Below are 57,087 nucleotides of genomic sequence, written 5' to 3'. Positions count from 1 at the left end.
ATGCGTTCTTGCGTCAGATATGGTGAAATTGCGTGGAAGAAGTGCGAGTCGTTCGATCATATCGGATTTGTCCCGAGAAAGAAGAAAACAAATCGTTGGATGAAGACATGTAGTGATCCACTACGTGCCCAATTCGGGATGCTTAGCGACTGTACGGCGGGACGCAATCGGGACCTTGTAGAAGGTGCCCGAAGCGGGCCCGTAGCTAATAAGACTGCGAACCCTCCTATATGGATGTTTAGCGCATTGGCTACCAAATTATTTCTTTTTTCCTTTTCTTGTTTTAGTCCCTTGATTAATCAAACTTTGCATAAACTTTAAATTTGAATATCTCATTCATGTGGAATCGGATTTGAGTGATTCTTGGCTCTGAACTTAAGAGCTTGGACGAACAAAATGGCGTGCCCAATTTTTGAGTTTGATGCGCCAGGATGAGTCAAAATGGTTTTTGATTCCACAAAAAGGAGATCGAGTGAGTGAGAGTGAAAAAGAAACATAAAAGTTTTTTTTCGAAATATATAATTTTTTTGACATTAGACTCCAACAGTCACTAATTTTATACGACATTGCATGTAGTGAATTTAATATGAAATAATACATCATGAATTGAATAAGTACTACAACCGCCATCATTAAGACATCTTCTACACTAAAAACCATATAAAGACCTTTCAAGTACATCGTGAGTGCATGGATTCCATCTATTTCTACATTTGCTTTATTTATTGCATTAATTGTACGAGATAAATCATAATGATAAACCGCTTCCATCGATGTCTGGTCTTCTTGGGTTTAAGAGGGGTGTCCAAACATTGCACCGAAAGATGGTAGACCGGAAATGTAGAGTTACAGGAAGAGAAAGAAGTCGATGGCATAGCGGAAGCTGCAGACATATGCAATTCCCACCCTCTCTCTAAGGTTCTCTCTGACTTGCTCAAAATTTTGTTTTAACATTGTTTTTCCTTTACAAATTGAACCTAAATTAGGAGTAAGCATCAAAATAATAATTAAATATAAGACAATGTCAATGAGGGAGTTATTTAAGTGGAAAACAACAAACATAAGAGTTGTTGGCTTATGTAGGTAGACACGGTTGGTTGCCTCGTGGATGATTGGCTTTTGTTCATCAATCAAAATCAATTCAATATCTTGTTTTTTTATAGAAACAAATGATAATCAATTATAGTTAAGTACTCAAACACCATTTTAATTAAAGGTTTAATAATGTGTTTTAAGATTACATAAAAGTTTGGTGGATAACTTATTCATGATGAAGTCATTAAACATTATGCACTTAGAAAGACTTAGAATTGTTCCCATCACATACCTAACACTTTCAAAAATCAAAATAAAGAAACCTAACTTTATTCCACACAGTCAATGTAATTAATTACCCCTTTAATGATTAGGAATACAGATTACCTCCTCCATTTTGCAAACAACTCACTGTTAATCTATGATGTCATCTAGCTGATTAGTGTTACAGACTAAAATTTTAGGATGGCCATACTTCTTTTTTCACGCAATTAAGACTAAAATTACTGAGTGTAAACAATTCCATTCTAGTCGGGTATTACTAGCTAGATTATGATGTCGGACATTGGTTTTTTCTAGATATCTTCCTGATAATCAAGATTACGGATCAGATGATGAGTTCTCCTTAGGTTGCTAGTGAAATTTAGGTGGTTTGGAGGCTCAAAAAAACGAGTAACACTCTCTGACACCCAAGTCTGTGAGATGAGTTTTGCAGTTGAAGGAAAGAATTCAAAATCTTAATATAGAAGATTAACTTAATTCCATCACCTTTTAGGAAAAGTCGATATACTTATATAGATTTGGATGACTGCGGCCGGACACGACTAAAGCATATAGGGATAACATAAGCCATATTCACCATTCAAGGCACGTCTTGACATCCTCTTCATTAATCAAATTCTAGGAAGATCCACACGACAAAATTTGAAAACAACTTGACATTGGGTACAAGAAAATATTGATGGAAAATTCAATACTCATGCATATAAATAACAAAACACAAATAATGAATTAAACCAAGATCTCTATTTGATGAATTAAAGAGATGTACAAGTTTTTAGGTACTTACCCGAATCCATAGCTTGAAGATACTTGAAGATTTCCTTGTTAACCCTAAGATTTGGACAATATCTTCTAAACCTTGAGAATGGACATTGTTTCTGATTTCTCAAAAATGGGAGTTGGGAAAATCACGTCTCTCTTCTCTGGTTTAGGGATTTGCCCTGAATAATATGGGAACTGCCTAGGAAGTTACTAGCAGTTACCCAAGTAATTATTAAAGAGCCCATTATTCTTTGATAATTACTTTTGAGGGCTCTACACATGACATATTGCTAATACGCTCCCCACACTTCAAACTGATATTTTATAGTCCATAATGTATAAATTAATTAGATCACATTTTGGGACCCTTAAGTGAAATAACATGTATTATGTAATTAATACATATATTAGTCCACATTAGTCATTAGTATTAAAAATACTAACAAATATAACGTCACATAATAATCTAAAAGAGACATTGTATATTGAGTCTTATAGTTTGACTACCCGTTTCAAAGTCATTGTTGATATGTGATATAATCAATCAACTAATCAATGTAACAAGTTAAATTTAGAATGATTTGACTTTTTTCCCTCTATCACGCCAACACAATCAAGACTAAGGTGTCGCTTGTTTTTTTATAAATCTGAACTTGAAAACTGAAATGATTAGGTATGCAATTTTAGTTGATTTCCATATTTTTATATCAAGATCTTAAAACAAGTGTTCATATTCAATGCATATGTTTTCAGCTTTTAAAACAAGTCTGAATTTGAAAAGAAGACTTTGTCTTAAGGTCTGGATTGGTTAGAGAAATAAACACATGCAAATACTCAAAATTATATAAGTAATTACTCATTATTTATTTCAAATTTCAGATTTAGAATTAACAAAAAAACAAACAACACCTAAATATATCAATTTTAATCTTACATATCTTGGAAGTAGGAGCATCTCCAGTGAACAGTGTAAACTCTAATACTTACAGTTTTACATGGGATTTCTCGAAGATTTTTTATTAAATGGTTTTTGGGTCAAAATTAATTATAATAACTAAGAAAGGCATGGTAGAAGTTATCAAAATACTATGTGTAATAATATGCAAAGTTTAAAATAATATTAACAATTACTAATCAGGTCATTTTCTTTTTTAACATTCCCAAAATAACTTCACCTACTAAAATTCATTAATGAAACCAAAATCAATAGATTGACGAGCACACTTCAAAGAAAACTTTATAACTGAATCATTAATGAGTAAAAGAGAAGTAACGCAAGATCAGATGTGTTATATTAGTGTATTAGGACTCGTTTTTATCATCTTTGACTTGAAAATCCTCCATTATTATCATCTTAAATCTCAAATTCTTCTTCTTTGTTGCTATAGATATTTTCACCTCTGGTTGATTTTATTCTTAAATCAAGTTCAGCTTCTTGTGTAATTAAACCTATTATTGTTCGGATGATGATTTTTTAATATGATGAATATAAAAAAAAAATTTAGGGGAATGAAAATCACAAATCATGCCCCTTCTTTATTATTATTATCCCTTTGAGAAATACCATTCCTGGAAAAATACATACAATTGCCACGCATCAAATTCGTTATTAAGGTTTTTGTTGAGTGTTGCATAGGAGAATCTGTCAGGCAACTATCAAGCTATGTCCTTGGTTGATAATCATTTTCTTGTTAGATAGAAAATCCAGTACCCAACTCGTTTAGATTGCCACCCGAACCCGAATACCCAACTCATTTTCAATGTATAAAACATTGTACTGACCAAAACCCTGACATTAGGGTCTCTCCAACCAAACACAACGTGAATACGGGTTATCCCACCATAACTTCCATTACCACCGACATATCTTCACGTGATCCCATTAAACGAAACCAACCCGTATAACTTGAACAAAAGAACTTTGATGAGGTTGGGTACTTGGGTAAGAGAGGATCTAAAATCATTAGTAATACCTTTCTTCAAAAGAACAATTTTTCTACTGATAGATCTTTTGTTCTAAAAATCAGAGATCTACCCATTGATTTTCCTGCAACTAAAGTTCAAAAGGATACTTCTAAGGGTAATAACTAGTGATTTCTATGGTGGTGTGATGGCGACGATTCTCCGGTGACGGAGGCGGTTTTCTGGCGGCAACGGCGGTTTCCGGTATCGACAGGCGGTTTTTCGGTGACGGCAACGGTTTTCCGGCAACAAGACGATGGTTCTTTTATAAGTTTTACTGTAATTTTTGTCGACCTTTAGGGTCTTTTCATTCACGATCTTTAGGATCTTTTGTCGGCCTTTAGGGTCTTTGGTTTGAGTCAGTGTCTAGTCCCATTTCTTTCTCTTCATGAGGCACTTTGCATTTAAAGGTATGTAACTCTCATGAAGTTTTCAGAGGAGAGAAATAAGAATGATGTATCATCCATGTAAACTATGTGATTTTATCACTTATTAATGGAAATGGTTCCCTTGGTTTCAAAAAAACTTGAACAAATCTCTCTCTCTCTCTCGATGCCACCGACACCATTTTTAATGAATATCATCTCAATTTTGTTCTTCATTGATCTTTGAATTTTTTAAATTTATAATTGACAACCTACTCAATTACATAAAATAAACCCAAATATGCAAAAACAAATAAAAGCTAACACAAGTAATTAATCACAATTTCATTGACCAATAATCATCATCATAATCATCTTCTCAATATGATGAATTTCATTGCTGTTTTTTCTTTTTGAATAAAGATTTTGTTGATGGTGATGAAGTAATAGGATCTTGACAGAACTGAACTGATTTAGAATCCATTCTACCAATGGCATAATGTCGAAGTAAATCTTTTGATTCTACCAAATTTTCTCTGCACAAAAATTCATCACTACTAATTCTTTCAACTTCTCTATTAACATCATGAACGAAAACATGAGTTTTAAATTCCCCTGTTTTCTTGCTTCTTGCTAAAACTCCTGCTGTAAAAATGGCGGAAATTCTACCAGGTTGAGATGGAGATGACCCTCTTGGACCATCAACCAAAATTACATCCCAACCCACTTCATAAAAATGATTTGGAAGATCATTAATACCCAATTTACATTCTGAAAACAAGAGATTTTGAACGGGTCGGCATTCATTTTTCTCTTGTTCTTTTGCTGAAACTATCAGTTCTTTCAATTCACTTACTTTCGTTGTAAATTGAACATCATAAGCTTCAATTCCTGGGTGTTTTTCTTCGAATTTCGCTATAAAGTAATCGTTTTCATCTATGATTACTGTTCTTCCTTTGTGATTTAGTGCTTTCCAGAGAAGAGTTTCATGGGTAAGACCAAAAATAAGGAAATTACAAGGGGAAGAACATTGATGGAGGACTTGGGTAATTGATTTTAGTTCAGATTCAGTCATTTTACCTGGATTACTAGAGATTGATGCATAATGAAGAAGGGCATTTAAGACGGGGTTTGGTAGATTTGTGCCTGCGGCCATGCCTGAGTTGGTGGTAATGGTTTTGATGGTGGTGGTGGTTGTTGTGGGAGAATCTCTAGTACTAAGAAGGGTTAGAAGGAAAACAAGAGTGAAGAAAGAAATGAAAGCTAAAAGCCAAAGATAATGTGACCATCCTCCTTGTTTGTGAATTGTTGGATGGAGGAGAATTACTTTTGTATTGTTGGTAATGGGGTTGTTGTTGTTGTTCTTCATGACTGGTTTTAGTCTTTTAGAGAGAGAAACACCCAAAGTTTCAAATCTTAGAGAGAGAGAAAGAGAGGGGGAAGAGAAAGGGTATTTTTCTCTGGTTTGTTCTCTTCTTCTTTCTTTCTCCCTGGGAGAGATGATTAGATGCTTAAAGGGGGTTATGAAAGAAAGAAAATTTAGGGTTTTTCAATGTTAGTGGAACCCACTTTGATTAATAAAGAATGGAAGGAAATGACGTAGTAACTATAAAACTAGCAAGGTGTCATTGTTCCTTGGCTTTAATGCTAGCTCAATTGAATATCTCTGTTTTATTGATCCCTTCTTGAAGGGAGCTATATCACCAAACACAAGTCTAGTGAGAGAAAGAGAAAGGTAGAGAGAGGGAGAGAAATAGAAATAGAGTATCCTTAATTTATGAGTGATGTCGTTGATGCTTCACCATTCTATGGATCTAATACCACTTTCAACAAAAAAAAAAATTCTCTTGACACCAAAAAGACAATACAATCCTATAAAGCAAAAAAAGAAGAAAATTAAAATAAAATGTACTCCTAGTAATTAACTTTAATTTGAAATTCAAACGAAGGAACAAATAACAAAAATATCGACACTTGTGTTGCTCAAACAGTTGAAAGTGTTGACATAAACTCTGAAATTTTAGAGGTCCCATATTCAATTTCCAGAAGAAGTGGAATCCATAATTTATTGAATTTGGGTTATTAAAAGTGTAAATAATGTAATGAATTTGTCAATCATAAGTTAAAGACCAAGAGAGACGAACTACAAAAAAAACTAGCGAGTCAAGGTTAAATGTAAAGAGAGAATAGACAAGAGAGAAGGATGATGGCGGTAGGCCTGTAAACGGTAGCTTATCGGATTGGATATAGGCATATCCGTATCCGTATCCGAATCCGAATCCGATAAGCTATCTGAATATCCGTATCCGATAATTATCCGACGAATATTATAAATCAATATCCGAATCCGATAATATTAAAGGATATCAGATAATATCCGATATCCGAAACTTTAACAACATTTCAAATTTTTAACCATTAGATCTAAATAATAAATCTCAACCATACATTTTATATATTATTATGAATAAATTTAAATTTTTATTATTTTTTATATTACTTATCGGATACAAATATTCATCAGATCGAATATTAGTATACAGGGGCGATGCCACCTTGGGGCCTATGGGGGCACATGCCCCCACAACCCCAAGGTGGTAAACCATTTCTTCCCTCCAAATTAATCTGCTGAAAGACAAAAAAAAAAGGAGAAGCAGTGCTATGGGACAACTAAAATTGCTAAATCTAGCAAACCATACAAATCAATGAACTTTCTTTATATGTCTATTTATTATTCTTCATTGTTTATTTGTTTACGGTTTACTCGATATTTTGTGTTTTTATTTATTGATATGTCAGCAAAATTTGAGTTTAGATTTAAAATACTTCGGATTTTCAACATTACATTATAGGATGATCTCACATCCACAAAATCATGCCAACCTCTAGTGTTATAAGTTAGAGTTCGTGTAATTTATGTCATGTTCTTACTAATTATTTGATTCGTTTAATTTAAATGAAGCAACTGTTTTTTTTTTTTTGTTGAAACGAAATGAAGCAACTGTTAGTGAGTGTTATTATTTATGTATAGCTAGAGGCACTTATGGATCAATTTGAAGACAATACAAAAGAAATGCAATTAATGCAATATCAAATCAAAAGTTATTAGAATTCTTGGAAGGAAACATCCGAAAGGAAATTGATCTCCTTTATACTTACCATTGACCTTTAGATTAAACTCTATTTATTACAATTTTCATAACACTGAGCGTGTTTGACTGTTTTCTAATGAAATTTTTGACAATCAAATAGAAGACGAGTGGATAGATGATAATTGGATTGCTTATACTGAAAAAATTGTATGTGACTCGTTATAATGTAGTTCAATGAATTAAAGAGATAAAAATTCGTAGGATAACTATAAATACATCTGAGTCAAATACTACAAAACAACGCATATGATTATTCCTTTTATAATATTTGAATTATTTCTTGTTTTCCTAAATAAATGTGCCCCCATATTAAAAATATCCTGACCTCGCCACTGAATAGTATATCCGTATCCGATATCCGAAATTTCGGATATTTTTTTAAAATTCAAATACGGATGCGGATCGGATGTCGAATATTCGGATATCTATTGACAGGCTTAGATGGCGGGAGTTAGTGGCGCGGGAGTTAATGGGCGCCGGTGGTGGGAAGGAAGATGGAGGAAGAAGAAAATAAAAACATTAAAAATAAGTAGTGTTTGGACGAAACAAAACAAAATTGTTTCCAACCAAAATTTTGTTACCTGAATTTTTTTCTTATTTCCTCAAAACATCGACCCAGAGAAAAATGAAAATGCAAGGTGAATGTATTGAGGGAAATTATAGATGCACTCACCAATTTTGTTATATAGACATATATCTAACCTAATTTTTTTGAAGCAAAGGAGATGTGAGTGTGGAAGGTAGAAATAGTAAGTGTTTATAACATTTCTGATGTATTTTTTTTTTAATATCGACTACATCGGTCATTACAAAGGCATTGATACATCGATACGATGTGATAAGCACAATAATTGTCAAATTACTACTGGGCTAAAGTCCGACGAAATTAAATGGCCTAAAGGTCGGCGAATTAAATGGCCTAAAGCCTACAGAAACTAACTTGGGAAGTTTTATAAGGCCTCCCCAATTTTGTTAAAAGGCCTCCCCATGAACCATTTTACTTGTTAAATTATCACTGAGGGGAGGCCTTTTAACAAAAATGAGGGGGCCCTATAAAATCTCCCAACTAACTTTACTTATACCCAAGTTCAATATTCCTGGATTTGCACTTCCATGGGATTGAATTTGTGACCTCCGTATTGATTGATGTAGAGTATATTTATTTGGAGGTGCGTCTACATCACCCCCCAACCGCCACTCCTCTTTTAGCGCCCCATTAAGTGGGGCAGTCTGAGGGCATTCAAACTGAGTCTAATCCGTGTTGTTTAAGCTCTGGATGGATTAAGGCCTAGTCCAACTTCCCTTAGACTATCCAAATTAGTGCGCCCAATACAAGCAATTATATTGGGTGTGGATTTAATTTGTTTTTTTAGGTTTAAAAGAGTTAAATATGAGAATAATATATGAGTTTTCATCCATTTTTTAGTGTGGCGAAAAAATATCTTTTATAGTTTTTCTTGAAAGTTGTTTTTAAAACTCGAAAGAAAATGAAAGTTGATCAAATGATCGATTAACGAACAAGATGTAGGTTGATAAAGATATAAGGAGAAAATAAAAACTCATAATTCATTAATCATAACCATTAGAATAACGTCAACCTATATCCAAATTTGAACAGATGTAAGAGAAGTTCTTCATTAAAAAAATAGATATTTAACAATGTTTAATTTAAGTTCAACCCTATTTTAACCACTATCCACTTCAATGTTTAATTTTTTAAATAAATAGACATTAAAACTATTTATTTCATCTCTAGAGTTTTAATAGAAAAATTTTAAAAAAATGTTTTTTGATAAAGTTTACATAAAAATCTTATCTAATAACGTTTATTTAATAAATTATTAACTAATAGAGTTTACCAAATAATTTATTTTATAATAATATTAATGAATTTTAATAAGTTTTTAATTAATAATTTTGTAGGTAAACTATTTTAATTAAAGGTTTGTATTTCAACTGCTCAAAATATTTTTTAACTATTTTCAACTAAACTTTCCAAATCACATATCAATATAGAGGCGATATAACCTTTATGTTATAAGGGAGATTTGAACTATATACATATTTAATTCATCTTCTTCATAGTCCCACAACGAATGCACATTTCTCTGCCCCTCAGTGCATTTGCCTGGTCTAATAAGTCACATTCCTTGCCCTTAAGTGAATTGGCCTGGAATAATAAGCCACATTCCTGTTATTGGAGGTTATCAAGAACCTTGTAACTAGTTTAATTTAACGTAGAAAATTCATTGTAGTGGCAGACAAGTTGGTTAAATGCGCAAGGAAGGAAAACAGGACGAAGTCATGGAAGAATGTCCCTTACCTTCTTTTTAAGTTATATTGTAATAGAACTCTTATTTCCCTTTAATTAATAATAATATCAATTTCAACAAAAAAAACTAGTTTAATTTTAAGAATGTTTGTTTAATAAATTTTTTTTAATAGTTTTTTGTTAATAAAGTTTTTTTAATAAATTTTTATTTATTAATTTTTAGTAATTGTCTATTTAATAACATATAACTATTAAATTGATAAGATTCATCAAGAGTTTCATTTTGAGTAATATAGATTTTTAATCGACAACCTTCAAAGTTGTGAACCACAATAAATTTGGACAATATAATAACTTTGGATGTTATACTAAATAATGATGATTCCGAATCACAAAATACTGAAGAATGACAATTGATAAAAGATTGACCAATATGTAAAGATTTTATTCAAGTTGCGACAGAAAGGTATTGTGACTTGTAATTTAAACACTTAGGCGGTTATCGTGCTTATCACGTCTTCATGATGTATCAATGCCTTACAACAACTAACGTAGATCGTAGTCGTTTTTTCAAGAAAAAACCTTGACAAACATATGAAATCTCCCTAACTTCCATATGTTATAACCAATAGTCGTATGTTTCAATTTCTCAGCAACAATCTGATAATTTTTATTAGGTATGAAATTAATTTATACCCAATTTATTATGTCTTTAAACAAGTACTATATTCCAACAAATTGGTAATCAACAATGTTGGCTTATAATTGTTTTTTCAGGTTATTTCCTAAGTGGTTTCTTACTTTATGACCAGCTTCCCGCGTAGCCCCCTACTTTATCGAAAATATTCAGATGGTCTCCTTTAACCGTCACGTCCATTTGTCTGTTAACGTTTTTATTTTTATTTTTCGAAAATACTTTCATTTTTAAATGTGCAGTCAACTGTCCCTAAAATCTCCCTCTCTGTAAAAACTCTCTTTCCCTCTCTCTCTCTGTAAAATCTCTTTCTCCCTCCCTCTCGGAAAAGAGATTTTCAGATAGAGAGAGAAAAAGATTTTACAGAGAGAGAGAGAGAGGCTAGATCTAGGGCTTGATGTCCGTTAATGGAGGTTATATTTGAGTTTCCTCCATTCTTTTATGTGCTTTGTTGAGAGACAACATTGCTTGCTAGAATTGCGTGGAAACTTTGCCAATCGGATTAACGCCAATCAAAAATCAAATCACGAACAGAAATATGAACCACCGATTGATAGAACTTCAGATTTTTATGATGTTGAAAAAAGTAAAATTTATATCGAAGAAGAAGAAGAAATGAAAGAAAATGTGAACAACTGCAACTACAACAATGACGATTTGTCGTCTGATAAAAGTTCGGTAATTAATGACGGAAAAGATCATCCGACCTCCATCACAATCTTCCTCGAACCGAAACATTAACAATAACAACGATGACGAAGACGAAGAGATTAATCGAATGAAGCGATTACACTCTTTTTCGAATTCTTTAGCTGGATCTATGCCGACATTAAGTAAATTCTTTTGAGAACGAAGCACTAGTTTCTCGGCTGCTATCGAGAGGGAGAGAACCCTAGACAAAAATCAAAGGCTTCATTCAAAGAAGAAACTGAATTCCCCCAAAATTAGAATATCCCAAATACAACTGAAAACCCTAGAATTATAAGCCTAACAATGTGAATAAGAAGAAGAGCTTGACCAGAAACAGGTCCATTTCCACTTTTAACAATATCAGAAAACCCTAATTTTGCAACTTTAATTCCAAAACAATAAGCATCAGACAACCATACCAATAAGTTACTCCATCAACACCAGAAAGGGGGTTTGTTCGAAAGCAATCAACAAGCTAATAAGAAGGAATCAGTCCGGTATAGAGAGAAAAATTTTCTTCAGAAGATAAGCGAATTAGATCAGATTCATTTCCAGATTGAGCAAAAACCCTAAATCAGATGTTGTTAGAAGGAGAAACAAATGAGGCAAAGGGATTAAAATTTTAGAGAGATAAAAATTTCGGGAAGATGAACTTATTAAAAGAGAAACAATAAGTCTATAAAGACCGTCCAAATCAAACCGCATTGCAACCGTCTTTCCACCTTGTACAAAAAGACAAAAATTTAAAAAGGGTCCCACACTTTTCAAATGCTTATTAAATTAATAAGTTGCTGTTTCAATTTAACGGAACAATGAGCATGCCGTTATTGAAAATCAATCTCAACCATTGGTTTTCAATGGTTAAGATTTAAATTCCAAAAATAACTTTTCTTTCTCTACAGCCTAAACACATCACTTTAACTTTACTCATTCACCAGGAAAGTAAAACCCTAGTGGAGAGGTTCATTCTTGTCGTTGGCTTCCTCAAGAATATATTCATTAACAAATCGATTTTTCTTCAACAATCCCCACCCAAATTATTGGAAAAACACACTTCTCTCCATATTTGAAGGTTAGTGAATCATTTTTTATTGTTTTGTTTGAGGAATATATGGAAGGAATTCCTATACACTATAGTTTAGATTCTATGGAATATATTGATTCTGAAAATGATTGTGAAGAAGATGATTGTGAAATAGAAGAAGAATGTGTAGAAAAGTGAAATGGATGTCAATTTTTTGAAATATAACAAATTGGAATTATTAGAACTACTAAAGGTAGGAACAATACACAATAATCTTGCTATTGTGTTTGAACTCTTTAAGAGATATGCTTTTTTATTAGGATTTCCGGCAAAGAAAAGAACTAGTAAAAAGTATTGTAATGGTGTTCAACGATGGGTTACATTTTCATGTGGTAGAGAAGGAACACCTAAAAGTACTTCTTCCAATTGCTTAAAACCAAGACCCTCATTCAAGACAGGTTGTAAAGTCAAGATTAGAATAACGCTTGAAAGAGATGATAAATGGAAAGTAACGTCGTCTTTTCTTGACCACAACCACCCTCTCAGTCCTAGTAAATCTATATTTTATAAATGCAATAGAAACATCAAACCATCCGTAAAAAGAGCTTTAGAATTAGGAGATAGAGCGGGAATTCGACCATGTAAGAATTTTGGCACGATTGTTGAAGATGCTCATGGATATGAAAACCTAACTGCAACAAGGAAAGATTGCCAAAATTATCTAGCTCAAGTTAGACGACTACGCCTTGGTAAAGGTGATGTAGTTGCAGTTCAACGGTATTTCTTGAAAATGCAATCGCAAAGTGCAGATTTTTTCTATTGTATGGACCATGATGAAGAGGGTAGGTTGAAAAATGTGTTTTGGGCAGATGGGAAGAGTAGAAAGGCTTATAAAGAATTTGGGGATGTGGTAGCATTTGACACGACTTACCTGACTAACAAGTATGAAATGCCCTTCGCTCCATTTGTCGGTGTAAATCATCATGGTCATACGATCTTATTCGGATGTGGTCTCATTTCAAATGAGGACACAAACACATTTGTTTGGTTGTTTCAGACCTGGCTCGCTTGCATGGATGGTTGTCACCCTCAAGGAATAATCACAGATCAATGTAAGGCAATGCAAAATGCCATTGTGGAAGTCTTTCCTAACACTAGACATAGATGGTGTTTGTGGCATATTCTGAAGAAGTTGCCTATAAAATTTGGTAGCAATAAACAAAAAGATCAAATTAGTTCTACATTGCAGTGTTTGGTGTATGATTCACAAGACCTCAGAGAGTTTGAAGAAGGGTGGATAAAAATGCTTGACAAGTATGGTTTACATGAACATAAATGGTTGAATAAATTATACGGGGAAAGACACCTTTGGGTTCCAATTTATCTTAAAACTAATTTCTGGGCAGGCATGTCAACTACACAACGAAGTGAAAGTGTGAATGCCTTTTTTGATGGTTATGTTCATGCTAAAACAACTCTATCACAATTTGTTGAACAATATGGTCGTGCAGTGAGAGATAAAGCTCAAAAAGAAGCAGAGGCAGACTTTAGGTCATACGCACACAAGATACCATGTGTGACTAGATTTAACATTGAGAAACAAGCCCAACAAGTGTACACCACTGAAAAATTCAAAGTATTTCAGCAAGAGTTGATTGAATTATTATACTGCAAAGACATACATAGTTATCAAGATGGTGCGTTTACCGTACATGACATTCTATATTGGTGTTGCAGGATCTTGGTGTTGACTTCATTCCGAACTTTGTTTTTTTAATTTCAGGTGGTACAGAATTCCAAAATCTATGATTATGGTAGTGTCCCAGGAAGGAAGAGATTGGTGGTAGAGAATTCCAAATCTATGTGTTTGGCATATTTTGAAGCATTTATATTTTAATTCATGACAATGACCAGTGAACTTTCAAGATTTCATGAATTTTGTTTTAAGAATTGTTTATGAATTTTGTTGTAAGACGTTTTAGCATGAATTTTGTTTCATGAATTTTTCCGCTCTTTCCATAAACTTCGTTTAAGACTTTTGTTCCATGAACTTCATGAATACAGTGACTTCATGAATAATTGTTAACAAACAAAATACATTAGCTTCATGAACTTTCAAAATTTCATGAGCTTTTGTTCCATGAACTTCATGAATACAGTGACTTCATGAACTTTGTTTCATGGGTTTTGTTAGTAGAGAAAAACTACAGAGATTTCATGAATTTAATAACAAACAAAATGCAATGAGATTTCATGAATTTAATAACAAAAAATACAGAGATTACATTTAAATTGATGTCACACCACCATTCAGACTACATTGATGTCACACCACCATTCAGACTACATTTAAATTCAGACTACATTGATACTACTTTCAAACACATTAGAGGTAACTAATACACATTCAAGCTTTACGAGTTACTATTTTTTCATTGACACAACAATCTTTGTGACGGTTGTTGTTATCTTCAAATCTTTCTTTTCAGCTATTTGAGCTAGATTTTCAAACATACGCTCCAGCTGAGTAGTTTCGTCATCTTTCGCTTATGTTTCAACTGATATCTTTTCATCATTGTTTTTAGTTCCAGATGCCTCGCTCTCATCCCACTCGAAATATTTGCAAAGTCGTGAGCAATTGAAGAAATACCTACCATGATTTTTAGAATGTTTATTCACCTTAAACCATTGAACTATACCTTTTCCACATTGCGGACACATTTTCTTTCTCGGACACGAAACCAAATCATGTCCGGGATCTCTACAACTATAGCATAAACCATGATTGAATCCACTCATGTTCCACTTTTTTGTGCAACCTGCAAATATTTAGATATATTAGTTATATATGAGTCTTAATCTCCATGCCTATAAACTTGAAGCAAACTATAATTCTTGGTAATTTAAGGGGCTATGGTCATAACAAAATAAAAGGTTTAGAATTCTATACTCATCTTCCACTCTATATTAATCAGTTGTATCTTCCACTTTATAATTTGTTAAGCAGAAATGAAATTAGTCTAAATTTTTTATAACATAAATTACCTTTGGTGCAAACTTCAATTAGTATTTTCATAAACTCAAAATTATTTCAAAACTAAATCTAGAAAGATACATAATTCTTAGTAATTTCATAAACCCAAAATTATTTCAAACCTAGATCTGGAAAGATACATCATTATTAGTAATTTCATAACCCAAAATTATTTCAGACCTAAAGCTAAAAGATACATAATTCTTAGTAATTTCATAAACTCAAAATGATTTCAAACCCTGAATCTAGAAAGATATATGATTTTGTAATTTAAGGAACCCTAAATTATTTCAGACATTAAATCTAAAAATATACTTCAATAATTTCAAGTACTGTTACTAACTTTGAGAAATTGATGCAAGTAAGTGTTACTCCCAGAATAGTTGGTTAATCTCTCCACTAGGGTTTGTTACTAACTTTGGAGAAGAAATTTTTTTTACTGAATGAGAGTGAATGAGTAAAGTTAAAAGGAAGGGGTGTGTTTAGGCTGTAGAGAGATAAAAGTGCTTTTTGAAATTTAAATCTTAACCATTGAAAACCAATGGTCGAGATTGATTTTCAATAACGGCATGCTCCTACTTCCGTTAAATTAAAACAACCACTCATTAGTTTAATAAGCATTTGAAAAGTGTGGGACCCTTTATAAATTTTTGTCCTTTTGTACAAGGTGGAAGACGGTTTCTATACGGTTTGATTTGGACGGTCTTTATAGACTTATTGAAGTTTAAACAACATGAAGTTTAAACAACATCAAGTTTAAACAACATGAAGTTTCTATACGGTTTGATTTGGACGGTCTTTATAGACTTATTGAAGTTTAAACAACATTGAAGTTTAAACAACATGAAGTAGTTGATTAGAGAGAATTTTTAGAGAGAGAGAGAGAGAGAGTTGTTTTTTTTTTTTTTTGGAAATCAAACTTCATATAATGGCCAATAGGCTAATGTGAATTACAACATAAAGTTTAAACAACAAAGACACAACCATAATTGGACAAACAAGACAAGTTATGCCCACTTGGGGTGCCACTAGAGCTGTCTGATCTAACTGGTGGACTGCTACTGGTGCAGTCGACACTGACCATCTGAGGGTAGTTTTTATAACTGATACTTCTTTCACCTTCTTCTCTTCTCGCCGTCAACCGTCGGTGTGCAGAACTTCAGTATGCGCCTCTGGTTCCGGTACATCGGTAGAGAAAGTAGTAATTTGATGAAGAAATTCCCAATAGTGGTCCATGATCAAAACATCTCGATCCTGAATAAAGACGAAAATAATACAAGGGTCCTAAAGACCTACAAAACAGGCCCTAAAGACCAACAAAGAAACTTACTTTTATTGTACTAAGTATATAGAAAATCTAATAACTCTCTCTTCTCCCTTGCTCCGCAACACTAACAGGATCAATCTTAGATTCCGATCCAACTTCTTAATTTCACAAGAACCAGAAAGATATAAGAAATAACTATCTATAACTGAATAAAATCCCTGGAAATTACTTGAATTGCCAATCAAACGATTAATACTATTCCGGCACCACCACCAGTGATGTCATCGCCCTAACCAGAATAGCACCGCTCCACACATACTCTTATCACAATTACATGGTATTTAAGGAAATTTTCCAAACACCTTGTTAGAGAGAACACCCTGTTAGAGAGAAAGAAAACAAGATCTTATATCCCTCTTTGATTTAAACTCTTTGATTTATCCTGTAGATTTCTTTGTCTGATTCGTCTTCAAGAAGACGTAACTGTTTGAAAGAAAACAACATTCCAATTTTTAGGGTTTACCAAACCCTAGAACGGATCCTGCAAATCAACCGAGCATACATCGGGCAAAGTGGTTGAACCTTTTCATGGATCTTCGATCAATACACATGAGGATATTTTGAGAGAAAATTAGGCCTAAGAGAATTAGGTTAAAGATATAAATTTGGTTGGCAGATTGAAATTTTGTTGGATCTCATGAGGAGCAAAACCCCAAGACTTGAATTGGGAGAGAAAGTAATAGAAAGCATAAAAAAAGAAGCATAAAGAGGAAAATCCGGCGAAGGAAGACCCTTCGCCGGAAAAACTAGATCTCAAACTCTCTTTCTCTCTCTAGGGAACGGTTAGGCAGAGCAAAATTGAGAGTAGAGTCTACTTTGTGTTCTTCAGAGAGAGAGTTGTTAGAGAGAGAGAAAGAGAGTTTTTAGATAGAAAATTAAAAGAAGAGTAATTTTGAAATAAAAATCTGATTTAACAGTTATGTGAAGGTAATGACGAAAAGGGAGCCATCTGAGTATTTTCGATAAAGTAGAGGGCTATGCGGGAAGCTGATCATAAAATAGGGGGTCGTTTTGAAAATAACCCAATTCACCAGATTTGACGATAAGATATTTTTTTTTGTTGCATCATGATAAGATACTTTTTTTTTTTTTGATGAAAGAATCATGATAAGATACTTGACAAGCAAAAGATGTATGTAAATTTGGGAAAGGCAAACAGGTAATAGGTTTTACAATTATTCCACATTTGGATAATCAGTTTTGTGTTTCCTTTTATTTTTAATTTTTATTTCTTTTCATCTGTTTCTTTTATTGATGTTTGTTACGCGTGTCTAATAAACTTATTATTTTTATACATTATATCGAGGTAAGGATGTTAAGATTTTGTTGTCCGAGTTGCACCCAATTCATTCTTTTAATATGTAATCATTAACTTCTCTGCACGAAATATATAGACTTCAAATGTTGTATTCTTTAAGGGTAACAATTTTTTATTCTTTTTTGGAATTTGACTTCGGTGTACGATAGTCATTACAATGGCGTCGTACATTGTGATTAGCACGGTCTGTCAGATTAAACAAGAACAAGCATAAAGCCCAACTAAACTTTGTTTGGTCTAAAGTCCAACTAACTATGACCCAAAGTCCATATACATTAGTTATGTCTAGGGGTGGGAAAACGGTCTGGGAATCCGAGATCCGGCCCAATCCGTCCGGACCGTTTGCACCCGAAAACCGACTGTTACCCGAGCCGAACTTACCCGGCCCGATGGCTCGGGCTACAGGGGGCGGCCCTCGGACAAGCACTCGTATCCGAGTCCCGGCCCGAAATACCCGCCCGGTACCCGTCCGCGAGGATCCGCCTGATACCCGTCACTGATACTACCCGAGCAAGCACCCCTTTTATCCCCGTATCACCTAATGAAATTTTTATGATTCAAAGGTGTGGGCCTAAAGAATTGGAGCTACTAAAATTTTTGGCTTTTGTCAAGCCTTGATTTGTGAAGCAAAGGAAGAAGTTGATATAGCCTCTCTTCTTGCTTCCTTACCTTTATCCCAACAATGTGGGTTTAATAGATGGAGCTTACTTAAAGTTTTAGCTTAAACAAAGCATATCTTCAAATCTAAAGGGAGAGGTTATATATAACCTTTCCCTTTGCTTCTTTTATCTCTAACTCAAAGGTGTGGGATTAAAAGTTGAAGCTTCCTTGAAGTTTGTTGTGTGATTTTGGCCTTCTTGTGACCTTCACTAACTGTGGGACATGGTCAATGATAATTGACTATATCAAATGGTCTCTATGACCATGTGTTTTTTTTCCTCTTAATTTTGATGTGTTTTATTTTTCAAACACAAAAAATATTTGGATAGATTTTTCTAAACAAAGTTTTGTAAGACATTATAAATACTTAATACATTTTAATGGTCATAATCAGGGTGCCTACTCCGTATTTTAATGTGCATACTCCATCACTCAAATCATAAACCATGCTTATTTGGGAGGACCTAGGTCTAAGCAGTCATTCTAACCTTTTTCTTTCGAAGTGCAATAAAGAGATACATAAAACAGAAGTAACTATACTTATTGTGGGGGACCTAAGTCAAGTGGTCATCCCAATCTTTTTCTTTTGAAATATAATGAATCATACACATGAAACACAAGCCCATGTTCTTATATTAACACTTCTGCGATTTATTAAGATTTTTTTTCTCTAAGCACTTTAGATGAAACTTGACTACTTGTTAATTGTGATGATTTGATCCCAAGAAGAGGGTTTGTTTTGATGGATCATTCCTTTCCTTGATCATCTAATACTGTTCTTGTCATCTTGATTGATTAAATAGAAAGTACCCACTTTTGATGATGAAGTGGTGGTTTGGGTCTAATAGTGAAAATCTTGTGTGCAGACTCAAAAGATATTTGGTAATAGATGGACGGATCATGCAGGGAAGAACGGTTTACTACCCTTTGCAAGAAAAGAGCTAAGCATCAAGATACAATATTAAAAGAGAACAAAAGTTTTCGCATCAATCAAAACAATAAGAGAGTTATATTTCAGAATGGATCCATTAAAGATGGATCATCTGAATCTGTTGCACCTCTAAAGAAGACGAGGTATAAAAGATTAAATGTTTTAATAGAAGACAAAAAGTATATAGATCTTCAATACGACACTTACGTTTGTTTGATGTCGGACCCATATTTCGGACGTCACTGAAATGATCAATCCGAAGGTGAGGAAACTAATTTGATCTTGCATTTTGATGAAAGAAACTTCAATAATATCTGGCCACGATTCCATGAATAATAACCTTCCGACAACACACTTACATATATTGGACATAAGCACCAGATGCTCCACTCCCTAAATATCACTAAAAAAATCGATCTTTTTTATGACCACATCCGTGAAAGATATGGACAAGTTACATCATATATGATAAGGTAATGCAAATGATCTAAATATCAATCGTGTAAGATTTTGATCGTCTAATCAAGCATAACTCATGAGATTTAGGTAGGAACGGTGGAATGGCATTCTGAGCATTAAGAATGATGTTCACAACACTTTCATGTGAACTATCTGAGAGCTAGTTACAATCTTTGAAATGGGTATTGAATGCATACTAATATTTCGTCAAAAATAATCGAAGTGACAAAAAAAATGCATTTGGTCTATCTTATAATGTTGTGGAATCTGCATTCAGGAACTTCATGATTTCTTAAATCGAACCCGCAAAAGTGATTTACCAAGAAACAATGTCTTAGTCTCTTAGAAGAAGATTTTCGCCTAGAAGACAAAGAACTTGATAGAAGACAAAGAACTTGATAGAAGACTGGAAGATTAGAACACGTTTTAATCCCCATTCCCCCTGATATCAGAACAACCACCACCTGAGTTGTGTTGATTACAACAAAGTAAAGACGTGGAGCCACAGTCAGTCCATATATTAGTAGAAAACTACGGTGCTTATAGTTGGGACGAGTTCTCAGGTACAAGTGATGCCAATAATAGGGCACAGTTGATTCATGCGGATGCAAAGAGTAGAGATGATACTGATCATTCGGAAGGATTTGACGACGTGAAGAATATTTCACAAGGTACACAGCCTGTTCATTTTCGATCCAATAACCCACAATTCGGTTTGCTTTATAAGGCATTTGAAAGTATCAGTCAAGAAAAGAGGGAAACACCATTAGTCTTAAAAAGTGATGGGAGACTTATAATTAAAGGAAGGGAAGGATGGAAAGTAATCTAAAATTTAAAAAGTATTAGTCCCACATTGTGTATTTATAATTACAAAGTGTTTGGAGTCTTTTACTTAAAGAAAGGGAAGAAGTTTGGTTTAACATTATTAGCCCCACATCTGGTAGTTAGAATTAGAGAGGGGTTGATAATTTTTATGTAAGGATGGGAGGCTTTTGAAAGAGATGAGCTAAATATTTTTTTTCTATAAAACACCTGAGCCCGTCCGGCCCGAGCCCGATGGAGCCCGCCCGGGCTGGCGGGTTCGGACGGGCTACGGACCCTCAATTTGTTGTTTCTGTCCGGCCCGATCCGCCCGCCAATTAGTCGCGGGCTACACAATGTAGTGCCCGATCCGCCCGAGCCCGGTTATATTATGCCCGAGCCCGTCCGAACCCGCCCGATTCCCACCCGGCCACCCCTAGTTATGTCCTTAATAACTCCTTAATAACTTCAAATGGTTGGTGTGTTTTTCTATCCTCTTCCAGACAAATGCTTATTTCTTATAGGTGGACTTTATATTTGAATGCCCTTACCTAATTGCAACTATTATACCACAATAATTGGTTGCCTTAGTGGTTAAAGCCTTGACACATACTCCAAAGATATCTGGAAGTTAAGAAGAATTTTTATTCAAAAAAGTTAAGAAGAATTTGTGCAGTAAGATCTAACAGGCCTAAAATATATATACTTCTCCATTGCAACGCCAAGTTGTTTTTAAGTTGATTCTTTTCTGGTTAAATCCTTTTCAATTTGATTGATTCTGGATATGAGAATGGGGAACAAGTGCCTCCTTCTCGTTCTCTCTTTGTGTTTTGTGTCGTTTTAATTGACCCTGAACAGATGCTGATCCAGGACCAGGAGAGACCACTCCCTCTGTTTCTTTTCAACGTTAATAGTGAAATAAAAAAATTAATGTAGATATATTTGTATATGCATTACTGTTTCAATAAATAAAATATGTATAAGTGATAATTTATCCTAAAATCAGTGGTAGTTTAGTAGTGGTCGATAAGTCTCACGTTTTAACTTTAAATCCCCTTTATTCACTTTTTCTTTTTTATTTTCTTTGCGAAATACTTTAGGTTTCAAAACTGTCTTTGCCTTTAAAAAAGAAACAAAAATAATTATTTGACAACTAACATATATAGTCAAACAACTACACTCATACTAGAAAATAGAAATTGCCTCCTCCAAAACCAATTATATAGATCGATTTTTCTTTTCTACTGTTTTGAAGTATGTTAGCTATGTCTAACGTAAAATTTTGGGGATGCCCTTGAGCTGATATACGTCCACAGTAATAACTATACAATGTATTTGCATTGATAATTACTATGTTTGCAATTTTTTTGTTTAGTATACAACCTCGTTCCCATGAGTCCAAATCTTGGATCCGTCACTGACTGTGAAATTATCTGCTATCGCTAACTTTTTTGGAAATTAGATGCAGTATTAAATAAAATTTCAAAACAAAATTTAGCTATTTAATTTTTATTTCTTTATTTGTGACAAGCAAATTATTGATCATTACACGTCTTTAAATTAAGATATTATATGAAAGTATGACTCCTTCCTTCTCGTTTAAATATGATGAATGATCAGATTCCTTAGGTAGTTATAGAGAACATCTCTGTTTCCTCTTGAATTCGTATGTGTATATGTTGCGAATATAGCGAATACATTTTCATCTTAACCATGATTATAGAGAACAATGTTACTTTCTTTCGAAAACATATCTAAAATTGCATATATCTCCATGAAATACACTTAGAGTACTAATGTACTAGTTTTTTTTTTTTTTCTTCAAGTGGTGGATAGAGTTGACATAGATTTAGACATGAAAATTAGAAAGGGTACCATTAGAGAAACATCGATGTGCTCGATTGGGCCTCCGTTCACTTTTTCTTATATTGGGCCTAGATCCATTTATTTCTAATGGGCCCGAATAGGCCTGTGTGAAGCGCCATCCGTCGTCAGGTCCGTCACCATTCGTTCGGCTTAAAAATGAATCTGCTAGAAAAATCTAGGTTCGCTGGAAGCGGAGAAAATGCTGAAGAAGAAAAGCGAGTGACGAAGTTTGAGAGAAACCCTAATTCAATTCGACTGAATTCTAAGTAGTAGTAGTAGTATAATTGTCATGGAAACCTCTTCTGAAATGGAGATGGACGAAGGAATGGAAATTGAAACCAGTGGTTCATCAACTACGATGATCGTCAATCAGGATACCAAGAGTTTGCTTCTTATGGCTCGCCAACACATTCATGAAGGAAATGCTTCTCTTGCTCTCCAAGCGGTATTTCCTCTCTCTCTCTCTCTCTCTCTCTCTCTCTCTCTCTCGTTCTCTTAATGATGCATTTCTAATTAAAGTGTCTTCATTTTATCTTTCTTTAAGTTTTCAAGTTTTAATTTGTTTCGTGTTCTTGAACAAATATACAATCTTGAATATTTTCTGAAGATAAATTATCAAAGGATCTCACGATTCTTTAACCCTATTTTGAACTTTCCTGGAAATCAATATGGAAGAAACTAATGGCTTCCCACATATTTATGGAAGATTGTTAGTATAATTACAATGGGTGATGGTTTTTGCTCCCACTGTGTTCTTTGTTGAAATGCATAGTTTGACAAGACAATTTCATTAGTGTTGCTAGGGAACTCTTGGGTTTCTTGGAGTAATTTCTTCATTATGATTTCGTCTACTATTATCTAATTCTTACTTCTTTTAGGGCACTCTTGGCTTTCTTGGAGTAATATCTTCATTATGATTTCGTCTACTATTATCTAGTTCTTGATTCTTAGTTCTTTTAGGGTTTATAACATTCTTTTTGCAATTAATTATCTTTTCAGTGATAATATAGCACTCTCGAAGCACATTTTCGTCTTACCATCCAATCCCATTCTATTTTAGCATTATCTTCAAAATAGCTTGTTAATTCTTATAATGAAGTTTATGGAAATATTAATGAGATCAAGTCATAGTAGTAATACTTGCAAATACATAAATCGCAATTGCCTCTGAATATGGCATTTATTACACGAGGATTTGTTCGGGTTGAATAAAATATAATGAAGTTTATGGAAATATTTTTGAGCTAAACATAATGAAAATGACTTACGAGTAAATAAGAATGAGGTGAAGAAAATCTAGGACGTCACAGTCTAGTCTACTATTAGCGTTCATATCATTATATCAAACTAAGTACTAAAACCCTAATTATTATCTCTCTTATAAGTTATAACACAAAGAAATTGTAGAATCAATCTCCATATTTTTGGAAGGTAAAATATTGAAGACATAAACCACATCTCGAAATTCATAACCTACTTCACTTGTAAACTATAATCCTAAACATTGGATTTAAAACCTAAGCATATATAATCGAACTAAAAATTGTATATCAATGTAAGCACAAAGAATCAAAACTTGTCATTGGACGTTACGGATTCGAAGTTGTTTAGTTACTTAGACTAATCGCAGTATGATTAGTTCAAACATGGCTTGTGGATAACACAACTAGAACATTATCATTGAAATTAACTAATAATGTTACGTTGTCATCCACCACCCTGTAGGTGATCAGATACTCATGAATAAATATTCATCTTATGTGTTAATTACAGAGGAGAGGAGAAGAAGAAAAAGAGAAGATGGAAAGAAGTACTCCGGTCATATTATGTTCATGCCTACAAGGCTACACAATGTTCCAATTATCCCATCCATAACTGATCTTGGCTCTTACCCTGAAAGTTACTCCCGAAACCGTTCCATTAATGAAACTAAATTGATGACCCTTTATGTGTTGCGTGTTGGCTCCTTATCTTCACTAATTTCCAATGTTTCAAAGGAAACCAATTTGGAAAAGTATTTGGTTTTCCAACTCGCTGCCTGCATCGCACGTTTCTATTTACTAAACAGAAGATTTGGTTTCTTTTTTAACCCTTACGTTTTTTTCCATTTTTTCTTAAAGAAATTCTTTTTTAAGAGAAGTGGCCCAAGCTTCGGTTTCAACCTTGTTTCTTTCTATTGCGGTAATCAACAAATGCAGTTCATTGATCATCATATTCGTCTAGCATGCTTTTTTCTCCTGTGACTTAACTATTGTCGAGGGCCTTGAGGCCCCTCTTGGGTTCTTACATGTCAGTTCTCACAATAGTTCAAGACTAGGATGTGAAATTGCTATACACATCTCGGTTGAAGTTAGCTGATTTGCAACTCTATTCATCTGCCCATTTAATAGCAAAACTGCTGTTTAGCATTGTTGTTTTTCGAGCATACTTATGCTGACGTGTCCTGTAACCCGTAACTATGTAATATTATTTGTTCGGCCTACATATAATTTGTTGCAAAACCAGGTAGTAGCAGCAGTGAAATCTGATGGAGGGGAACAGGCTGTGATCCAAACACTGAATCGTGCTCGTGAGCTATACAGGAACAAACTCCAAACAAGTGCTGCTGCTGATGAGCTGGCTTCGTTGTTTGCTGAGTGTGCTATTGCCGAAGCAGAACCAGTAAAATCTGAGCCATCGCCAACTTTCACAATGAAGCCACAAGGGGTTGCGACACCAAATGCTGATGATAGTTCGATTCTTACAAAAACTGGTAGAAAGCAAATCATGTTGGACGCTTTTATGGATGGCAGCAGCTTTGTCTGTTTGCAGTGTGGGGGACTTGTGAGTAAAAATCGTAAAGACGAACACCTTGCGTACTGGTGCTGCGGAATTTGATCGGAGGCTCGAAGTAGGTTCTATGGTTCATGTGCTTGCTTTCATCTGTAAAGGTCCATCTAATCCATGCCTGATTAGTATAATCTTGTTTGTAACATTTGAAACCTGCAGTTAAGAGTAAAAAATGTGAAAGTCTAGTATCTCTTAAATACTTCAACCTGTTGTTCGAAAAGGTACAATTATACAACTTAAAGTGGTCGTACTGTGTTTTTCCGCACAAATAAGAAATTAACATTTGAGCAAATTATGGTTTGTTTTAAAATGTTTTGGCATGAACCGAGGTTTTGTTTGGTCTCATATTTGGCTCAAGTAGTATTGTGGATGATGATGATGATGATGATGATGACAAAGTATAGTTTTGACGTTGTTTGATGGAAGGACATTTTATGGAGATGAGGGAATGGAAACCGCCTGAAGGATACAGAATTAGGCAATGATATTTGACTTGGGCTGGGTGAGTAGTGAAAATATTATTTCTATCTTACTTCCTTCAATGCCTAATGTCCGAGCGGTAGCCAAGATGCCTAAACCGAGAAGCTTAAGAATGGATGTCAGGATCCCACCTGTTGGCTTGGGATCCTTGACATGATAGTTGGTTCCCTCCTATGTGATGGGCGAGTGGGTGAGAGAGTCTACGACAAGGGAACCCGTGCGACATGCCCTCTAACACGTGCTAGGCCAGTTCTACTGGTTGCTCCCTAGAATAAAAAAGTATTTCAGGCAAGTCTGAGGGCTCACCAGCCTCATTTGCGACATATTTTCTATTGATCTCCAAAAGTATTGATTTCAGCTATATCAGGTGTTAGAGTGTTGATCCAGTAAAATCAATCCTCTTTAGATTTATAATGTTGTATCATACTAGAGTTAGAAGATCTTGCCATTTAATTAAGCTGCAAGATTGTTTTCTTTCAATATAACATTGAAAATAATACAGTATTAGCATTTCTTGTTTAGTTTTCATATATCTTTTGATTGATTCCTATATATTACAAGTTTAAACGATTTTAAGACCATGGAATAGCTTAAAAACACTGGGGATAAGTTTAAATATACAGATAAGACAATCATATAAGAACTCCAAACACACATAAATTAGCAAACTCAGTGACTCAGAGCTACTGAGAGAAGAGAATTGACCCTGGGTCGGTCATTGGTGAAGTTGTGGTCACCGACTAACTGATTGAGAATAAAACACACTCTGTCCCATCTCGTCTGCCCCTGATAACGCCCTCGTCGAATGAGTACTTGGTGAACTCGGAGTCCGATGAGTAAGGTGGTAGTAGTTATCGAGTCGAATATTCTTGTAACTTGCCGAGAGAAAGGAAGATAGAGATTGAATGGCCATAGAAGTGGAGATAACTTGAACAAGTGAAGTAGAGGAAGTTTAGCAACAAGTGCCAGTGGCATCATCAACATTTTAAGATATGTTTTGTTCTTGCTTTTGTTATCTATGAATTTGAGGTATATCTGAATGCTGATTTTGCTTTGTTTCTGTTTTGGCTGAGTTGTTTGTTGGAGGTAGGTAGGAATTGCTTTGACCTAATCATCCAACTACCATTCTTCTATTCTTAGTTAGACAAGGCTTATCTATGTACTTGATGAATTATCATATATAGGAAATCTGAGCTACTTTTGGGGTATGATATATGATGAGCTAATTAGGCTAATGTGCTTGGATCATACTCAGAATCATTATACCAAGATATCATTTCATCTATGACTTTTGACACTTTTATGATGATTACCAAACTCAATGGACTAATGCTGAAAGAAATTAAAGTTTTGTTCTATTATTACAAACTAACTTTTGGGGAATGGTCTAAGGTATTGTTTTTTTTTTGTGGAAGAAAAAGATATCCGCGTTAATAACACAATAAGTCCTATATTAACAAAACAAGCTAAAAGTTAAAAAAAAAATTAATATTCAATTTGCGTACATCATTTTGGAGATTCATCGAACAGATCATTTAAATTGTTTCTATTTTGTAAGTTAAAGAAAGATAATTTTAATTGACACCAAATTCTTTTAGAGTTTTTCCTTGAGTGTCTCAGTGGAGATGTTCTTAACTTAGAGTTTCTTCTTGAAAGTTTCTAAAATAAATACCTTCCAATCATCCTTGAGTGACTAATAGAGTGTTCCTAAGATGATTTTTTAAAGACTCCAAAAATCCTGTGTAACACTCTAAATTTTAGAGTTTGAGTGTCTCATTGGAGATGCTTTTGAAGAGCATCTCCTACGAGACACTTGAACTCTAAAACATAGAGGGCCACTTAGGATTACAGAGATTTTGTTAAAAATCTACTCCAATAGGACACTCTACTAGACACTCTATAATGATGTGGATCATTTATTAATAGAGACTCTCAATAGAGACACTCTAAAATTAGAATGTCTTTTTGAGACTCTCTAAGTGTCACTTTAAAATTCTAACCAATAGAAACCCTTCATTTTTTAACTACTTTCTATCTATTGAATTTAAGAGTGACATGTGCATTAAGTAGAGGTATTTTAGAGATCTTCATTGGAGACAAAAAGAATAGACTGTCTCTATCTTGACACTTAGAAAATAGAATTGTAGTTCACACTTACATTTAGGATTTTAAAGTTTTTCAGCTCCATTGGGGATGCTCTTATTTAAATGAGATAAGACTAGCCAAGCTTATGTCCATGTGGTATAGTAGTACTTATCGGGTCGGGCCTAGGCGATCCTAAAATGAATGTGTAAGTCCGGGTTATAACCCAAGCTTACCAAGCCAGGTTAGAATAATGTCAGGGCAAGCCGACCGATTAAACCAGGTAAACCTGTTCGGTAAGGGACCAAGTCTGCTAAACCCAGATCGGGTTGGGGCACTGCGCTAGCCCGTCAATAAATTTTTTAAAAACTTTAAGAACTCCAATATTGACTTCATCTTTGTCATCATCACCTTCAACATTTATTTAGAAATTTTTTCTAAAGTAACCGTTGAATCACGGTCCAAGATGAACTCATGAAATACCACAGTCCAAGGTGATTTGGAAAACAAAAAATGAGTGAGAGATCCAAAATTTGGGGGGAAAATGAGCGGGAACACCATTTTCGGCCAGAAATGAGCTTCCAGTCCAAAATGTCAGGACAACTCATTTTTGGCTGGTTTTCATTTCTTTTTCTCCCCCTCTTGCCCCTGGTTTGATTATCAAACGAAAATTTCAAATTTTAGAATCCAGTCCAAATTGTCAAACGAAATTCTGGAATCCCGCGAGCAAACTCTCTCTTCTCGTTTTCTTTCTCTCTCTAAAACTTTCAGAAGGCCATGGATGTTGATTATCTTTTTCCCCTCTCTCCATATAAATATTTCGAAATTTGGAATTTTTTTTTTCTCTCTCTCTAAAACTTTCAGAATACCATGGACGTTGATTATCTTTTTCCTCTCTATCTTTCTGAAGTAATCTTCCTTTCTATAAAAATTTTCTGAAAATTCTTCCCCTCTCTCTCTCTAAACTTCTAGTATCTCTCTCTAAAAATAATTCTGTAAATTTTGGAGAGAAACAGAGGAAGAAGATATGTAAAGTTTCTGGAAATTTTCTCTCTCTATATAAATATTTCGAAATCGATTATATTTTTGCCATCTCTATCTTTTTGAGAAAAGGAAAGTAGTAAGATTGGAGAGAGAAAATATGTTTAAATAGAAATAAAAAGAATAAAAATAGGAAATATGGAGAGAGAAGAATCTGGAGAGAAAAAATGAAAAAGCAATAAAATTTAGAGGAAAATAGGAAAAATCTAGAGATAAATTCGAAAAGTGTGTAGTATATAACCAAATGGCTAGTACACAGAAAAATTTCCGGTAAACAAGAAAATTTCCAGTATAAAAATGGCTAGTAAACAGAACAATTTCCGGGAAACAACACAGTTTCCGGTAAACCAAAAAGTTTCCCAACACAAAAGTGTCTAGTACACAAGAAAATCCCCAGTAAATTAAACAGTTTCCGGTAAACCAGAAAATTTCCCAACACTAAAGTGTCTAGTACACAAGAAATCCCTAGTAAATTAAACAGTTTCTGGTAAACCAGAATATTTCCCAACACAAAAGTGTCTAGTACACAAGAAATTCCCAGTAAATTAAACAATTTTCGTAAACAAGAATCAATCTGGAAAAAAATTGAGAGAAATTGGTTAGAAAGAAATTCGAAATTAGTTAGAAATTGGTTAAAATTTGAGAGAAATTAGGAATTGGTTAAATTAATAATTCTAGAAAGTTAGAGAGAAAAATTCGAAATTTGAACCAATCTTGAAAAAAAAGAAATTTGAGATAAGAAACAAATCTAGAAAAAAAAATAAAGAATTTTGAACCAATCTGGAAATATTTGTTTAGATTGAAGAGAAAATTTTGAAAAGAGAAGAATTTGTTGAGATTGGAGAGAGAATATGAATTAGAGAGAGAAAATCTAAATTAGTTAGAAATTGGTTAAATTAGGAGAGAAATTAGGATTTGGTTAAATAAATAAAGAGAAATAAATCTGGAAAGAGAATTAGAGAGAGAAAGTAAAATGCGGAGTGTAGAATCCCGTGATTATTCAGAGTGGCAATTCCGTAAATTTCTGGATGGCAGCTTCCGTAAATTTGATGAAAAATCGAGGGGGTCACGGTAATTTCTCGTGGGTGGCTGACACTTTGGACTGGGTTTACATTTTTGGCCGAGTTTGGACCGGGCTCTTATTTTGGGCCCGATTTTGGGCCTTTCATCCATTCCCTCTTTGGAAAATGGGTTTCTTAGCCCAGTTGTTGGATCACGGTTCTTCTTGAACACCTTAACACCTAATTGTTGGATCATGGGCAATTGCTTATAATTTCATACTCACCTTGGATGGTGGTAGGCTTCTTCTTGAACACCTTAAACACCATAGAGCACACCTTAAACACTATAACCAGTCAAAGTTGGTAGTAAATAATAACCGACTTAAACTTCATAATAGATAGGCACAATATGTTGGGAAAAACGGGCACTTAGGCGCAGCGGAAACAAGAGTTTTTCCCTTTGTGTTAGTTACGAGGATAATATAGAAGAATATGTGGGAGCAATAAACAAAGAACTGAAAGTAAATAAGACAACGATTTTTAACGTGGGAAACCTCCTCAACGTGAGAAGTAAAAACCACGGGACTCGTAGTCCAACCAAATCAACTATGATAGCAAAGTAGTTACAGACTACGTCCAACCGAGACTCAGACCCTTCCCAAAAGAATCAATCTCAAACACGAAGAAACACAGAGAAACCCTCACAAGAAAGAACAAAACAGTCCAGAAATCTGAAGCCCAAAACGACCCTAAATTCACTAGGATTCCGGCGACCAATCAACGATCCCTCCGTACAAATACTAGATGAATATGTCAAGAACAGTTCTGCCAAATTTCAGCTCAATCGGAGAAGAACTCACCGTCGGATTTTCCGAACAACGAAGACTGCGCGTGCTGAAAAAGTTCTGCCCCGCTCTTCTCGGCAACCTCCTTCTCTCCCTTCTTCTCTTGTGCGTTTCTAATTGTGTTCTCCCCTTTGGTGCTTCACACACACATCTAAATTAGGTTAGGTAGTATTTATAGACTCCCCCTTAATCCTAATTCCACCGTCATAAGTAACCGACCCAAAGAAACTCGACTCGGGTCTGGGTTTGGTTTCCTAATCCAAACCCAACTAGGTTTCCCCACTAGGAGGAAAACCCAACACAATAGAAGGAAGGGAATGGGCAGTCCTAAAGGTCTCGAAGAGCCTAGCTTGCCCTGTTATGGAGACCTGGCGGCGAATGGAGATTGAAGCACAATAACGAAATGCTCAAGACTATGATGGTGATGGAAGTGGAAATGAGAGGATGTTGAAGCTTTTTCTTTTTTTGTTAAGGATAAGAGGATGTTGAAGCTGGTGGAGGAGAAAGAAAAAAATTAATTAAGGACAACAAAATAATTAAAAGAATTTAGTAATGAATGACATGAGTGGATGATTAATGATCTTGAGACAACAAATACACGCATATTGTCAAAAGGGTAAAATTGGTAATGAAAAAAAAGAAAAATTAATGTCGGACAGTAAATGGACTATAAAGTGAGACGGGTCTGGCCTGGTCAACATTGCCCTAATCCAAAGACATCGGTCGAGTCGGGCCAGTCTTACATGCTGAGCTCAAAATCAAGCCCAACATGGGACTGGATAAGTGGATATAACTTAGGGGGGTAGTGGTTGGGGACATTGGGGGACATTTTCATGTCCCCCAATGTCCGTGTTATTGGTTGGGGACATTTGAAATGTCCCCAAATGTCCGTGTTATTGGTTGGGGACATTTCAAATGTCTCCAAATGTCCCCAAATGTCCGTGTTATTGGTTGGAGACATTTCAAATGTCTCCAAATGTCTGTGTTATTCGTTCGGGACACGAAATTAGGGACATTTCAAGACATTGTTTTTGGGAACATTTGGAGACATTTTAGTGTAAATTTGGAGAGCTTTTGGAGAGAAAATGTCTCTCAAAATATGGAAGACACTTGGGGACATTTGAGTAAGGAAGATAATAAAAATAATTATTATTACCAAATCATATTATAATAATATTATCTTATATAATATTATTATTATATTACTACATTATTGTATTATTATTATTATTATTATTACTATTACTATTATTATTATTATTATTATTATTATATATTTGATTAAGGAAGGTAATAAAAATAATAATTATTATCAAATCATATTATTATAATATTATCTTATTATTATATTATTATATTATTGTATTATTATTACATTATATTATATTATATTATATTATATTATATTATATTATATTATATTACATTATATTATATTATATTATATTATATTACATTATATTATATTATATTATATTATATTACATTATATTATATTATAGTATATTACTAGGGTATAGCCCGTGCCTCTGCCACGGCATAATTTTGTGTGAAAATAAGTAGGAAGTGGGAAGGAAGAGAATTTAGTGGGTGGTTTGTAACTAATTTTCTGAACATGGAGAGATTATAGGATGTTAAGGGAAAGAATATGGGTAAGTGGTTATTATTTAGCAGTGAAAAAAACGTGGGATATAGTGATTTTTTGTGGTTGGTTATCAAAAAAGTGGGAGAGAATTAAGGAGCCTCTGATTTGGTGGGTTTGAAATTCAATTTTAGTCGTTAGATTAGATAATTTTTGATGAATATCGGATGGACGTGAATATCCATGACATAAATCTACGGCTCACCTCAAAAAACACCATTGTGTTATATATAATAGATATTATATTATATTATATTATATTATATTATTATTATATTATATTATATTATATTATATTATATTATATTATATTATTATTATTATTATATTAATATTTAACTATATTAAATAATAAATATTTACCAATTGTCCATCAATGTCCACAGATATCTACAGATGTCTACGAAAGTCGAAAAATATATATTTGGAAATATTAATTAATTTTTTTTATTTCATATGGTAAGACAGTAATAATATTAAAAATAATAAATATCAACTAAATATCTATCAATGTCCACAGATATTAACGGATGTCTACGAAAGTCGAAAAATATATTTTCAAAGTAGTAGGGCAAATTTATTTCGTATGATTAGACAATAATGATTACATTAAAATAATAAATGTCTACCAACTGCCATCAATGTCCTCAGATATCCACAGATGTCCACAAAAGTCGAAAAATATATTATTGAAACATGAGTACAAATATATTATTTCATATGGTTTGACAATAATGATAATATTAAAATAATAAATGTCTATCAATTATCCTTCAATGATGAGATAATAATAATAATAATAATAATAATAATAATAATAATATCCACTACACATTTTGTCCATGGATTCAATATGTTGAAATGTCCCCAGGACATTTTGTCCATGAACCAAATGTCTTGAAATGTCTCTGAGACATTTTGTCTATGAATCAAATGTCCTGAAATGTCCATAAAGACATTTTGTCTACTGACAAATGTCCCGAAATGTCTTGAAATATCTCTGGAACATTTTGTCTCTGAGTGTCCTCCAATGTCCCCAACCACTACCCCCCTTAGGGTCTTAGGTTGGCTGCAGCTGCATAGCCCTTCTACTGTTCAGGCTGGGGGCACCCTAAAACGGCCCGGACAGGCTCAATGAGCCGCCCACTAGTGAGTGGGCACACCAAACCACAGCGTGATTCACACGCTGAATATATGTTTGACTTTTCAATAATATCAATCCAAGTTTCAGTTTTTAGTTAAAAAATCTCGAGGAGAGAGAATTAAGCGACGAGAAGAAGAGAGAGAGAGAGAGAGGATGTCTGGAGGCATAGCGAGAGGTCGTTTAGCAGAAGAAAGGAAAGCTTGGCGAAAGAATCATCCCCATGTTCGTACAATTAATTCCCTTTTCTCACACCAACCAACACTACTTCTTCTTCTTCTTGTTGTTTGTGTTTTTCTTTTCCCTTGTTTGTGATATCTCTTATTAGTTGTCCTGGAATTGAAGTTGTTTTTCTTATTTTTTTGTTTTCATCATCTAGGGTTTTGTTGCTAAACCAGAGACAGCTCCAGATGGTTCTGTCAATTTGATGATATGGCAGTGTACTATCCCTGGTAAGCCTGGGGTAAGTCTTCTTCTCTTTCTTTATGCATCTTTTTAATTCAATTTTTGATTGCTTTTATTTAATGAACAGGACATTGAAAATGAGGGTTTAATTTGTACTCTGTAGTTGATAGGAGTAGTTTATATACTTTGAAGCGTTTTAATTGTAAGACGTCAAAGGGTATGGTCATAATTTTAGTTCAGTTGATAATGGAGACTGACTATGTGTTATATCGACTGGGTATGTATGCATGTTGTTGAAGCTGGTTATTAAGACTTATTAGAGGTCTCAAATTAGTTGGATTAGTTTGAAAATATTATTAGTTGTTGTTGATCAGGTACTATTTGTTTATAATTTTTCACTAATTAAGACAGCTACTAGTACGAGTTGATGTGGTTTCTTGCTTCGTCTTCTACCTTGATTCGTTGATTTTAATTGAAGTAAATAATATCAAGAGAACATCATTTTCATGTATGTCTGATATTTGAGTCAGGTTTAGAAACTCGGCAATTTCATATTCGTTCTAGCAATGGCTCGGACTTTCCACCTAGCATCTGCTTTTTCAATATATTGTTTATGAAAGGAACTATCCTTCTTCATTGCGTTCCTTACTCTCTAATCATATATCCCTGGTTCCGTTGATCTAATATTTGATTTACGATAGTGGCTGCATAAAAAATGTGACTTTGCTAGTTGTATGTGGTTGTATCAGTTTTCGACTTTTCCCGTCGGGTTAAACCATCTATTCGGTTTATGAGACTGATTGTAGTTGCAAGTTGATTCATGCATCCAAAAAGTTGAAAATAATATCCTTCACATGCAATGTTCAAATTTGTTGTCCAAGTTTCTCGGAATGGGAGTTTGACAACTTGTTCATGATCCTCTTGGTCTTGTAAGTAATAACCATGTTTCAACTACAAAAAAAAAAGCAAGCTGAGGGTGTCTGACGAGGCGTATTTTAGTGAAGTGCTTGAGATAATTTAAATCGTCCATTACATGGGCAAGAAGGATTATAAATAAAAGTTAAATTAGAGGACTTTGTGAAGTTAGTATTATGACAAACATGAGCATCCAAATTCATCACCAAAGTTGTTTTTGCTGCTATTATCTTGTTCCACTCAGTGGATGGAAGCAATTAATACTTCTTTCTCCGACTTCATTCTTTTGAGATAACTCGATGTTCCCATTCTTGGATAACAGATGCATTTGCATAAAATCCTGATATGATACTTAGTTTGTTTTTCTATTGAAAATAAGAGATGAGAAAGGAAATATAATTGAGAAAAAAATCTTCACTTTGATTTGATCGGGAGAAAAAAAGAAAGAAAAGGGACTTCACTTAGACTTGCCTTATTAAAAAGCAGAGCATTTGGGAAGTTCAAAATCGTTCAAGGACGCTTCAACTTTGGTTCATTCCAATCAAAAAAAAAATTACACACAAAAAAGAAAAATATCATCCCTAAATAAAGTTACATTGTTGGGTAATCTCTTATGGCTTTTAACGAAGTGTTACAACACCTCAAAGTCATGGAGAAGAAAATTTATTTTGCGTCTAGTTCAGTATGAGATGACTGCTTTTCATAATTACGGCTGTTCTGCTTGCATTACTGTTGTAGATATATCCTGTTTTTCGCTCAAAATGGAATTATCTTTATATTGTTTTCCAGAAGAATTAGCAGTGTTATTTTTATGATATGCAGACTGACTGGGAAGGTGGCTACTTCCCACTAACTCTCCTCTTCAGTGAAGACTACCCTAGCAAACCTCCGAAATGCAAGTTCCCTCCAGGTTTTTTCCACCCAAATGTTTACCCTTCTGGAACTGTGTGCCTATCCATACTCAATGAGGACAGTGTGAGTACCCAATAGTACATGGATGACAAGTCTCAAAGTTTCTCTATTGAAACTGACAGTTGACATATCTATCTTCTTTGAAGGGATGGAGACCAGCCATTACTGTGAAGCAAATTCTTGTGGGCATACAAGATTTGCTGGACCAGCCAAATCCGGCCGATCCTGCTCAAACTGATGGATATCACCTCTTCATCCAGGTACCTTGCTCATACAATTTCAACCTCGAAGTCTGTTCTTTGCTTATAATGCCTCTCCTTCTGTTATTTTGAATGCTAAAACTACTGCTACTAATTCATGTGATCCTTATCTTTATAGGAACCTGTGGAGTACAAGAGAAGGGTTAAACAGCAGGCGAAGCAATACCCAGCTCTGCTAATGTGACACATGCTTCCTCGGTGGTTTGCCTCTCAGTCACCATTACCACTCTGTTTAGGTTTCTTGGTAGTGATGTATGAGGCAGGCGCCACCCGTAGACAGCATGGAAAAACTTATAAAACTGGACTAAAAACTCTAAAATAACTCCGCATGCTAAGTGTTCATTTTGTAGAGATTGGTCACTTGTGTAACTAATCTTGTCTGCGGTTTCACTGTTAAAAGTATATCTATCTCTGGGTTTTCTTTCAATTTCATTGTAGATGTGTGTCGAATGCTGCTTAAAGATGTTTGAATGGTCTTGTGCTATTCTATACCTCCAAATCTTATGTGTTCTACTACTTAACCTCCAATGATGTTTGATAGATGAACATTTTACAAGTTATAATATGCATTATTTGCTACAGTAGGAATCTATATCTCTTTATCATTCTGATTTGTATTCTTGTTATGATAGCTTAAATGGAATGATAAGCATGAAAAGTTTTTGTTGACTCTGAAACAATATAGGATTCTCGATAAGAATCTTCACAAGGCCGGAAAGAGTGATACGGATCAGGCAAGAATAGAATCTACACTTACACATTATGATAACCAGGTTGTACAAATAAGTTGTTTCCTTTATACAGAATTGAGAAATTACTCAAGATTAGTTTCTTTGAAGTACTGTGTATAGTAACAGTTTTTTGGACACTTCTGAAGGGGGTAGAAAATCTCTTAGATCATGGAAAAAACATGGGTATTTATCGTCCACTTGTTCCATTACCAGTACTTTTCATTTGAAAAAAGACCATAGAATATGCTTTGTATCTTAGTTATGGTTCTGTTTATTAGTGAATAAGTTGCTGTCAGACAGTGTAGGAGGTATGGTGTGGGCAGGGATCGGGTCTGCACCGAAATGTTCTATATTGGAAATTACTTTTGAGTAAGCCTTACAATATTGATTTATTTTTAAAAAAGACCATATCTGATTAATAACAACTGTAAATCTGATTGTTTGTTTTGTCTTGTACAAGATCAAACAGATGGTGCTGGAGAAGAAACAATCATGGTAATGGCTTCCGTATATTCATTTTCAACTCCTCGATTAAGGTCGTCAACTCTAAAGAAGATGATCCACCCTCTTCCACAGAAGATTTCGCCATGTCACTAAGTTCTTTTACTCGTCTTCTTAACCCTTCTGCTTCTTCTCCATCATACATCAACTGAGTTACCAGCTTACATATCTTATCCCCTTTCATAATCTCTCTGTCTGTATCTAAAAAATATCGCCACTCCTTCACTCCAACTTGAATTCCAATCCTTAGTACCCGTGTAACAAAATATTCGTTAATGAATTGCTCGGCGGACAGAGGCCAAGTGATCATGGGAACTCCTGCACTTAGCGCTTCAAGTATAGAATTCCATCCACAGTGGGTCATGAATCCTCCGACAGCTGGATGATCGAGGATGAGCACTTGTGGCGCCCATTCCCTAATTATCAAACCCTTTCCTTCCATTCTCTCTTCAAAACCTTCAGGTAAGTCTCTTTCTCTCTGTTCTTTTGTTCTCATAACCCAAATAAACGAAAACCCAGAATCATCGAGACCCATTGCTATTTCAAGCAATTGATCACTTGTTAATCTGAGGAAGCTCCCAAAACTAACGTAAAGAACCGAATTTGGTTCCTTCGAGTTGAGCCAATTCAAAACATAATGTTCATCAATGGAGGCTTTCTTCCCTCTCTCTGCTTTATCTATGGTATTCCTATTTCGAAGTGAAACAGGTCCTATATGCCATGATCTTCTTCCCATAACCTTCTTGTAGTGTTCCACATAAGCTGGCTCCAGCTCGTAGAAGCTGTTCACTAGAACTCCATAGCTCTTTAGCTCTGAATCCCGTATATTGTCCAGCCATTCAGAAAACTCATTTCTTTCCTTGAGATCAATAGACAACTGTGACTTGGTCATTTCTATCTTATCTGGAAGACCAGGCACCACAAAGGTCTCTCTATCTGAAGAAATGCCCTCGAAAGGTCTGTAATGGTTTATGCTGTTCTCAACACAGCGAGAGAAAACATTTGTGCTCTGAAAAACAAAACGAGGAATTCCGAGCTTCCCTGCAACCTCGGTTGTCCACGGTAAGAACATATCAGCAACGATAAAATCTGGTCTATGTTCTTCTAAGAGCTGTTTTATCGGTTCTTGAAGCATGTTGATAGCCATGAAAAACTTGGTAAGCATTTCTCTTGAAGTGATAGAGTCGACATTTTCCATACCTTCGGGCAGTCCGACTTCTGCAGCAGGAAACTGAATTACTTGAATGGCAATATCAAGACCCGAAGATATATCTCGATCAATAGTTTTGGAGAGGAAGGAGGCGTACAGCGGAGTGGAGATAATGGTGGCTTTAACATCATGAACGGCAAACAGTCTTGCCGTATCAATGGTTGGAATCAAATGGCCATAAGCCATGAATGGAATAAAGAAGCCATGAAGTTTTTGATGAGCTCCAACACTCATTTTCTTGAACTTGAGAGTACTGTGGTTGAGATGAACTTCAAAGTGAAATTGAAATAAGAGGTGGGGTTTGGGAGCCAACTCTTCAGCTATGTTTACTTATCTGTTATAATAAATGGCGAAAGAATTGAACCACAAGAAAATAATATCTCATTTTATTTTCTCACTAGTCCTCTCAAAATAGACTTGCAGAGAAAGAGAGAGCAAAACTCTTACGTTGTGGTCCTGACTTTTAGTGTTTGGAATTATTTAGGTTTGGATTTTGTGGAGTCTAGAAAGTTGATGAAAAAGGTGGATTAATACTAGAAAGAAACAAAATCTTATCTTGAGATTCTAAGATTCTTCGGTCGGTCCTCCCTCGGTATAACCTCGATACTTTTGCTTCTGTCACGAGGTCGGCCAACCAGAGAGAGAGAAAGATGAGAGGTAGTGAGTTCAGTTGCGCTTTAGGGTTAGGCTTATGTCGAAATTGCTACCAGCTTGTCGATTTGGCTCGCGCTTTAGAGTTAGGCTTATGTTTAAATTGCTACTAGCTAGCTTGTCCCTTTGGCTCATATTTCTCTCAAAGAGATAATTTAGTTAGTAGGACAACAATACTTATCCTGCTAAAGGGGGCTGCACATTCTCCTTTATTTGGGATTGAGAATGAGCCACTTCTTCCCCCTTCGTTCTTGAAGGTTGCCTGACCCTCTTAAATGAAAAAGTCATTAACTAATCGACCGAAAGAGTAGTCTTGGATGTCGACCAATCTATTAGGCAAAGTTTGAGGTTAAATGAGCTTAGCTGATAAAAAACAGGCAATTACTTGTATAGTTATATCATTTAGCTTCAAGAACGACATTAGCTTATGATTTGGAAAACATTCTTATGAACTTTTTTGCAAAACTCAAACGGGTTTATTCTCACTGAAGTAAATTCCAATCAAATAACTCGACAAAAATACCAAATGGAATGACAACTAAAGGACTTCCTTTATTATCATGGCTTCTTCGTGTACTTCTTCATGTCATTGATAACAGAACTCAAATCATTGTAAGACGAACCACCTTCTTCCACAGCTCTTTTAGCCATCTCTCCAAGTTCTTTTGCTCTTCTTCTCATCTCTTTTGTTTCTTCACCATTATCACCCATCAATTCAACCACTACTTTTCTTATCTTTTCTTTCTTCACCACTTCCTTTTTAGCATTTACCCATAAACACCATTCTTCTACTCCAACTTTGATTCCAATCTTCAAAACTTGAGTAACTAACTTCTCATTATAAAATTGTTCTGCAAATAAAGGCCAAGTAATCACAGGAACACCTGCACTTATCCCTTCCAACAATGAATTCCAACCACAATGAGTCATGAATCCTCCGACCGCCCAATGATCGAGGATTAGTACTTGGGGTGCCCAATCTCTTATTATCAACCCTTTACCTTCCATTCTTTCTTCGAAACCTTCGGGTAAAAATCTTTCTTCTTCTTGTCCGTTCAATATTCTAACAACCCAAATAAATGAAGTACCTGATTCTTCAAGACCCATTGCTATTTCAAGCAATTGATCACTACTAAATCTTGAAACACTCCCAAATGAAACATAAAGTACTGAATTTGGTTCTTTAGAGTTAAGCCAATTTAAGATATGATTTTCATCAAGAGATGATTTCTTACCCCTTTGAGCTTTATCTGTTATATTCCTATTCCGAAGCGAAACAGGGCCAATATGCCATGATTTTATTCCCATAACATTCTTATAATGATCTGCATAAGCTGGTTCTAACTCATAGAATGTGTTCGTCAAAACCCCATAGCTTTTTAGCTCCCATTCTTTAGTTTGTTTCATTACTTCTGTTAATGGAGTTTCCACTTTAAAATGCTCAGGTAATTGTGACAAAGTCAACTCTATCTTGTCTGGAAGACCAGGAACGATAAATGACTGATCGTTATCGAACGAATTCAGGGTTTCATAAGGTTTGTAATTTCGTAAACTATCCGACACACACCCAGAGAAGTAGTTTGTTCCATGAAAGACGAGTCGAGGAATGTTAAATTTGCTTGCAACTTCTGTTACAAAAGGTAGAAACAAATCGGCTACGATAAAATCGGGTTGGTGTTCTTCTAGGAGAAGTTCAAATGGTTTTTGGAGCAAGTTAAGAGCTTTGAAGAAAAATGGAAGCATTTCAGCTGAAGTAATACTATCTACAGTTTCACAACCTTCTGGTAATCCAGCTTCAATAGAAGGGAATTGAAATGTTTGAATGTTGATGTCAAGACCAGATAACCTATCTTGATCAAGAGATTTAGATAGAGATAAGGCAGTGAGAGGAGTAGTGAGTATGGTTGATTTAACACCTCTAGCTGAAAATAGTCTAGCTATATCAACTATTGGAAGTAAATGACCTTGAGCCATTAGAGGGAAAAACAAGACATGCAATTGCTGAACTTCAGAACCCATTTTTTGACCACTGAAATGTTATAGGAACTAGTTGGAGAGATAGAGATTTGAAAGAGAGAGAGAGAGGGAATGAGGAGTTACTACACTTTGAGTACTATTTATAGCATTAAAGATGTGGAAGAATGTGGAAGAGTACTAATTGAACACTAACTTTGAATCATATTGAGGAGGAAGTTCTTTTAATAATATCCTAATGTCTCATATAATGTCCAAGTCATTACTTTTTTCTTTTAAGCTAAGTAAATGTTTGGATTTTTTTCATTAATTGAACCGTTTCTACTTTTCCTTCGTTAAAATTATGTCTTAATACTACAAGCATTTTTTGTAAGCAAATGTGAAGCTAACAAATCGATCTGAAACCAATCTTCTGAAATTTTATTATTGTTGCGTGAAAATATAAAATAAGTTGTACAACATAATACGACATTGTGTCAAAATCTGTAACACTGAAAATGGATGAAGATGTTTCGGGATATTATTAAAAAAATCTTTATACCACTAGACAGTAAACTCCATCTAGAATTGACTTACAAGTTTAAAATTGGTTTGATAATGGCTCATTCTCAACCTCAAAATTCAAAGGATAGATGATGCAATCCCTTACATCATTATGTTTGTACTTTGGAGTTAGACTGAATGTTTTTGTTTACTAATTTTAAAGTAGGTGAACATCAACCAGCCATTAGATAGTGTATTTAGATTGAACTACAATAATATGGATCATGGATTTGAAGGTTGGATGTTGATGGGTAATGAATACTTACTTGAAAAGTGGGTACATAAGTAGTATTTAATTCTGTTTTCTTTTAACATAATTTGACAGAGATCACACGTTAGTGTCATAGATTCTCTAGACATTATATGGAGGAAGGTTCTTTTTAGTAATAACTATAACTATTAGTCTTGATGCTTGTTCACCATGTATACGTCACTCTCCACATACACATTTTATAAACAAGTATTTTTTTGGGTTGTTTTCCAAATGGCCCCCAACTTTGTGACCAGCTTCCTGCCTGACCCCCTACTTTAGCAAAATACCCATATGCCCCATTACTCTCTCTCTTCCATCTCATTTTCTCTCTCTGCCACATCATTTGAGCACGCCACATCATCGTCTTCACACCCATACACCGGATGTTAGGAAGAACTACATATACCCAAATCTTCTTTGTACAATCAATCCAATATATCGTCACACACTACACAATATAAGCTGGCCACCACAGCCTCCCATAACCAATGTCGAAACAAATCAAACAATCTTTTTCTCCATGCATTGGAGCCTGGAAGACTATCTTCCACTTCCACAATGGGACATGAAGACTTCGGCAAACCTGGGCTTTGATACCATTTGTGGGTATGGTCTTCCTTGCTCCCAAGTTGTCTTGGGTATCTCTCGATCACCCCACAAGCTGGTTCATGAGGTGCCGCTTTACCTCACACTTATAAAGTGAACAACACCTCCTTCCACAATCAATACTTAACTAACTCCAACACTATGTAGTAGTGAGTACAAAAAATTTACAACTTCAATACTGTAGTGGCATACTCTTTATCATTATGAATTGATTAACCTTTGGCTAGTTATAACGGTCGTAGTTGGATTCTTAACAGATATGGATGGTGCGGCAATTTCGAGTCTATACCCGTTACAGCGTTGTAAAACTTTGCATCTGGTTTGTTTTGATCACCTTTTCTATTTGATCAATGTCAAATTTGAGCTTGACCAGTTCAAAACTAACTTTTTATTCTTGCTGTATTCCAGTGCATTTGTTTAATATATAAACACAAATTAAGGTGAGGCATGCACTAGGAATTCATAATGTAGAAGCTCAGAATGGCTTTAAAGCATACGTACCTTTAATACAATATAGGATATGGCTTCTTGTACCACACCAACCTCATCTGAACATATTAGGTTGTAAATCGATTGTCACACTTAAGTATTTCGCTGACGGCTCCATTGCGCTCAATTAGTACAGTTGCAGTCTCTCATCGCTTGGTTACACACTAATTAGACGTAACTAATACATTTTTAAGTGGAGTCTCAGAAAAGAAAATGCTCATTAAATTTAATTTATGTTTCAAAAACAGGCTACAATAATAGTAATAAATAAAATTGTTAATGAACTAACAGAAAAGAAACCTGCCGGACTGTACTCTACATGTTAATGGCTGATGAAAAGACTTTAGGCGAGACAATGGCAAAGTGGTTTAAATTATTCTCTCGAAAGGCCTGCTCTTACTACTATCAACCTCATTGCTGTTTCTGTCTCCTTCCTGATTCCTGTCACTACTTTTTCTTTCTAGCAACATATGATCAAGATCTTCCAATTCTATACTCTCGAAAAAGATCTTTCGGCACTTTCGAGAAAGAACATCATCTAGACCTTGGATGAATAGTTTGACCTTTTCTTCTACAGATTTGATGAAGCAATGTTGAATAACAAGTTCTATATACTCTTCTCTGTTCACACTATTCACAACTATAGTCTTACCTCCAGGACACAACTCCACAATTTTCCTCCCTCGTCCAGACTCATCTTTTTCTTCAGTTTCCCAAACAAATGTCAATCCCGGACCATCTGTATCAACGAACTCAGTATCCATCTCCAGAATATCACTACAACTTTTATACATGGATGGATCCGCATTGCGTATATCTTCCAATGTGATTACAGATCCAGCTAATTGCAAGAAGAACAATCGATCAAATCCAATACCTATTTGGACATCATGCATCAAAGCTAAAGCAATCACTCGACCACAAAATTTATAATATTCAAGTTGTTGAGGATCCACTTTTGCTGCAAACAGGAAACAATATACCAAAAATATTAGGGACTGATTGAAGTTAGGATAAAAATTTGAATTTGTAAAATATAACATAAACAACAATTCAAAAGGGCAAATAAATGTTGAAATTATTGTTGTACCTGTATTGGGAAAGAGCCTGTGTTGGTCGTGCGGACGTGACAGGAAAAGTGAATTTTGTGGAGCGAATAGATCTTGACATACTAAGAGGAGCCATTCCCCGAAAACTCCAGGTTCAGCAACATCTTCCTCATTTTTGAAGTGAGGGACGATTCCGTTCCGCAACAAAGTAGGGTTTGCAAGCCCAACTTGCTCAAAAGAATCAACCAATAACTTCGACCGCTCAATGATCACTTCCGTCTTGTGTAGGTGACAATCATTCTTAAGTTGATCGGGGAACATCATCTTGATCAAATGTCTTCTAGATTCATTACTTAGTAAACTATCATGCTTAAGAAGCCATTGATGATCATCGCCTCTCTTTGATCTCATAATAAGTTTATTTATTGAAACATGGTGAGAATTCAAACATAAGGAAAGGTTCTTTCTTGCAGGATGGTAAAGCTTAGACATTATGTCTAATTCCTTGAGAATAAGAAGATAATAAGACCACCCATGATTAAATTCACATTCAGTACATCTCGTGCACTCGACTCCATCATCCATGTTAGTCAAACCAAGATCTATGTTGTTCAGCAACTCATTAAAGTCATCGTAAAATGGTTTGAGGTCACAGCCACATAGAATACAGAACAAAAGGGTGTCGGGTGACGGATGATGCAATCTCATATGCTCCTTAATTTGCCTACACATATGGAGTGTTAATATAGAGAAGTTACCTACATCACGCTGGAAACCTAACTTTAACTCGGATGGAACTTGACAGAAGCACGATTGTCTAATCAACTTCATATTCTTCACGAGCAATTGTTTTGTGAACTCCCTCACAAATGGATGTAAGTTATCAATTACAACCTCGGGCGGTGGATAATATTCTGGAGTGTTTGCACGATTAATTGAATTGAGTAAAGATACATATGTCTGACGAAAAGAGTAATACAGTAAACACCCAGAAGTTGTTGTTTCATCGCGGAGAAGTTTGCAGAACCTTAAAACTACCCAACAGAACTGGTGTTGGATGTGTGTAGGAAAGGATTGAATATTAGGATATAGAAAGAGATTAATTGATTCCTCGGCTATCTCTTTATTATTGCTGATGGGAGATCTGTACAAGTAAACCATATATTCGGGAATCATGTAAAAGTCTAATAGTTCGACATGTTCCTTCCTCTTACGATTTGTCATCCTCAAGAAATCGGTAATTCCGGCATAAAGATTTTTACCTCTTGATTCATCATCCTCATTACCACCATTGTCAATGAGGAGGTGCGAAATAAAGGATACCAATTTTCTCAGGACAAGCACTGCTGGTCTATTATACTTCATTCTGAAGCTGTTCCTCCCGGATGATTCGAATTCTATCCTAGGTATGAATTCCATCTCCCCTGGTTGCTTTTCGAAAAGGAATAGTTCGAATTCTTCCATCTCTTATGGTTGTGATAACAAATAAATAAATAAAAAGACTATCTTTTTACTATGAGACTGATGATGTTCTTAGTAAAATCTAGGGTATACCCCAAAAGCTAAAGAAGCATAAACCCCCTAGTACTTCAATTTCAGGATTCACAATTGGGGAATTTAAATCACGAATAACAATCAAGATATTCTTACCTGAGATTCATTAGCCAGCCCCTCTAACAAATCTCCTTCTTTGCTCACAATTGAGTATTTGAGTCTCTCTCTCGAGATTTACATGTATATATATATAGATGACCCGAGAGTCTATCTAAAATAGAAGTTGCCATGTATATATATATAGATGACCCGAGAGTCTATCTAAAATAGAAGTTGCCATTCTCCCTTACGATAACAATGATACATTAAAGATGAGATAAACACGATAACGGTTGAGAACAGGTTTATAGTCCAATTAAACTATGACCTAAAACCCAACATTATTTATACCTTAATAATTCAAGTTCAATAAATCATGGAAACCATCTCCTCTAGGAATCGAACCTAGGACTTCTATCATTTTGGAATTTATGTCAAGACATGAACCACTCGGATAGCAAATTGTTGTCCGCTCTAGGTTATTATAGTATGCACTAGTCCCATAATACCTTTTCTTTTGCAGGAAATTGAGCCGTCTTTTTTTTTGGAATTTGGCTTCGATACATGATAGTCATTACAATGGTGTGATACATCAATGATGTGATAAGTACGGCAACAACCAAATAAAAGATGTGATCCAGAAATTGCACCTTCTCTAGAGATCGAACCCAAGATCTCCAAGGACTTTTGGAGTATATGTCAACACTTTAACCACTCGGACAACCAAGTGTTGACAGTTGCCTATCATCTATAGTTAAAAAGACATTATAATATTTTGCTTATTTAGGCACTTCTTAAGTTACATCTCAACTCTAATTTCAAATTGAGATTATTTTTAATGACGAAATTGTCCGAATTTTAACAACTTAATTATTCTCAAAATCTAACAGACAAAACGTAAGAACTTATCGATTTAGTGCAATCGAGAGAGAAGAAATTCAATGATTTCTGCCATCAAATAACGTTGGAAAAATTGATGTTTAAGTTGAAATGGAAGGTGAAAGATAGTCGATGAATAAAATAATGTTAATAACTAGACTTCAAAGCTCGATAATATCGATTCTTTAAAACAGTAATTCGTCCTCTTCTGGTATGCAACAACGAGTACACAGCGGGTCAGGAATTATGCCTTCAAGATACGATTAAGTCTTTCAACAACTGTTTGGTTCGAAGTATGTACGCTTTGACCAAGACTAATAACACACTGTATTAATAAACTGATAATGCCAAAAATCGTCTCCAAAGTATGCCAAATGACTTGATAGATCAACCAAAGATAACCTTACTGTTGATGATCAAATATAAAATTTGAGAGCAAGAGAGGAAAATTTCGTCCTGTTCTATCTCCATTCAGAATGGGAGCCAACTTATCTTTAGATACTCAAGAGATGCCTTCGGAACATCCTTTCACATGGGATTTGTCATTTTAATGAAAGGATCTGTCCGTCCAATACAAGCCGATATTTAATGGGAACATCCTTTCACGTGGGATTTGTCATTTTAATAGGAACTTCCTTTCGCATTGGAGACGATGTTAATGTCTGATTTGTATTCATTCTCATTCTCCTTGAAAATAACTCATAGTTCGCCAAAACCAAACGGAATGCAATATCAATAAATGGGTACAGTCAACCAAACGTGTACAAAGTAAAATATTTTAAACTTAGTCAACGACTATGAAATCTGACTTGAGCCAGAAATGTTGGTTTTATATTACTCGACTAAATGATTATTAACGTCTTCATTGGGTCAGACAAGTCGGAGATATTATGTTGCTTTCATGTTTGTCTTAATTACTCATTCCTCTTTGTCGGCCACTGTTACTTGCATTTGTGTTACAAGATTATTTGCCTTTAACTGTTTTCCTGTGTAGAAGTGGTGTACTTTTCATTGTTATGTGTTTGTTAGTTTTTGTTGGTAATTTTGTCTAATTGGTATTGCTCAATGATGTTTTTTCCATTAAGCTTTTTTAATTTTATATAGGTCCCGTAAATGCAGTATTTGGATGGCAATACGAGATATTATGTTGAAGAAGAGTGAGACGACTTCTTCTCAGGTATTGCACAATGAAGACTTCTTTATTTGAAGTGCTTATTGGGGTTTTGAGCGCATTCTTCAAAAAAAAGTGCTTATTGGGGTTTTGAGCGCATTCTTGCTTATCGGTATTATGTCAATGGTTAGTGTTATTTGTTTCATGTTTCAAGTTTATTTGTCTATTATCTTTCTTGCGTCAATGGTTTGTTTTTCAATGAAGAGGATTAACTTGCCGATTGTATTTGTCTTGCATTTGTTAAGATAGTAGATATGGTATAGGCCCGCTTCAATATCTTTTTTATTGTGGGTAATTTTCTTATTAATATTACTAAGATCTTTCATGATGATTTTCAACAAAAAAGAAGATCTTTCATGATGATGGTTTTACTAATTTCTGTAACGTTATTCAAGTATCGTTAATGCGACATCTGGAGAGGAATATGAAATTTCTTTGAGAAGAAGACTTATATGATTTTTTTTTAGTTGTAAATGATTCTTATTAGAATTATGTCGTTGAAGTAGGTAAATAGTGAACAACATGACAAATAAATATTCTCATCAAAAAAAAAAAAAAAAAGACAAATAAATACAAAAAAGAAAAAAGTATTTTGATAGTAATTTGTGATCATTCAAGTAGTGTGTCCGATTTGTAATACATTCGGAAGAACTGTCCGTGCCCCACGGGCACGGGTCACACCCTCGTATACACATATATATAATCCCTTCACAGTAGGGCAAAATTTGTTACAAAAACCTGTACTCTATGCAACTATCTATGCTCAAGAACAAATGGTGGAAGAACCCTCAAAGTATGGTTATATTTAGCTCTATATGGTATTATTATTAATACTAACTTTTTCATCAAATTTATATGAACAAAAGTGAAATACTCGAAAAAAAAATTTGTTTCTAAAGTGCAGTAGAAGTTCTGTTTCGATTATCCAAGATTATATCATAAAAGTCTGTATCAGAGTCTCCGTCCATATCAATTGTTACACTATCGCCATTGTTGTGGATGGTTGTACTTCGATTGCTCCATTGAGAATCTACCCGTCCTATCGAGAAGAGCTCTTGGCTATCTTCATACCCAAGACCAAGAGGCCCAAGAAAGCATGGGTTAGGAGTTCTTTGGACATTTGCAGGTCCATAACTGAATGGGCTTTGTCCAAAATTAACCAAAATTGTTGTATCGATATTCGCAGCCAAAGTTGGGTAAAGTGGAGAAGAGAACTCTTCAGACGTGCAATGGATTACATGTACCAATTCTGAATTAACTGTGAAGATTACCTTCTTTTGATCTGGATTATACCCACAACCGATTACCTTGTTTTTTATTCCCCATTCTGCTTTTTCAGGTTCAAACATAAGATCTTTACCTAATAAACAGAAAATTCAAGGGAAGAGTTATTGATTGTCTTTATTTTAAGCAACATTTGAAGTAAACTCAACCACAGTGACATATGGAATGGTTTAGCAAGGACCCATAGCAAGCCAAACAACATTCCAGTATCAGTTCTATGCTGGGTGAATCAGCGAAAAGTAAAAAAACACAACACAGAATACCTGAAGATAACAAGCGCACCCAAGTTGTAAAAGAGAAAACTTGATATGTGATGACCCTAGCCTTAAAAGTTACTGATATTTTCCCTGCTTTAGACACCCGTTCCCAAGCCCAATAGATATGGGATTTTTTTCCCTGGATCACTCCCAGGCACATCCAAAACGCCTCGACATTGACGAAGAAAACACTATTCGCTCTACCCACCAGAGTATGCGGGGGCACCATGGATCACCCCCTATATGCTCGATTTTGTCCTATCTTAGACACCACTCGGGTGGTGTGAGGCTTTGTTCCACACCTGGAAGCCTAGACATACTAAGCTTGAGCTCGCACCTATAGCCGAGGCTCCGGACACTCTCCTAAGCAATGTTGGCCTTGTACATAGGTGTCTAGAACGGGGTCAATATCTATAACGCCTAAGGCTTGGGTCATTACATGATATGATCATAATTTCATTATCAATCAGCAGATAAACTAATAGTAGTTTGTATAATCATTCAATCAAGTTTTGTTTAGTTTAGAAGATGTTTTAAATTCAATTTCATATAAAAGTTACCTTCAAGATAAACAGAACCATTTGAATTGAATCCAATTGATCCAGGATAGCTACCAGGAAATTTATAAGGAAGAATTCCTCCAGCTGTGAGCCCTAAAGACATGATCACTCCTTCATCTTTACCTTCCTCATTATTCCCAACTTTCAGTTCTTCAAATCTAATACTATTATTGCTGCTTGCTGCATGGGCTAACGAATCCGAACGAGAATTCATATCTTGGATCTCTTGTATGAGTTTAGCTCGTTCGCTTTCCTTCTTTGGGACATTTCGTCGAACAGATTCTTCTTCATCGTCATCTCGAAACGATAGGATAGTAATTTCGAAATAAGCTTCTTGGGGAAAAGAGTAATTCCCTAAGAAAGGTCCTGGTAATGGCAAAGCAGTCTTAATTACAGAAGAAGCACTTGAAGAAGAAGAAGAAGAAGAAGGAAGAAGATTATTACTACCCAAACTTCCTCTCTTCAATCCTGAATTGAATCTGATTTTCTGCATGAAATCTGATGATCCTGGAGAAACTTCCCAACTAATTTCAGCTTCAATTTCTCTTCCTTGATCATTAGAAGAACGTAAAACTCGTAAAACTGATCGATTTGATGAAGAAGCAGAAGAAATTTGATTTGTGAAAGCAAATCTAGACCATCCATGTTCAACTGCTTCTGAAACAAGTGATGGATGATCAGCCCAACTAAACAATGGTTTTACTGATAACCCACGTCTGAAAACATACAAATTTGTTCTTCTCTTCTTGTCTAAGTCCTGAATTTGATGAAAATTTGCTAGGGTTTTGTGATCATCATACTGAATATGAAGCTTTGAAATCCCAGATTGTAAACTCTCTGTTTGTCTTGAATTAATCCTTTCAGCAAAGTTTCTACTTTTTCTTGATAAGCAACATCTCCTGATTAATAAAATTACAATAACAACAAGAATCAAGGGGGGTACCCCAATAAGTAGAATTTTCTTCCATTCTTCCATCCCCATTTTCTCTGTATTTCTGAATTTTTTTTTCTCTCTCTAAAGAATCAAAGGACAACCCACAGAACCATTTTTGAAAAGAAGAGATGGGTATGAAGTAGATTATTGAGAGAGATAGGGAATTGGACTGGAGACTTGTTCAAGAAAGGCAGGAAGGAGAAGAAGAAGAAGAAAACACAATTGAAAGCATGAAGAAAGGCCATTAATTAAAGTTGAAAAGTTGGGAAATCAATTTAAGAGAATATTTAGAAATAGAGAGATATGACATTAAATTGTTGTTTAATAGTACATCTGTTTTTCATTTAAAATAATTAATCAAAACCGACAATCACTTTGACCTTTTAAAAAAGCGTTTAAATTTCGTGAACTAGGAAGAATAGTAGTTAATTTCAATTGAGACAGAGAGAGAGAGTACGTTTGTTTCGGTTCTCAATTTCTCGTTGTGAAGTGGTAGATTGAAGAATAGTGAAGGAAACAAACACTTGCCATGACCAAATCTTTTAGAAAAGACCTTTCATCAAAAAAATGACAAACTTAGAAAAGCAAGCAAATATGCTTTCCAATGGAGCTTTATGGGGCCGTCCTTGTAGACGTGTCGTGCCAAACAGGGCATGGAGGCTAAGAGGTCCAGCAATGCTAGCTCATTATGGTCAGCCATGACCATGAGATACAACTACAATGGGTTGTCACCTCTAGTACATACTACCGTAACGGACTAACTGTGATTCAACTTCAAATTGAGACTATTGAAAGTGTTTTGAATATGAATCGATATTTAATCTAGTTTCCGACCCACCAACCCTCTTAAGGGGGCTAAAATTTGGATCTGTTTATCCAGACTGATCTCCGTAGCAGGGCTAGCAATCGAGACATGACCTATATTAAGACATTATTAATGTTGGTATCTTTCGGAAATTAGAAAGAGGGAGTCGGTAAGGCGGTGGATCGTGAGATTAGTGTTTTAGTGGCTATATAAACTAAAATCCTAAGGATATCTTATTCATCATTTTCATGAATCTCTTGTGTCATTTTTATTCTTATCATAGTAGAAATCATCGCGCCGTTGTTCGTTGTTGAGTAAATCTCAGAAACCGAACCACGTAAATCTCTTTGTGTTCTCTATGATTGCTTGATCGGTTGTTTACTTTTCTTGATTGTTTGATTTCGTCACAACAAAGACTTATGAATATTTAAGTGGAATGAATTGAACCGAAGGCCTTGAAACTTTTCTCAAGCCCCGCTCCCACCTAGTGTTCATTTCGTTTTAGGTGTTTTAGCTATTTGAGTCAAAATAATATTTAACATAGGTTAAAAACAACAACAAATATTTCAAAATTATTTTTTTGTTGTAATATTTAAAGTAAAGTACAATTTCGTGTATCTAATTTTTTTGAGTTAATTCCTATATGGCCCCCTACTTTGTGACCAGCTTCCTTTATAGCCCCCTTTTTTTCGTAAATTCAAATATGACCCCCTATTTTCATGGAAATGTCCTAACTACCCTTCCTTTAAATCTTTTTTCAAAATAAAATAAAAAAAACAAACATAATTCCACCTCACTTCCCTCTCCACCACTTATCTCTCTCCACCTCACCTCTTTCCCCTCTCCACCACTTATCTCTCTTCACCTCACCTCTTTTCCCAAATCATCTTTCTCTCTCTCTCCAACTCACCTCTCTCTCTCTCTCCACCTCACTCTATCTTCTCCGATGAAGGTCGCCGGTCGGAAAAATTTCCGGCCGGCAACCTTCAACCTAAAAAAAAATTTTTTTTTTTACTCTCATCTCCCTCTCTCTCTCTAAAAACTCCGGCGAAGGGAACCCCCTTCGCCGGAGTTTTTAGAGAGAGAGAGGGAGATGAGAGTAAAAAAAATATATTTTTTTTTTTTTTTTTTAGGTTGAAGGTCAACGGCTGGAAAATTTTCCGGCCGGCGACCTTCATCGGAGAAGATAGAGTGAGGTGGAAAGAGAGAGAGAGGTGAGGTGGAGAGAGAGGTGAGGTGGAGAGAGAGAGAGGTGAGTTGGAGAGAGAGAAAAAGGTGAGTTGGAGAGAGAGAAAGATGATTTGGGAAGAGAGGTGAGGTGGAGAGAGATAAGTGGTGGAGAGGGAAGTGAGGTGGAATTATATTTGTTTTTTTGATTTTATTTTGAAAAAGATTTAAAGGAAGGGTAGTTAGGACATTTCCATGAAAATAGGGGGTCATATTTGAATTTACGAAAAAAAGGGGGCCATAAAGGAAGCTGGTCACAAAGTAGGGGGCCATATAGGAATTAACTCAATTTTTTTTTCTTTTTTACATTTTATATATACATAACTTTAAATTTATATATTATTTTGACAACCTCAGTTTGCAAAGGTGTGCAAATGGAATTTGGATTTGCAAATATTGCAATTGGGATTGCAAATCTTACGAAGTCGTTTATGGATCTAAACTAGGTTTGCAAAGTCTTGCAAACTCGGATTGCAGATGTAAATTGGGTTTGTAAAAAATTGCGAACTCTATTTGCAGGGAAAACTTGAGTTTTGCAAAATCTCACAAACTCGATTTGCATCTACAAATCCAAAAACCCAAAATCAGAAAATATCCAATAGCTAAGAAATGAAATCAAACAATGGAATCTATTTATCCATGCTTATTGATCTTGCTCCTCATCAATTTTGATAATTTTATTCTCAAAACTAAGAATTAGAGAGAAGTAGAAGTACATGTAGGGAGAAAGTACAAGCACATGATTTAATGGTGTGTACATATCTTGAGAATAAGAATAAAATCTTGGAGTTGCAAGGATTTCCTTTTGTGTTGCATCAGTAGATGATGAAATGACTCACATGTTTTAGTTCATCCCAATATGCTTTTCTAGTGGAGGTGATGAGCTTGACTATTTTGAAGCTTTATCTATTAGGTTCGTTGGTTTCAGTTTAGTGAAATTGAAAACAAGAACTTTGTATCTATCAACATTATGTCAGGAATAACAAGTCGTGCTGCATCAGTAGACGAGGGATATGATTCGCTTGTTTTATTTCATGGCAATTTGTTTTCTAGTGGAGGTAACGAGCTTGAGTATTTCTAAGCTTCTTTCATTAGGTTTGTTGGTTTCGGTTGGTGAAATCTAAAAGAACTTTGGGCCTAGAAACATTAGGTTATGGAAAAGAAGGTTCGTCTATTAACATAAGATTTGTTTCTCTCTTAGGAATAACTTTGTGTCTGTGCATATACTCTGCAATGCAGAGGTCCCAGGTTCGATCACATGTAGGTTTAGTAGTATTTCGACAGTTATTGTACTTATCACATCGTCTCGATGTATCAATGCCTTGTAACGACTAAAGTAGATCGTAGTCGATTTCTCAAAAAAAAAAAAAAAACATCAGGTCATATAAATATAACTTTGAAGACAAAATCTTCTAATCATCCTAATGATCTTTCTATCTAATGTTATTTGCCATTTAAAGAAAATTCTATTTAGACAATTAATGGAATTTGAGTTATTCCACCTAAAAAAATCTGGAACTAAATCTGGAGATTTTAGAAAAGAAATTATTAGAAACTATATTTTAGAAATAAAAAGGGATCTGATTCATTGAGCTCGAGCTCATACGGGGAGGTATGAGCTCGAGCTCCTCACCGTCGATTTTGAAGAGTCTCCTCCACACGTGGGATAATGGATCCTCCTATTTCTCCTCAAATTAAGGGTCATTTAATCCAATACAAAATAAACTCTTAATACCTACTTAATTACAAATCTGCCATCTAATCAAAATAACCATAGAAATTTTTTGTGTACTCCCATGATCCCATCAAACGACTACATCCTTACAACAAATAAAGAGTGACCTCATCCCAAAATAATCTAAGCCTAATTTATTTGCCCGACCAATAATTAAAAAATATTCATTATGGAGATATTTAGTTATGATTTTATTTATATTTATTTCTTCTAAGATATTTTAAAATATAATTTTATATTACAAAAAAAAAATAAGTTACTATCACCTCACGAGCTTAGTGTCCAAAATTTTAATTATATATTTTCTTTCTTTTTTTGGTTGAGAAAGATAGAGAGCAAGAGAAAGAGAGAGAGAAATCGTGAGAAACAGCAAAAGAGAGATAGTGAGAGGGAGTGTTCGAAATGGTTGGTGGTCGGAAATGATGACGATAGTGGTTGGAAGTTCTTCAGGGGGAGAGAGTTGATGAAGAGTGGAGGGTAATTTTTATTCAAGTAAGTCTTTGGGCTAACAGATAAATATGTCCCTATGTCAATATTGAATTACTAAATTTTAAAGTTCAGAGATTTTCCTTTACATCTCAAAGTTCCTGCTTGTATTAAAAGCCCCTTAATTTACTTTTATGTTGGATTAAAAAATTATTTTCAACCAAAATGAGAAGAAAAAATAATATTTGAAATATTGAGAATTTTGGACATTAAACTAGGTCTATAAAAGTAACACATTTAATTCTTGTATATAGGATTGTTTGAAAATAAATAAATTTCTCTGAAATCATAATTAAATATCTCTATAATTAATATTTTTAATTATTAATGGGATAAATAAAGTGGGTGGATATTATTTGGGACGTGGTCACTTTTTCTTGTTGTTGTAAGGACGTAGTCACTTGACGGGGGAACACAAAAAATTTCTGTAGTTACTTTGGTTGGATGGCATATTTGTAATTTACTAGGTTTTAAAGGATTATTTTTGTGTCAGAATAAATGACCCTTAATTTAAGGAGAAAATGGAGGATCTGTTAACTCACGTTTGGAAGAGACTCTTCCAAATCAACGATTAGGAGCTCGAGCTTACACCTCTACGGTATGAGCTCGAGCTCAATGAATCATACCCTAATAAAAAATCTAACTCAAAATCATAGATTGTGCTTCTTATAGCCCAGACAAAGTTACTAAATAGTGCAGTTTAGGCTAAAATAATTTGGTTTAAAGTTGGCCAAAAAACACTAAAACATCAATACGTCCATTAGAAACACAACTATATTTTGATGTAATTGCCTAAAGAGTTGCTTAAGACAAAATGAAAAAAATAAACGCTCGAAAAACATCATGTTTTACATTGAAAAGCGATATAGCAAAAATTCAAAAAATCACCGAGACAAAAACATTGAAAACAACACAATATTAACAAAACAATATTTTTGAAAAAGAACATTGAGAAATCAGTCAACAAGAAAAATACAATGACAAACTATGAGAAAGAAAAACAAGAGTGTAAAAAATGATTGAAAACGATATAAAAAACAGTGAGAAACCAAAAAAATGTTAAAACAGTCAAAAGACATTCCAAACACACGCTATCAGAACTGTGTGAGCCTAGGGGTAGGAATCGGGCGGGCGCGGACGGGCTCGGACGGGCTCGGACTTCAAAGAGCCGGGCTCGGGCGGATCGGGCTTGGATAAGCCGAGCCCGAGGTAGGGAGTCGGGCGGATCGGGCCGGACGAAACACTCAATCTAAGTGCCCGTAGCCCGTCCGAGCCCGGATGTCCGAGCGAGTTCCAACGGGCTCGGGCCGGACGGGCTCGGATTTTTGGGAATTAAAAAATATTAACAAAAAACATTCTTTAATAAAAAACAATTAATCATTCATGGGATACACAATAAAGTTTTGAACCATATTCGCTAAACAAACTGAATTAGGTTCAAGTTCATCATTTCCGCCATTATTATTTGACTGAACTATTTTCGATGATGATATTTCCGGTGATGAAATTCCTAAAACACAAGGTAATTGTCTTTCAATAAGTCTCTTAAGCCTAGATTTCACTACTGGTTTAACTAGATCTTTAGTTCGAAGTGGTTGAATCTTCATCTTTAATAACATAAAAAACCAGATCGGTATTAGAAATCACAGAAATGAACTATTCTTCCATTTTTCACCTTCAAAACACATAATCATACTGATTTCTCGCCTGAAAACCTAAAATCACTAAACAAAATCAAAGAACTAAACATCTTCAAGCAATCAAACTTCAAAATCACAGATTTCACTCTTTTAAACTTCAAATTACTCGAAAAAAACACAAAAAGATCACTCCGAACTAAATAAAACTCATGATTTCAACTGAAGATTCATCATTCATGCATGATGATAGAACACTACTGCCCATGTTAGAGTTACAATACATATAAAGAACATATAAACAAAATTACAACAATACTATTAA

At 34.8% G+C, this 57,087-nt stretch overlaps 8 protein-coding genes across 9 annotated transcripts; 3 read left to right on the top strand and 5 right to left on the bottom strand.

The window, feature by feature from the left end:
* Positions 1-4,608: 4,608 nt before the first annotated feature.
* Positions 4,609-6,062, bottom strand: IRX15-L (IRREGULAR XYLEM protein (DUF579)). The gene has a single exon (XM_086650278.1). It carries the CDS (start codon positions 5,773-5,775, stop codon positions 4,801-4,803), a length of 975 nt encoding a protein of 324 aa, XP_086506404.1. The 5' UTR covers positions 5,776-6,062; the 3' UTR covers positions 4,609-4,800.
* Positions 6,063-11,209: 5,147 nt separating this feature from the next.
* Positions 11,210-14,047, top strand: LOC147533259 (protein FAR1-RELATED SEQUENCE 5-like). Its single transcript, XM_086650032.1, has 3 exons — positions 11,210-11,357; positions 12,559-13,935; positions 14,022-14,047. Exons 1-3 carry the CDS (start codon positions 11,210-11,212, stop codon positions 14,045-14,047), a joined length of 1,551 nt encoding a protein of 516 aa, XP_086506158.1.
* An 8,720-nt stretch (positions 14,048-22,767) lies between these two features.
* LOC147533258 (uncharacterized) lies at positions 22,768-25,755 on the top strand. Its single transcript, XM_086649103.1, has 2 exons — positions 22,768-23,079; positions 25,140-25,755. Exons 1-2 carry the CDS (start codon positions 22,924-22,926, stop codon positions 25,509-25,511), a joined length of 528 nt encoding a protein of 175 aa, XP_086505229.1. The 5' UTR covers positions 22,768-22,923; the 3' UTR covers positions 25,512-25,755.
* Positions 25,756-33,699: 7,944 nt separating this feature from the next.
* On the top strand, positions 33,700-36,768 carry LOC147533257 (SUMO-conjugating enzyme SCE1-like). Its single transcript, XM_086645353.1, has 5 exons — positions 33,700-33,920; positions 34,075-34,158; positions 35,838-35,990; positions 36,074-36,187; positions 36,306-36,768. The coding sequence occupies exons 1-5, from the start codon at positions 33,852-33,854 to the stop codon at positions 36,369-36,371; spliced, it is 486 nt and encodes a 161-aa protein (XP_086501479.1). The 5' UTR covers positions 33,700-33,851; the 3' UTR covers positions 36,372-36,768.
* A 538-nt stretch (positions 36,769-37,306) lies between these two features.
* Positions 37,307-38,863, bottom strand: LOC147533256 (scopoletin glucosyltransferase-like). The gene has a single exon (XM_086645351.1). It carries the CDS (start codon positions 38,861-38,863, stop codon positions 37,409-37,411), a length of 1,455 nt encoding a protein of 484 aa, XP_086501477.1. The 3' UTR covers positions 37,307-37,408.
* LOC147533255 (putative UDP-glucosyl transferase 73B6) lies at positions 37,307-41,299 on the bottom strand. The gene has a single exon (XM_086645350.1). It carries the CDS (start codon positions 41,297-41,299, stop codon positions 39,839-39,841), a length of 1,461 nt encoding a protein of 486 aa, XP_086501476.1. The 3' UTR covers positions 37,307-39,838.
* Positions 41,300-43,339: 2,040 nt separating this feature from the next.
* Positions 43,340-45,882, bottom strand: LOC147533254 (E3 ubiquitin-protein ligase UPL5-like). Of its 2 annotated transcripts, XM_086645348.1 has the most exons (3): positions 44,236-45,882; positions 43,556-44,106; positions 43,340-43,486 (listed from the first exon to the last, which is right to left on the bottom strand). In XM_086645348.1, exons 1-3 carry the CDS (start codon positions 45,656-45,658, stop codon positions 43,430-43,432), a joined length of 2,031 nt encoding a protein of 676 aa, XP_086501474.1. In that variant the 5' UTR covers positions 45,659-45,882; the 3' UTR covers positions 43,340-43,429. The 2 variants fall into 2 exon arrangements, with proteins under 2 accessions (XP_086501474.1, XP_086501475.1); XM_086645349.1 differs by having other exon boundaries at positions 43,340-44,106.
* Positions 45,883-48,633: 2,751 nt separating this feature from the next.
* On the bottom strand, positions 48,634-51,393 carry LOC147533253 (uncharacterized). Its single transcript, XM_086650847.1, has 2 exons — positions 49,939-51,393; positions 48,634-49,197 (listed from the first exon to the last, which is right to left on the bottom strand). The coding sequence occupies exons 1-2, from the start codon at positions 50,918-50,920 to the stop codon at positions 48,731-48,733; spliced, it is 1,449 nt and encodes a 482-aa protein (XP_086506973.1). The 5' UTR covers positions 50,921-51,393; the 3' UTR covers positions 48,634-48,730.
* Between the last annotated feature and the right edge of the window lie 5,694 nt (positions 51,394-57,087).

Source organism: Eschscholzia californica, unplaced genomic scaffold (genome assembly GCF_041429995.1).
Source record: "Eschscholzia californica isolate CP2 unplaced genomic scaffold, dmEscCali1.0.p SCAF_6, whole genome shotgun sequence".
In the NCBI taxonomy this organism is placed as follows: domain Eukaryota; kingdom Viridiplantae; phylum Streptophyta; class Magnoliopsida; order Ranunculales; family Papaveraceae; genus Eschscholzia; species Eschscholzia californica.
Note: the sequence above shows the minus strand (reverse complement) of the source record. Positions and strands in the feature narration are given on the sequence as shown.

Bases quoted from the DNA above. Each gene is read 5' to 3' on its own strand.
- IRX15-L (XM_086650278.1), bottom strand. From the start codon at position 5,775: ATGAAGAACAACAACAACAACCCCATTACCAACAATACAAAAGTAATT.
- LOC147533259 (XM_086650032.1), top strand. From the start codon at position 11,210: ATGACGGAAAAGATCATCCGACCTCCATCACAATCTTCCTCGAACCGA. The intron at 11,358-12,558 runs GTAAATTCTTTT...CTTTTTTATTAG, and splicing joins TGGATCTATGCCGACATTAA to GATTTCCGGCAAAGAAAAGA. The intron at 13,936-14,021 runs GTGCGTTTACCG...TTTTAATTTCAG, and splicing joins CATACATAGTTATCAAGATG to GTGGTACAGAATTCCAAAAT.
- LOC147533258 (XM_086649103.1), top strand. From the start codon at position 22,924: ATGGAAACCTCTTCTGAAATGGAGATGGACGAAGGAATGGAAATTGAA. The intron at 23,080-25,139 runs GTATTTCCTCTC...TTGCAAAACCAG, and splicing joins CTTCTCTTGCTCTCCAAGCG to GTAGTAGCAGCAGTGAAATC.
- LOC147533257 (XM_086645353.1), top strand. From the start codon at position 33,852: ATGTCTGGAGGCATAGCGAGAGGTCGTTTAGCAGAAGAAAGGAAAGCT. The intron at 33,921-34,074 runs GTTCGTACAATT...TTCATCATCTAG, and splicing joins GGCGAAAGAATCATCCCCAT to GGTTTTGTTGCTAAACCAGA. The intron at 34,159-35,837 runs GTAAGTCTTCTT...TATGATATGCAG, and splicing joins CTATCCCTGGTAAGCCTGGG to ACTGACTGGGAAGGTGGCTA.
- LOC147533256 (XM_086645351.1), bottom strand. From the start codon at position 38,863: ATGAGTGTTGGAGCTCATCAAAAACTTCATGGCTTCTTTATTCCATTC.
- LOC147533255 (XM_086645350.1), bottom strand. From the start codon at position 41,299: ATGGGTTCTGAAGTTCAGCAATTGCATGTCTTGTTTTTCCCTCTAATG.
- LOC147533254 (XM_086645348.1), bottom strand. From the start codon at position 45,658: ATGGAAGAATTCGAACTATTCCTTTTCGAAAAGCAACCAGGGGAGATG. The intron at 44,107-44,235 runs GTACAACAATAA...TCCTGTTTGCAG, and splicing joins CAGGCTCTTTCCCAATACAG to CAAAAGTGGATCCTCAACAA. The intron at 43,487-43,555 runs GTTGATAGTAGT...TCTCGCCTAAAG, and splicing joins GAGACAGAAACAGCAATGAG to TCTTTTCATCAGCCATTAAC.
- LOC147533253 (XM_086650847.1), bottom strand. From the start codon at position 50,920: ATGGGGATGGAAGAATGGAAGAAAATTCTACTTATTGGGGTACCCCCC. The intron at 49,198-49,938 runs GTAACTTTTATA...TCTGTTTATTAG, and splicing joins TGGTTCTGTTTATCTTGAAG to GTAAAGATCTTATGTTTGAA.